General features: G+C 41.3%; 1 pseudogene; it reads left to right on the top strand.

Moving 5' to 3' along the window:
- Positions 784 to 28,070, top strand: Gm31663 (predicted gene, 31663; annotated as a pseudogene).

Genomic DNA, 72,089 nt, shown 5'->3' on the forward strand with positions numbered 1-72,089 from the left:
AGCCCTCTGGTGTTGAGGGGAGATAGATGGCCAGCTCTGCTGGGCTGGGGCATTCAGGGGAAGGTTGTGTGAGCTGGGTGTGGTTGGACCTGTGATATGTGACAAGAATGACCATCTATCTCCCTGAAAGAGCAGTGGGGATCTTGAAAACCACAGGTATCAGGGTAACATACCCATTATCCCCTCAGGTAGCTCCTCTAGTTCCTTAGAGATTGGTGAAAATGAACAAAGCCATTTAAAGTTCCTATGCCATGTTAGGTAGTAGTAGCTTATCAAATACCAACAGGATTCATGAGGCTTTTAATCCATGCTAAACCGACTGACCAATTAAGGCTGTCTGCCTTGGATGCTTTCTTAGGATGGATTCAGAGGGCGCCGTCCAGTTAAAGGGAAAGAGGCAGTGAGTGATTAGTGAGGAGCCGGCAGTGTGCAGGAAGGAAGTCTAGGGGCCTTGGCGAATGCTCTGCATTACAGCCCGTGTGAACACTGAGCCTGTGTCTGTGTCCTTGCCTGTAAAACCACGGTGCCTGATTCTTGTCCAGTGTGCTATTTAAGTGAATTATTACAGGTGCAGTTAGAACAGTATCTGACACACTGCAAGCAATAATTAACAACAGCTGCTGTTAGCTACTTTTTTTAATTGGATATTTTCTTTATCTACATTTCAAATGTTATCCCCTTTTCTGGTTTCCATCCCCCGAAACCCCCTATTTCATCCCCCATTCCCTTGCTTCTATGAGGGTGTTTCCATCCCCCCCCCATTTCTGCCTCCCACCTCGAATTCCTTTACACTGGGGCATTGAGCCTTCACAGAACCAAGGGCCTCTTCTCCCACTGATGCCTGACAAGGCATCATATCTGCTACATATGCGGTTGGAGCCCATGGGTCCCTCCGTGTGTACTCCTTGGTTGGTGGTTAGCTTCTGTTAATTTCCCAATATGTAAGATTAAAATTCCAAGGGGGTTTAGTGTGGGTATCGGAAGAAGAGGAGGCATCTGTGGTGCATGGACAACCAAAGGCTAGCTTGTGCTTTGTGTTTCTGCTTTGAGACAGGCTCATTTTCCTCAGCTCAGGCTGATCCGGAATTACTGTGTTGTACAGGTTGGCTTTGTACTAGGGGATGGCGAAGCCTTCTCTCTATCTCTTGCCTGAGCAGGGTGCAGGTGCTGCCATCATACCTGCGTACAGAACCCATTTTCATTTGTTGCACTTAAAGATCATGTGATGGGATGTTCAAAAGTGGAACAAGGATCACATACCCGTGGATGACACATAAACTGCACAATATTTTAGAGAACTCTTCCTGGTCCAGCTCAATACCTAGTTCATATACTCTGCAAATGTTCAACGTGACTATTTTTTCATCCTAGTTTTACTAATGGATTTGTGAATACTTGCTAGGGGTTCATGTGGGATGTGGCTGAGGATGGAAGCTTTGCTGGTATTTGCTGAACATTGATACTATGGGAGTCCCTTCCCTTTGGTCAGGCCTCATTTAATGTAAGTACACAATTTTCTTCAAGGATGTCCCTTTAGGAAGCATAGGGGAGGGTCTCATGTATCCCAGGGTGCCCTGTTTTCACGTTCAAGTGCTAAGATCACTGGTGTGCAGCAGACATTTTACGTGTTTTCACATGGTTCTGGGATGGAACTCAGGGCTTCACACTGCATAGGCAACCACTCTTCCAACAGAACTATATCCCCAGCACTGTACACCTCTCTTTCTCCCTCTCTCTCTCTCTCTCTCTCTCTCTCTCTCTCTCTCTCTCTCTCTCTTCCTTCCATCTGTTCATCTGTTCATTCTTTTGTTCTTTCTTTTTCCTCCTTTTTATTGCTTTTGAGACAAGAATGGGATTACATAGCTCATTCTAGCCATAAACTCATGATTCTTCTTTGTTAGTCTCCTACGTGCTGGAATTACAGGTATGTGCAACTGTTACCAGTCACCGGGGGTTCTTTTGCTCATCTGGATGGTAGTCGTGGGTGGGATAAGAAGGCTGGTTTATGGAAGACTATATTTTCCTTCAGTGTCTGAGAGCAGCGAGTTATGCCAATAGCCAGGCAGAACAAGTAGCAACTGCTATTGTGACAGAACTTGGCTGGCTTTGGATTTTGGGACCCTTAGCTTCATGGGTCACAGTCCCCTTCAGACCTTGGGTACTGGGGCTCTTGAATTTTGGCAGCAGTTGTTGTAGACGCTCCCATCCTCCAGTCTAAGGCTACTGGCCTAGGAGACTCCACAGTTGTCTGAATGCTTGAGACGACCAGGTCCTGAAACTCTGGGGTAAAGCAGATGGAAGAGGGGAGGGCACAGGCCTATCAGTTGTCCCGTGTATTCTTCACTCTCTGGATCCCTGTGGCTTCTGTAGTTCAGGAGCTCTGACCTAGGGCCTCAACTTTCCTTAGCTATGCTGCCAGCTCACACCTCCTCTCTGCTGCGTTTGTCTGACAGTTAGCCTAGAGCTCCAAAGTCCTGTCAGGCCACTTCCTCCATTCTCCCTCTGTGTCAACAGATCTTGGAGGTCAGCAACTGTTTTAGTTCCTTCTTCTTTTTAGGGGTGTGTGTGTGTGTGTGTGTCTGTGTGTGTGTGTGTCTGTGTGTGTGTGTAAGTGGTGAAGAAAAACAGGCACTGTCATGTAGAATTGGTGACCACCAGGCAAGGAGGGGAGTTAAGTTTTCAGGATCAGAGACATGCAGGATTATCGGCAATTTTAAAAAGTGTCTCAGATACACCGCAGTGACAATTCTTTTATCACGTTAACTTTATTTCAGAAACAAGGTTATCCTTCAAACCTCATAAACCCATTGACATCCACTCTCAAAACAAGACTTGTGCTTACAAGTTGTAGGCTTGGGAAGGGCTACCTGGAGGGACATTTGTGTCCCTAGGCCAGCATTGTGTATTCTAGAGGACACAGAATGTATGGTGACAGACTACTGCCATGTACGCAAGCAGACAAAGAACTATGGCTTGACAATTCTCCTTGGGGCTTGTGAGAAATTTCCGCACCGCATCTCACTCAGCCATAGGCTGACTGTTTTTCTAAATGTACTGTAGGCCAAGTGGGCCCTGCCACTAGACAGAAGAACTCTTAAGGCTGAGTGAGCTCAGACACTGGGAAACTCAGAGACTTGAGATGGGCAGGAGGTGAGCTTCTCTACCTGTTTCTTTACTTGCTCTGTGACCCAAAACTGTGACACTCCACTGAGGGGACTGTGGGCTGTCAGTCATGTACAGCATCACCTGGGGCCCTTCCATGCAAATAGGACATCACTAACATCTCAAACTGAGCCAATAGGATACACCTACCCCCAAATCCCATCCCACTCCTCAGTGTGTATAAAGTGCCTGTCCACATGGAATTAAGCACAGAAATTATTTCATTGCAGATCATATGAGGGTGGCTCTTTACTGAGCTGTAATACTTGGGGGATGAGTTCTCTTTCCTGAAGCATTTGTCACTGGAACTTGGACCCATCTGGCTGGCCAGGCTCACACTGCTACCTCCTCTGCCTCTGCCACTACTGTCCCTGCCCTTGCTCAAGGGACCTTGGCTACCTGCCTGGAACACGCTGCCCAGACCTCTTCACTTCTCTTCTAAGAACAGTAACACGTTCAGCATTCCTGGCAGGACCAGATCCTCATGGAACCTATTCACCCTGGCTCTCCTTTGCCTTTGTGAAGGTGGCTTAAAGATTTAAAATAAAATTATAAACCACACCACTAAAAACAACAGAGTTAATGATAGAACCTCACACCACACCCCTTTCTATGCTAGGATTTTATTTTGTTTTATTTTGCCTGGCTTGAGCTTGTTGTACTAAAACTTAGGTGAGTTATAGCTTCTTCCTTTCCCTTCTGGCAGCTTCTGCTCATATCCAGCAGTTTTTCTGATTTGATTTGATCCAGAATTGATTTCCTGTGGTGTGTTTATGAAGACTGTAACTGAAGATTTTAGGAAAAGCAGTGTAAAATGTTCAGAGAACATCCACTGGTCTTGGGGTACCACTAACTGACTTTCGAATACAGGTAAGTTTTACCTAAAAGAATGATTTTACATTTTTAATTGAATTTCATTTGTTCAATACTTTCACTTAATTAAAAGTCTTTTATGAATATGGATATTCTGCCTGTATGCATACTTCTGTATCTTGTGTGTGCCTGATGTCCACAGAGGTAAGAAGAGGGTATCTGATCCTCTGGAACTGAAGTTATAGATTGTTGTGAGGTTCCATGTAGATACTGCGAATTGAACCTGTGTCCTCTGGAAGAATAGCCACTGCTCTTAATTGTTGAGCTATCTTTCCAGCTCTGCCCTCACTTTTGTAAGCACATATTCTATTAAGACATAATATCAATATTGAAAATAAGAGAAATCAAAATGCATGGACTGATGAGTTGCTTGATGTAATTATTATCCAGATCAATAGAGAACATTTCCAGGCTTTCAGAAATATACGTATATGGGTAATTTTTGCCTAGCATCTTTGTTCAGTGTTCTATGTTAGCTGTATCTGTTTGTTTTAATTGGTTGCTTATTCATTCACATTGTTCTATAGTGTTCTTATTTATTTCAAATTAAATAAATATTAAATATTTTAAATTAAAATGAGACATAATAAAGAATATTAATTTTGGTAAGTCCCACAATGAGGTTCCACTTGTCTGTCATGGAATTATCAAATGTCATTAAAGCATTTTGTTGAATGGTGCAAAAATTCTTGGTGAAGTGGCACAGAAAGTTGTATTTTCTGTAATGCAAAGTGAAAAAGAAGAGATCCGTGGAGGCTTCTGTTGACTAGCATTTTTCAGCTACCAGCAATGTCACTTTGTCTACAGGCAGTGGTCTACCATGGCTTACCAGAGTCTTTCACCTGTGTACTTCCCTAAACTCTGAGGATGTTCAACACCTGAATGACTGGATCCTAGAGACCTGGGTGAACCTGACCATGATGATCTACCCATACCTGACCATGATGATACCCATACCTGACCAACTTTTTAAAGCTTTTGCCTTCTTGGCCTATCAAGGTAACAGGACAATATCCTATCCTCATTTACAAACTACTTTTTGGCTTTTGCCAGAGGAAGATATACTGATGATGTAGGGGCTCCGTGGAGCTAGCGATTCTGGGCTGGCATCCTCTGACTATGTTACCTTGGATGTTTTAAATATCCTTTCTTAGCCATAGCTTCCACTTCTGAGAATTGAGGATGAAAAGCACCAATTATTGCATAAGACCAATGGTTGCTGTTAATAGAATAATTGCTGTATACTGAATCCTGGGGCTATACTTGATATATGTGGCTTATCCAATTTTGTGATATATGTATTATGCCTAATGTATGTAACACATAGAAGAAACTTGATAAATGACCATTTTATAACAGTGCTATCGTTATTCAGTGAGGTGCTAAACATCGTAAATGCTATATCTATGAAGGGTGATCTGTATGCTGAGCAGCAGGTTGGGAAAGGGTATTTTGTAGACGTTAATGGGAGGGCATGGCCCCAAGCTGCCACTTATTCCTTAGCATCCTGGATGACAACTACCTCCTTGAGTTGCCTCATTTTTGTCCCATATGCCTCAGACAGATATCAATAGTTGCAAATCCTTACCCTAAGATCCAAATTTATGGTCCTGAGAAATATAAAGACAATGATTTTAGGTTCTACAGATGCATGGCCCACCCTTTGTAAACTTAAGTTATCGTTATAATTTTAAAGATTCTTTTGCTGTCCACATAATTTATTGTATGTTTTCTTTTAACTATTCTCCTGTTAAGAATAAGAGTTTTTAAAAGCAAAGGACAGTTATGCTCTGAGGGTCTTTTTGACTCCACAGTTAGAATGAGCGCTGGAAATGAAAATATAATTGGTTACATGAGAGCCAAGTTCCAAAAGCTCTTTCAACTGTCCCACTGAACTACTAAAACGACACCTTGCTTAAAATGCTTTAATTAAAACAAAATAAGTCCACTTATTCTCAGTTATTTTCCTTTATGTATAAAGTGAACATCGTGCATGTAACAGGCTGGAAACTAACATGCACTGAATTAAGCTGGACGTTGATAATACGTAGTTATTATTATTATTATTTTGAGATAGAAAAAGCTCACTTTGTAGCTTAGGGTGGTCTAGAACTGACCACCCTATACAAAACCCACTTGTCTTGCCTTTGGCTTGCGAGCCGCCCATTGCCAGTTTCTTCTCTTCCCACAGTTAGCTAAACATTTAATTTTCACCGATCGTTTCTTACTGCGCCTCGCTCCTGAGCTCGGCTTCAGCCCTCTCTGCTCATTCTTTTTCTCCTTTCTTGACCCTATCTGTCCTCACAGCCCACTAATCCCTGGAACACTACCCAGCTGGGGACTGCTCTTTCACTTGGATGGTTCCATTTAGCCAGAACTCCTCCTCCCTCTGATGCACTTCCTCCTCTGTAAAGGGCTGACAATCAGCAGACCTTTTCTGAGTCTGTAACTCAGGCTTAGGGCAGTGAGATAACAGTTGGGTTGTGAGAGAAAGGGTTATTTCCAATTCCAGTCTGTACTATGTACATCTCTAGAGTATCCTCGGGCAGTGACTAAATGCCGTTTTCCACGTCAATTCAGCTATCGTTCTCTCTAATTTGTCTTTCACATTGTCTCTATTTGCTTTTGTTTACTGTTAACAGAAGCTGCAACAGTCATGCAGAAATAATCATGGACTTGGCCGGCAGAACACAGGGAGGAAGAGAAAAGAGAAATAGAAAACCTCTGTCATTTGACAGTTCAGGCCACATTAAAAATCACAGCACTTCTTTTTAGCTTAGAAAGCGCTTTTAAAGAAGGCTGCAGTTCCTTAAATTTTGTAGTCTTTCTTTTAGCTGATAGCAAGTTAAATACTTTCATGTTTCTAGCTTAGTCTTCTGGGCATGCAAATACACACGGTGAAATAGTAAGACATAAAAGGGAAAATCTCTTCCGTTTGTCTTGGCGTTTGATAATGTATGCACCCTCTCTGGGTGGTTTAAGCGGTTTAGATGCATTCTATGAAAAGAGAGCTTTTACTGACAAAACTAATGTGATTATCGGAAGCAGTGTGAGAGGGATGCTGGAGCCCTAGAGAAAGAGAATCTGGTCTAAAAGCTCAATGTATCAGTTTAATCCTTCTTCTAATGGGGGCGGGGGCGGGGGGATGGAGGGAAGGTACTCTGCAGAGAAGATTGGCCTTTTTATTTTTTAAGAATATCTTCTTCCTTTTAAAGAATTGTGTCTTTTCCTTAAGTCCCTTTTCTTTTATTCAAACTCTTATCCTCCTAGGCACAGGCACCTAAGGCTTTCAAGCAAACCATTATCCTTACTTTCTTGCCAATACGTTGGCAGAAAGGGCAGGACACAATGGGGTGCACATCTGATCAGTCTAACATTGCTTGGATGTTCTACTTTCTAAACCTCTTTTATTTGGCAACGAAGTAGCTTTTGTAGCCCAGGCTAGCCTGGAACTTGTAATTCTCTGGTTTATCCTCCTCAGAGCTGAGGCTTGTCCCAATCCACCTGGCTTCTACACTATTTTTGTACTTTTTACAAAATTTAATGTGCATTGGTCTTTATCCTACGTGTGTATTTGTGTGAGGGTGTTGGATCCACTGGAAGTTGAGTTACAGACATTTGTGAGTTGTCCTGTGGATACTGGGAATTGAATCTGGGTCCTTTGGAAGAGCAGTCAATGTTCTTAACTGCTGACTCATTTCTCCAACCCCTATTTCTGTACTTTTTAAAAATTAGATATTTTCTTTATTGACATTCCAAATGTTATCCCAAAAGTCCCCTATACCTTCCCCCCACCCTGCTTCCCAACCCATCCACTCCCGCTTTCTGGCCCTGGCATTCCCCTGTACTGGGGCATATAATCTTCTCAAGACCAAGGCCTCTCCTACCAAGGTTGGCCGACTACGCCATCTTCTGCTACATATGCAGCTAGAGACATGAGCTCTAGGGGTACTGGATGGTTCATATTGTTGTTCCTCCTATAGGGTTGCAGACCCCTCCAGCTCCTTGGGTACTTTCTCTAGCTCCTCCATTGGGAGCCCTGTGTTCCATCCAATTGATGACTGTGAACATCCACTTCTGTATTTGCCAGGCACTGGCATAGCCCCACAAGAGACAGCTATATCAGGGTTCCGTCAGCAAAATCTTACTGGCATATGCAATAGTGTCTGGGTTTGGTGGCTGTTTATGGAATGGATCCCCTGGTGGGGCAATCTCTGGATGGTCCGTCCTTCTGTGTCAGCTCCAAACGTTGTCTCTATAACTCCTTCCATGAGTATTTTGTTCCCCATTCTAAGGAGGAATGAAGTATCTATGCTTTGGTCTTCCTTCTTCTTGAATTTCATTTGTTTTACAAATTGTATCTTGGGCATTCTAAATTTCTGAGCTAGTATCTACTTGTCAGTGAGTGCATATCATGTGAGTTCTTTTGTGATTGGGTTATCTCACTCAGGATAATATCCTCCAGATCCATCCATTTGCCTAAGAATTTTATAAATTCATTGTTTTAAATAGCTGAGTAGTACTCCATTGTGTAAATGTACCACATTTTCTGTATCCATCCCTCTGTTGAGGGACATCTGGGTTCTTTCCAGCTTCTGGTTATTATAAATAAGGCTGTTATGAACATAGTGGAGCATGTGCTCTTATTATCAGTTGGAGCATCTTTTGGGTATATGCCCAGGAGAGGTATTGCTGGATCCCATTTTTCTAATGGGTTTTTTTGATTTTCTGGAGTCCATCTTCTTGAGTTCTTTGTCTATATTGGATATTAGTCCCCTATCAGATTTAGGATTGGTAAAGATCCTTTCCCAATCTGTTGGTGGACTTTTTGTCTTATTGATAGTGTCTTTTGTCTTTAGATGCTTTGCAATTTTATGAGGTCCTATTTGTCGATTCTTGATCTTACAGCACAAGCCATTGCTGTTCTGTTCAGAAATTTTTCCCCTGTGGCCATATCTTTGAGGCTTTTCCCCACTTTCTCCTCTATAAGATTTAGTGTCTGTGGTTTTATGTGGAGTTCTTTGATCCACTTAGACTTGAGCTTTGTACAAGGAGATAAGAATGGATCAATTAGAATTCTTCTACATGACAACTGCCAGTTGAGCCAGCACCACTTGTTGTCACACAAAATGCTGTCTGTTTTCCACTGGATCGTTTTAACTCCTTTGTCAAAGATCAAGTGACCATAGGTGTGTGGGTTCATTTCTGAGTCTTCAATTCTATTCCATTGATGTATCTGTCTGTCATTGTACCAGTACCATGCAGGTTTTATCACAATTGCTCTGTAGTACAGCTTGAGGTCAGGCATGGTGATTCCACCAGAGGTTCTTTTATCCTTGAGAAGAGTTTTTGTTTTCCTAGGTTTTTTGTTATTCCAGATTTGCAACTTGCCCTTTCTAACTCGGTGAAGAATTGAGTTGGAATTTTGATGGGGATTGCATTGAATCTGTAGATTGCTTTCTGCAAGATAGCCATTTTTACTATATTGATCCTACCAATCCATGAGCATGGAGATCTTTCCATTTCTGAGATCTTCTTTGATTTCTTTCTTCATAGACTTGAAACTCTTATCTTATAGGTCTTTCACTTCCTTAGTCAGAGTCACAGAAAGGTATTTTATATTATTTGTGACTATTGTGAAGAGTGTTGTTTCCCTAATTTCTTTCTCAGCCCGTTTATCCTTTGTGTAGAGAAAGGCCACTGATTTGTTTGAGTTAATTTTATATCCAACTACTTCACTGAAGCTGTTTATCAGGTTTAGGAGTTCTCTGGTGGAATTTTTAGGGTCACTTATATATACTATCATATCATCTGCAAAAAGTGATATTTTGACTTCTTCCTTTCCAATTTGTATCCCCTTGATCTCCTTTTGTTGTCGAATTGCTCTGGCTAGGACTTCAAGTACTATATTGAATAGGTAGGGAGAAAGTGAGCAGCCTTGTCTAGTCCCTGATTTTAGTGGGATTGCTTCGAGTTTCTCTCCATTTAGTTTGATGTTGGCGACTGGTTTGCTATATATTGCTTTCATTATGTTTACGTATGTGCCTTGAATTCCTGATCTTTCCAAGACTTTTATCATGAATGGGTGTTGGATTTTGTCAAATGCTTTCTCTGCATCTAACGAGATGATCATGTGGTTTTTGTCTTTGAGTTTGTTTATATACTGGATTATGTTGATGGATTTCCATATATTAAACCATCCCTGTATCCCTGGGATGAAGCCTACTTCATCATGATGGATGATTGTTTTGATATGTTCTTGGATTTGGTTTGTGAGAATTTTATTGAGTATTTTTGCCTTGATATTCATAGGGAAATTGGTCTAAAATTCTCTTTCGGTGTTGGGTTTTTATTTGGTTTAGGTATCAGAGTAATTGGGTAGAGTACCTTTTGATTCTATTTTGTGGAATAGTTTGAGGGAATTAGGTCTTCTTTGAAGGTCTGATAGAACTCTGCACTAAACCCACCTGGTCCTGTGCTTTTTTTGGTTGGGAGACCATTAATGACTGCTTCTATTTCTTTATGGGAAGTGGAACTGTTTAGATCGTTAATCTGATCCTGATTTAACTTTGGTACCTGGTATCTGTCTAGGAAATTGTCTATTTCATCCAGGTTTTCCAGGGTTTTTTTTTGTTTGTTTTTTTTGTTTTTTTGTTTTTGTTTTTGTTTGTTTTTTTTTTTTTTTTTTTGTTGAGTATAGCCTTTTGTAGTAGGCCCTTCTGGCTTTCATAGTCTCTGGTGAGAAGTCTGGTGTAATTCTAATAGGTCTGCCTTTATATGTTACTTGACCTTTTTCCCTTAATGCTGTTAGTATTCTGTCTTTATTTAGTGCATTTGTTGTTCTGATTATTATTCGTCTGGAGGAATTTCTTTTCTGGTCCAGTCTATTCGGAGTCCTGTAGTCTTCTTGTATGTTCATGGGGATCTCTTCCTTTAGGTTAGGGAAGTTTTCTTCTATAAGTTTGTTGAAGATATTTACTGGCCCTTTAAGTTGAAAATCTTCATTCTCATCTATACCTATTATCTGTAGGTTTGGTCTTCTCATTGTGTCCTGAATTTCCTGGATATTTTGAGTTAGAATCTTTTTGGATTTTGCATTTTCTTTGATTGTTGTGTTCATGTTTTCAATGGAATCTTCTGCACCTGATATTCTCTCTTCCATCTCTTGTATTCTGTTGCTGATGCTAACATCTATATGGTTCCTGATTTCTTTCTTAGGATTTCAATCTCCAGAGTTGTCTCCCTTTGGGTTTTCTTTATTGTTTCTACTTCCATTTTTAGGTCTTGGATGATTTTGTTCAATTCAGGACCTGTTTGGTTGTGTTTCCTGTAATCTTTAAGGTATTTTTGTGTTTCCTCTTTAAGTACTTCTACCTGTTTAGAAGCGTTCTCCTGTATTTCTTTAAGTGAATTATTAATGCCCTTCTTAAAATCCTCTACCACCATCATGAGATATGATTTTAAATCAGAGTCTTGCTTTTTGTGTGTGTTGGGGGTATCCAGGACACTGTGGTGGGAGTCCTGGGTTCTGATGATGTCGAGTGGTCTTGGTTTCTGTTAGTAAGTTACTTACGTTTGCCTTTCGCCATCTGGTAATCTCTGCTGTTAGATATTCTAGCTGTCTCTGGCTGGAGCTTCTTCCTCCTGTGATTCTTTAGCTTCTGTCAGCACTCCTGGGAGTCCAACTCTTTCCTGATTCCCAGTGGTCTGAGCACTCTCTGCAGGCAAGCTCTCTTGCAGGGAAGGTGCACAGAAGTCTGGAGCTCAGATCCACCTCCTGAAGCCTGGGGTCAGAGCCCTCTCTGGAGACTGACTCTCCTCTAGATGGGAAGGTGCCCAGGGGTCTGGGTCTCAGCTCTGCCTCCTGGCTGATGATGAAGGCCCGAAGGGACCCTGTCCAAGAAGCTTTGTTGCTTCTGAGGCCCAAGTGCTCTCCTGTGTGGACTTGTCTCTGAGAGACCTGGGATACAAGATGGCACTCTCACCTGAGTCCCAGGGTCAGAGCCCTCTCTGGAGGCCGACTCTCCTCAGTGATCCTAAGATCCTGGGTGTGCTAGGACCATCTGCAGAGTTCGTGGCCACGGTGGCGCAGGGCTGGCTCAGACCAGAATGAACCCCAGCTGCTGTTGGATTGTCCTGTGTCCCTGTTCCTGCTGGCACAAGCCCCTCCGGGTTGTTTTGGAATAGATGTGGCATTCCACTCAACAGTGATCCCAAGATCCTGGGTGTGCTAGAGTACCTGTGGTGTGGAGAGTCCTCTGGGAACTTTGGAACCGTCTGTAGAGTTTGCGCCCAACATCTGTTTCTGTACTTTTAAAAACTAGAATTATTAAAATGGACTTTCAATGCTTTAAACTTTTTTCTCTTAGATTTATTTTTATGTGTTTTTTTTATTTTTTAAATATAATTTTTTTTGCCTGCATATGTGTATGTGTACTGTGTGAATATTTGATGTCCAGAGAAATCTGAACAGAGCATTAGATCTTCAAAAACTAGAGTTAGGGACCGTTGTGAGTCACCATCTGAGTGGTAGAAAACAAACCCAGGTCCTCTGCAAGAGCAACAAATGCTCTTAATGAGAAGCCACCTTTCTAGTCTCTCTTTTCAGGAGTTTTTTGAGTGAGTATTTGCATATAGTAGGAAACAGAAAGTAAATTAATTCTATTTGAGTCAAGTGGCTAGTACTGAGTATCCTGTTATTCTACTATTTTAGTTTCTTCTAAACTATTGCGAAGGTATTTAAATTTATACTGCAATAACATTACTCTCCAGTTTATTTTTTATTAAAGACAAACTCAAAATATATAAAGACAACCAAACAATTAAAAGCATATTTTTATGATGATAATTGCAAAAACTGGGCATGGTGATACAGGCTTGTAATCCTAGCTACCTGAGAGGCTGAAGCAAGAAGACTACACACTTGAAGGCAGCTTGGGCAATTGAATTGTTCTCTCTTTCTCTCTTTGTTACACACACACACACACACACACACACACACACACACACACACACACACACACACACAGGCACAAACACTCCAAACGAAACTAACAACTCACAAATTAAGGACCATGGTGCAGGGAATACTTGTGTGGTAAGTAGCTTGAGAAGAAGTAGATGTTGTGTTGTTTTAGAGTCTCTGCTTGCTTTCTCATTAGATCACAGCCCTCCCCACCCCTGGCCCTGGAAGTAACTAGCAGTGACTAATTTGTTGGCTAATATTTGCAACCTATCAAGATTAAGTTGAAGTATCATGTGAGGTTGTACCAAAGTGACTTATAAATGTGACAGTTTCATATGGTTTTGACGTAATATGTATGTACTTTAGGCACATCACACATCTGAATATAGAGTCTGTGGCCATTTGCTCTTGAATCACTGGACTCTTGAGAAGGCAATGAATAGTGCAGAGGCTGTGTGTACCCTTATCACAGCAATGCTTTTTGAAGCTTTGGGCTTTCTCAGTAGAACACAAGGAGACTGTGTTCCTTTATAAAAAAAAAGCAGCAGTCCTTACAATGTTTGTTTCCTATGAACCAGTAATTTCTTCAAGAAGTTATCTTTAAGTTGTTAAGGTAAAGATTTAGCCATAGAGTCATACAGGTGTAATAATAAAATGTTTCAAATGACCAATCTTAAGGTTTTATATGGTTCTCAGTTCTCCAGCGTAACTGCTTTTCTGTGAATTGCTTTACATTGGTGAGTGCCCTTCTGAAGGGTTGGTTGGTCAGAACTGAACCAGGTCCTCCCAGGAGCTTCTGCCTTCAGAAGGGTGGTGGGTCCAGGACTCCTAATTTGATCATGAAATTTCTATCATCAGAGGCCAAGTCTCTGCCTGTGATGTCCTGGGGCTGCAGAAACCTATGTACTGTTATCTGGTGCCAGTCTCCAGCCACGCTTGTGTCTTTTAAGAGACAATAACTGCTCTTTGTAGAGATGGCTATTCATGGGGACTCCTTTTCTTTTCTCTACAGAGGCCCAGTGTTCCTGATGTAAGACGGGGGTCTAATGACAGCATGTGAGTCATTCCCACTTGCTGCTGGGTTTTAGGTACTTGTACGTCGGCTCCTCTTTTCTCTTGCCTAGCTTCGGCATCCGCTGGCCTCACCCACCCCAGTGCCTGAACAGAATGGTTTCTTGTGCATCTACTCTGTAGTTCCCTGTTGACCTTGGGAAGAGCTGAGTCTGCTCAAGGTGTTCCGATTCAGAAAGGCGTGGGAGGTCAGTTGCTGGTGATGGGTGGTCCAGTACATACCATGATTGACTCTTAGCCTCCCTATTGCTTGGTTATTTGTAACTGCTGTACATCTTAGGGATGCTTTCTGAGAAAACGGCTTTTTTTTTAATTAGGTATTTTCTTCATTTACATTTCAAGCTATCCCAAAAGTCCCCCATACCCTCCCCCTCACCCCCCTACCCACCCATTCCCATTTTTTGGCCCTGCCGTTCCCCTGTACTGGGGCATATAAAGTTTGCAAGTCCAATGGGCCTCTCTTTCCACTGATGGCCAACTAGGCCATCTTCTGATTCATATGCAGCTAGAGACATGAGCTCTGGGGGGTACTGGGTAGTTCATATTGTTGTTCCACCTATAGGGTTGCAGTTCCCTTTAGCTCCTTGGATATTTTCTCTAGCTCCTCCATTGGGGGCCCTGTGATCCATCCAATAGCTGACTGTGAGCATCCACTTCTGTGTTTGCTAGACCCCTGCGTAGTCTCACAAGAGACAGCTATATCAGGGTCCTTTCAGCAAATGCTTGCTAGTGTATGCAATGGTGTCAGCGGAAAATGGCTGTTTTAAATGTTAGGTATTTAAATGTTAGTTCCCATGAATAATTCATGGGTTTGCCTTTTCACTTTCTTCAGCTGGCTTTTCCTCTGGTTTTAGGTGCAACAGGTTTGTACTTCCAGGTTAGCACAGATCTGTTCTTCCTGTATATCTTGAGCATGGGCACAGCGTTTTTATGACCTTACAGGTATTTTTTCTTTAAAAAGTTTTACATTTATTTATTATTTATTTCTCTCTCTCTCTCTGTATGTGCATGCACACATGTGAGCATGTGAGTGTGTATGTGTGAATGCATGCTGGCACATGAGTGTGTGTGTGGTATCTGTGGGTGTGTATGCCATGGCAGGATTCTGAAAGTCAACTTGTGGGAGTTGGTTCTCTCTTTCTACCTTGTGGGTCCTTCAGATCTCCAGTCTTTACAGTAAATAGTTTTATCCACTGTTGTTTTGTTTTTGGCATTTGACCTCATAGTTTTGTTGTTTGTTATTGTTGTTTGGTTTGGCTTTTTAAAGTCAAGTTCTCACTGCATAGCTCTGGTTGTCTTTGAACTTATTATGTAGACCAGGCTGGCCTCTGCCTCCTTAGAGCTTGGATTAAAGATGTCACAGATTTTTTTTTGTGATTTTTCTCCCATTCAGGATTTCTAAAACTATATCCTCCCACTCAGAAGGAGCAGACAGTGGGTTCCTGGATCAAGCTGATTACTAGATAGGCTGTATTAGTGAGTCCGGGTACAACTGAGAAACTCTGCCTCAAGGAGTTAGATAAAGAGGGACTTGAGAAGACTCCTGATGTCAACCTTCAACATCCACATGTACCTACCCAAATGTGCTTGCATATCCCACATAGATGTGTGTCTCACACATGTGAATACATATACATACAACATGAAAGAAGAGGCAGGTCTTCATATTTGCTAATGCACATCACCTCTTAAAGTTGATTGCCTAAGAACACGAAGTACCAATTAATAGTCCATAGAAAAATTGTCATGAATGGGCAGAGAAATGATTCATTTGGCAAAGTGAATTGCTTTATAAGCATGAAGACCCAAGTTTGATCCCCAGAAATCATGTAAACATGCTGGGTTTGTACTTATAATCCCAGGGCTGGGGCCACAGAGGCAGGAGGAGCTCTAGCATGGTCTTGCTTAACAGATGAGCTCCAGGACAATAGGACCATATCTCAAAGAAAGTGCACAGTGTTCTTGAGTATGAAACCTGAGGTTAACCTTTGGCACACATGAGAATGCTCGAACACACACACACACACACACACACACACACACACACACACACACAGAGAGAGAGAGAGAGAGAGAGAGAGAGAGAGAGAGAGAGAGAGAGAGAGAGAGAGAGAGAGAGAGTGCCATGGAGAGCCACAGATTTTTCCCTATAATTTATTTCTTCGCTAGTCCTAGGCAGCATGGTGAGGAGGTGGGATGATTCCTTTCTCATTGCCTTCCTTTCTTAGCCCAGGCTTGAACCTCCAACGGCTCCTTCTTTGAGGCAGAAGAATGGGAGTTCTTCCTTCCTGCCTTCTTCTCTTGACTAGTCTTTTCTTTTGATTAGATTTGCCTACTTTCTTTTTTTTTTTTCCCATATGCAGTGGGAAGTCCCATCAAAGTGCTAACAGAATATGATGCAGATGGAGTGGCTTTGTCATTGGAACTGTTTCATACTTTCCTATGAGTATAGCACAGTGGAGAACATGTCTCTTTTAGAAGTAGAAATCCATAGGAATAAATTTCAGTTTTACCCCTTGCTAGCTGGTGAACTGGAACAAAAGTGATTTAACCTTACAGTTAGTTTCTTCTAGGCAAAGTAGTATACAATGATCTGTCTGGTAGGGTTGGGAGAATGAGATGATGCTGTATTGGTTATAAGCTCAAGGCTTAATAATCAGTAGGCACGGTAATTATTTAGCAATGATTCTATTGTTTGTGAATTTTCTCTAGTGTTTTATTATAAAATATTTCAAATATACAAAAAAGTTGAAAAACAATGAAGAGTGAACACCCATAAACTTAACTTGAACATGTTAGGGAAGAACTCTATCACTGATCTATATCTCTAGCCCTTACCTCCCAAGTTTTATAAATAGTATTTAAGTATATTTGACTTATGACAAGCATATTCACGTAACAATCTTTTATTTATCTTATTGTAATACATTTCAAGGTAAATTATAGACATATCTCCCTAAATAATTAAAGTTTTGTATTATCAACTAGAGTTCAATATTAGTTTATTATTATTGTCATCATAATAATTATTATTGTTAATTTTGAGGCAGATTGTCAATATGTATCCCTAGGTGTCCTGGACCACACTATGTAGACCAAGGCTGGCCTCAAACTCATAGAGGTGCACCTGTCTCCCAAGTGCTGGGAATAAAGGTGTGCAATAGTACACATGAGCCTAGTTTATGATGACTTTTAATTAATTTAATTTAAAATATAACTGATAGACTTCATTATGACATATTCCTGCATGTCTCATTTTGGTTGTTCCTTTCCTTCTCTTTTTCCTGTATCTCTGTCTTCCATACCTGCTTGCATCCTTCTGCCCTCAGTGTTCCCCTTTCCAGTTATATATATCACAATTCTTTTTTGAGGGGAACAGAAATCTACATATAGCAGACTTCACAGTTTTTGGGGTAGTGTTGATTATGTAAGTCAGTCTCGTATGAAGATATGAAATGATTCTATACCTTGGAAAGTTTCCCATACATCCTCTGGGCTGTTTCCATTTTGACTCCTAACCCAAAGTATTGCCTGTGATTTTCAGAGCTAGAATCTAGACACTTATTATAGGCTGATGGCAGGAGCATTTATGAACTGTGTGGTGGCATCATATCACAGATGTTGGAACTAGGAGCCCTTTTTCCCTGACAACAAATTTTTGTAAAAATACAGCCCTTCCATAAAAATGCAAAGGAGTGTATGGGCACAAAAGGATAACAGTGATGAAGAGATAAATTTTGATCGAAATACCAAAATGAAACCCAATACTTAGTATGATAATTAAAAAAAACCAGTTTCTCATTCATCAAACATTTAGTTATCTGAGACCTTCCTGTGCACTGTGAGTGTAGAATCAAATGAGTACAGATAGCACTATATGGGTTGTGATAAAAATAGAAACAGGATATATTAGAGCACCAAGGAAGGCACAGTTTGGCTTTTTCAGCCTTGGAAACAGATAAGGAAGATCTCAGAGAGGATGGGATATTTGAGCTGGCTATTATAGAGATTGAGATGGCCAGCCTTCATACAATTAAAGAGTGAGAAGAGAGATTTGAAGATGAACAAGGGAGTGAAGGAGTGTTGTGGGGAATGGTTTTCCTAAACTGGAAAGGCTATATAGATTAAGCTCAAGTGGTAAATATACCGATAGGGCTTTGCACAACATGTTAATGTCTGCATTATTTCTGCAATGCAGGGAGAATTTAAAAGGTTTAATTTTTTATAACATTTGTTTAGAAATACTATACTCAAGAGACTGAAAAACTTAAGGACTGAAGTTAGATTTGCTTTTGGCTGTTGTGGAAGTCATTGTAGAGCCTAGCCTGGCTTCATACCATACTTCTGTCTCTGCCTCTAGTATACTGGTGTTATGGGCATATGCAACCATGTCTAACTTCAGTTAGATGTTTAAGAGTGCTTTCTGGTAAACTTAAAATCAAATTTCTTCTTTGCGTTATTGAACTATAATTTTATATTCATATCTGACTCTTCCTCTCTTTATCTTTCCAAAATGACAAGTAGTGTGCCAGTATCTGAGAAACCCCTTTATGTCTGACTTGCTGTTGATTCAGAACATTTATGAAGTTGTGAATGTGTATTATAACTATTCAGGCCAGTACAGATGCAATACTATTTCTGAAACAATCATTGGCAATTTAGGATCTTGGGTTTGGGGCTATCAGGTAATCATGTATGAGTCTTGGGGCAGTCTTTGCCCTTTGCTGGTATAGTTGTGCTACAACAGAGACCAGAGGAGAGTTTGTTACCTAACTTTCATTCATGTCTAGATGCTGTTGCATTATACCATGAGACTACCAATGATTTCTTTCATTCTCTCACCCACTCACCAGACACACAGTGAATGCTTATCATTGATCAAGCTCTCTTTATGTTTTGAATCTAAAGTCATAACATGATCTCATCAGTAAATAGTGAAAACTATAAGTACATTAGCACTATAGTAGACCTTTGCAAGTCCTGGAAAGGAGGCATTATATAGGTAAGTGGAAGAAGTGAAATCTAACTTGACACTCTGTGTCAGAATTCTTTTATCTGCACAGTAAGATTAATAATGGTGATGATGGTGGTGATGGTGATGTTTTTCTCCTAAGGTTGTCTTGGGGATTAAATATGATCATAGATGTGAAAGAATGCTCCTTGCAAAGACAGGAACATATGTTCCTCGCCTCTGTGACCTTTAAGCCATGTCTTTCTATTGGAAATAAGGAGTTTTGTGACATAGATGTGAAGTGGGCAGGGATCAAGCTTGGTTACAAGCTCAAACCCTGACTTTGCTACTCACCAGCAGAGTGGTCTTCAATAACTCATCTCTTCACTTCCTTTTTTGTCTTGCTTTCAGACCTGCATGAGAATAATCCTTTTTTTTTCACTAATGGCATTGATGACATGTTTGAATCCTGTGTGTTGCATTTAGAAAAGTATTCTGATGACTGTTATAAACAGTGTGGTGTGAGGCCATGGACTTCCTGCAACACTACCACATATGGAGGCAAAAACATCTGCTCACACTCAAACATCATTTTCAGGTGAGCTTTGTTGGTCCCTAGAGGAACATTGGTTGCTGGGGACCCTTGCAGAATGGCTAAGGGACCAGACTTAGGAAAGGCAGTAAAGCAACATAGAATATACTAGTGAGCTCATTAAGCTTTCCTATTGAAATCTCTCCAGCAAGAAACAAAACATGAGCCTTTGTTCTCATTTACTGTTAGCTGTCTTAGTTAGGGCTTCCATTGCCATGAAGAGACACCATGACCAAGACAACTCTTATTAAAAAAGGCAAACATTTAATTGGGGCTGGCTTACAGTTTCAGAGGTTCAGTCCATCATCATCATGACAGGAAGCATGGCAGCCTGAAGGCAGATATGGTTCAGGAGAAGGAGATGAGAGTTCTGATCTTGATGGGAAGGTAGCCAGAAAGAGGCCTTCTCTTCTGCACTGGGTGAAGCTTAGTACTAGAAACCCTCAAAGCCTACCTATGCAGTGACACACTTTCTTCAAAAGTCACACCTCCTAATAGTGCCACTTCCCATGGGCCAAGGATATTCAACCACAGTAACTATAACAATTATATTCCATGTTGGTTCAACAGATAATTTTGAAGTGCCCACTCTATTTTCTTCTAAGTACTATAAGATGTGAGACAAGTTACCCAGAATCTTCACAACTTGTTTCAGAAGTAGTTAGTGATAGCCCTTCTTTGACTCAGGGCGACATTGAGAACCATTGCGCTGAGACATTTATAGAAGTCCAGCTAGGTAGATGTAAAGGGAGAGTTCTTCCTTGGCCTGCATGAGTACACACCCATTTGTTATTCTTTGTCAGTGCTTACAAGAAGTAGCACATTTGATACAGAGCTAACCAAGTTGGCATCAGAGTTAACTGAGTCGGCTCTATGTATATCTGATTGTGACATCACTTTTTCATGTCTGGTTAGGCTGTCAACTATTCAGCTGGCAACCAGTTAATTAACACATTCACCAAGGACTGGGAATATAACTCAGTTGTAAGAGTGTTTGTCTGTTATGCAAGAGGCCGTGTTTCATGCCTAGTACTGGGAAAATAGTTCCGGAAATCTGTGAATGCCAACACATACATCTTCATTAGTGCTGTGGTGAAATTCTTTTTACTCTCTCTCTTAAACAAGAGTCAGATTGGGCTCTCTGTACACACACCCAGTGGTTTCTAACAATGAAAAGTGCTGAAGGTTACTGCCAGCCTCGCTTAATTTAAGCCTGTGACTTCAGACTGAGTGATATTTTTCAACCCAACAGATACCTGTTTCCAAATAAAAGGTGAGACCTTCTGACAGAAAACAGATAGCTTCTTTTTTTAAAAATTCTATTTCTCATCTTCAGTTGGACTCTTCAAAACTATACTATTAAGTTCAGCTGTGTAAAGTGGTTGCTGGAAGCTAGGAACATTGGAAGGACATTGAACATTGAAAAGGTGTCTGTACTTGCCTCTGGGTCTGGCTTCCTCATTAGTACTGGGTAATTTATAAACAGTGTAAACTTATTTATCACAGTTTTGGCAGCAGAAATCTAAGATGAAGGTTCTGACAGGTTCTGTATCTAGTGAAGGCATGGTCTCAGTTTCTAAGATGGCACCTTGAAGCCTGTAGTCATGTGTGGCAATTGTAGCCTCCCCCAACCTGAAGCAGGCTGGTGCAGACCATGTAGCCACTGAGGTGGGGCCACCTGCGGTGCAGCTTTCCAACTTGGCTGGCTCCTTTTGAAGTGACAACTGCCCTGCTCTTCTGCTACCTGCCGAGAGGCTGAACCTGTCTTCCTGAGACATTTCTGAATAAGCAACAGCCTGGCGACCAAGTGCTGACAGCAGGGCGACAAAGCACCAAGGATGGACTGGTGGGGGGTGGGGAGGGGGATGGGCCTTCCCCCTTATAAGCACAGTTTCTTAGTAAACTCATGGGCCTTGATCAGAGAAAAATTTGTCTTGGCTTCATTCTTTTCTCTCTCTCTTTCAGCCCCAGCCTGCCTTCCAGGAATACCCGGTTCATGTAGGCTGCGGGCCGGCTTACTACTACTACATGCGGTTAAAGGCAGAAGAGTGGAAAGGGACCAAACTTAGTTTCTTCTAGCCTGTTTGTTTGATTGAGACAGCATTTCTTTATGTAGCCCTGGCTGGCCTGGAACTCACAATATAGACCAGGCTAGCTTCTAACTCATAGAGACCCACCTGCTTCCATCTCCCAAGTGCTGTGACTAAAGGACTATATCATTACATATGATTTGTTTCAGCCTTTGGTGATAATTCCAATGTAAGTCAATCACTCTCCCAAAGGAGCCACCTCTTGTTACTCATCTTTTACTAGTGGAGGTGAAGTTCTCACACAGGTATGGCAAGCACGGAGACTTCTAGGCTCATCGCTATTCTACCAGAGGATGAAGAATTTTGTCAATTTGATTTCACTCCTGGAGAGATTATCTTTTTTTTCTCTTTCCTTTTTTAATTAGGTATTTTCTTCATTTACATTTCCAATGCTATCCCAAAAGTTCCCCATACCCCCCCCCCCCCACTCCCACTTCTTGGCCCTGGCTTTCCCCTGTACTGGTGCATATAAAGTTTGCACAACCAATGGGCCTCTCTTTCCACTGATGGCTGACTAGGCCATCTTCTGATACATATGCAGCTCTTTAGTGACAATTTATATGATTCTTTTAACATCCAAGACTTTAAACTTGTAACATAAAGACCTTATAAAAAGTCAAAAATTAAATTTATTTAAATGGAATCTTTATCCTGTGTCTGAATGTTTAATATATGGATTTTGGTCAAATACAATCTCCGTTCTAATTGAATTCAACTACTGCATATAGTTCTTTTGGTTACCTGGTTGCCTACTTATAATATTCAAAATTATCATGAGCAACATCTTTATTTTCTTGAGAAGTGGGGACAGATTCTGTGGAAGACACTTCAGAACTAGCTCAAAAGTCAATGGGTCATGATAGCTCAATAAATAAAGAGTGACTTTCTTAGAGAGTTGCAAAAAGTTAAGGGAGCTTGTCTCAAGTGAAGTGACTTATGTCATCTGATGCTCAGGTTTGTCTTATGAAAAATAAGAAAAGCAGTAACGTCTCAGAGCAGCTGTCATGTTTAAATGACTTACCACAAGCTAGACCTGGTAGTGCAGGCCTTTGGTTCCTGCCACTCAGGAGGTTTAGGCAGCAGATTTGTCTACTTAGCAACTTAGTGAGACCCCATTTCAGAAATAAAACAAACAAACAAACAAACAAAAAACAAAACAAAACCAAAAACCAAAAACCAAAACAAACCTAAATAAAAGTTAACCCAGAAAATTATTAACCGCTGAGACTCAAATCTAGAAAATACATGTGTGTAAAAAGTAAAATGAAGTCTTTCTCTCATATATTTCACATCTGTATGTTCCTATCCAATCCAGAACAGACACACACAGACACACTCAGAGACACACAGACCCACAGACACAGACACACTCAGACACACTCAGAGACACACAGACCCACAGACATACACAGACACACAGACACACACATGGACACATTCAGAAACACACACAGACACACTCAGAAACACAAAAAGACACACATACAGACAGACACACACACACAAAGGTACACACACAGACACATGCAAAGATACACAGACATACAGACACACAGGTGCAAACATGCAGAAACACACAGACACACAGATGTAAACATACACACACCCACACACTCAAGTCCGTGAGTGGCCAAGTCAAGCTTGTGGCCATGGCCAAAAGCTCAATATGAAATTTTTGGACTGGAGATTTTCCAGGTAAGATTTGCAGTTAAAGGGCCAGGTTCAGCCGGGCAGTGGTGGCGCACGCCTTTAATACCAGCACTTAGAAGGCAGAGGCAGGCGGATTTCTGAGTTCGAGGCCAGCCTGGTCTACAGTGAGTTCCAGGACAGCCAGAGCTGTACAGAGAAACCCTGTCTCGAAAACAAACAAACAAACAAACAAACAAAGCCAGGTGCAGCTTGTGTATCTTTTTGTTCTTCCATAATTAAATACATGGCCTTGGATGCTAATGGATGGAACTGAGAACTAATAGTGGCTATCTACCATAGTTATTTAATTAATAAATAGATTGTTATGGAAATAACCACAATGAAGGCAGAGGTTTGATCTGTACAGTTGTCTGATGAACCTGCTGTGCCAATGAGCCAGACACAGGTAGGTGCTCATGAACATTAGTGGGAAGCTGGCTTTAATAGTAAATAGGGTTTTATAGCCCTACTTTGGCAATTCCTCTCATTGCTTGGTGGTTTCCTCTGGGGGATTCGTGTATTCTAAAAACCATAGATTATTTCAGTAATGGTGATTCTTGGTTATTTATGTAGAGATTTAGAAGGGACCCCATGAAGAACTAACATCATTTCTCAGGCTAATAATTATGGACAGTGATTAAACGAGGCTGGTTGTTGGGATTTTACCCAGGTATCTGGAGTCTCTCAGGAAAACAGTATTTTATTTCATTTTTGGATTTCCCAATGACTGGCGTAGCCTTCACCTGTCTGAACTTAGGATTTCAGGTCCAGGCGCACGCTAGGTCTCTCAGCAGCTCCACCACTGTGCTAAGTCAGCAGCGCTTCAGAAGCCCTTTTCAGTCAGGTGCAGTTTGCTCCTCACTGGGCTGCAGGGACTTTGTTGTTTTGCAAATAATAGAGGGTTTCCTGTCTGGTTTAAGTCTGTCAGACTGGAGCAAAGATAAAGGCTATTTGTTCTCTCAAGAAAAGCCAACCTTTATTTTTAACAAAACCAGTAAAGTGTGCTTTGGGAGTAACATTTTTACCCCCAAGAATGATATTAGTAAGTTACTTCGAAGCATTTTTTTTTAATGTCAGAGTAGCATATGATAAAAAGGGAATTTAAAGTTGTATTTCAAACAGCATGCCTAAATGCTTATTTTCTAATTTAATTTGTGAGTAAGTTTATCTAGAAAAGGCTGATAGAATTAGTATTCTGATTAAATGTTTATGAGAAGCCGTTTTGAATCTGTTTTCATGATTTGCTTCCCTCCTGAAGGCAGTGCCACTACCCCTGCTTCCCCGTGATAATGATGGGAAGAAGGGAACACTTTTGTGCTATGTTACAGACTGTGCCCTTTTCCATGTGAATTAGTCAACTTCGGCCTCTTAAAATCTGTGTGAGAGAGACTTTTTAAACAATTTCTTTTCTAAGGTATGCACGGGAATTAATGTTCCCAGAAGATAGGTACCTTAGTAAAGATTTAAAACTTACAGTGATGTTTTCCCTGCTACTGCATTCAGCAGAAAGCCAGGCTGTGCATTTCTATTAGTTATTCATATGGACTCTGTTCTTCCATGTCAGCAAGCACTGAAGAGCTTATGTGTTCATTAACCTACAAACATTTCCCCAGAGATCCCATGGGGACATCTGGTGTGAGACAACAGACAATCTGATACTTAATTTCTGTAAGTGTTTTTTGTCTTCGACTATGAGCCATACCTGGTTCTTGAAACTAGAGTCAGAACAGAACAAACCTCAAATCCTCAATCTTGTAGGGCTCTGGTTTGACAGATAATAAAATGGCAGCATCAACAAATATAGTAAGGAGGAAGAAAATAATCCAGACATGAGTGAATGAAGTGTGGCAAAGAGGGAAAGTATCAGGAATATAAGAAAAATATACAAACACACATATGTATACATATACACATGCATGCATGAATACACACATATACACATATATACACACATACATACACATATGTAAATACACAAATATATATACATACATTCATGCACATACATGTATATGTGTACACATACATTCACATATATGCATATACTTACATGCATATATAAGTATATACATATATACCCACATACATACACATATGTAAATACTTACTCATATGTACACACATGCACATATAGATGTGCACACACACGTACATGCACTCACACATATATATGTGTACACATACATACATACATACTTACATATATATACATACACACACACACACACACACCCCAGGAATACTTCACCAAGTTGTAGCTTTTGCAAAATCATCTGGCTAAGCCCAGGAGCCAGCCATGAGGTTGGTGGGGAAGAGTTCTCCAGAGGCACAAGTGGGGACATAGGCTCCAGAGAGGTAAGTTTCTTCAGATTCTTCCAGCAGAGGGAGGAAATCTTTGTGGCTGGAATGTTCTTAGTGGTCAGTGATGGAGGCACTGACTCAGATGAATTCAGAGAGGCAACACAGGCTTGGGTAATGCATATGCTTGCAGGTTCTAGAAACTTCTTGAGATTTTACACTGATTAAGATGGGAAAACCAGAGAACTTTGACTGGAGGAGTAACATGGACTGATTCCGGTTTAGAGAAGAAAACAGGCTGTCTTATTATATTAGATTGTGGAGGGAAAGGAGTGAGTCAGAAAGTCCATCATGGTGGCTATCAGTAATTCACAGTAGAGATAATGGAGCCTTGGATTTCTGTGTGGCAGTGGGTGAGAAGGTGTCAGATTCTAGATATATTTGGTGATCTGGCTGATGGGTCTGTTGGCAGATTGGAGGTAAACAAAGGCGAGAGAATGGAAGCAAACCTTTGGCTGGAGCAACTAGGAAAGTTGCCATTAATGGGGACTAAGACAATGAAGGGAAGAGCGGGTGGGGGCTGAGCAACGTGAGTTCACTTTGGACCTGCTAGGCTTGAGATGTCTGAGTAGACGTCCATGTAAAAAGTGCAACCACATAAGCAGTTGAATTTTGATAATAAGGTATTTGGGAAGGCTTGGAAACAGTATTTGGTATTTGTAAAACTTTTCATTACTGTTAAAAATGCCTGAAATAAACAACTTAAAGAGAGAAAAGGCTCACTTTTAGAAATTTTAATCCATGGTGTGTTAGTCTTACTCTTTGGGAACCCATAGCAAGGCTGTAAGTGGTGGCGCTAAACTATCTCATGGGGAGATGTTTGTGCACACAGGGTGGGCAGGGGAGAGACCTATAATTCTCTTCAAAGGCACATTCAGTGATCTAGAATTTCCCACTAGGCTCCACCTAAGCCTTCTGCTCACGGGACTTTCAGGGAACACTTTTTTTTTTAAAAATTAAGATTTATTTATTTTATTTATATGATTACACTGTAGCTGTCTTCAGACACACCAGAAGAGGGCATTGGATCCTATTACAGATGGTTGTGAGCCACCATGTGGTTGCTGGGAATTGAACTCAGGGCCTCTGGAAGAGCAGTCAGTGCTCTTAACCACGGAGCCATCTCTCCAGCCCAATTTCTTCATTTTTATGGCTCAACCCCAAAATGTAAATTTACCTGAAGCATCATGAAGTGTGTGTGTGTGTGTGTGTGTGTGTGTGTGTGTGTGTGAGAGAGAGAGAGAGAGAGAGAGAGAGAGAGAGAGGGAGAGAGAGAATTTTTATTAGATTGATACAAGCCTACTCACCAGGGAAGAGGCAACCATAGCAGAGGAACCGCTTTGATCAGATTGGCCTGTAGGTATATGTGAGCCACGTATTGTTGATTGCTAATTGATAAGGGAGGAGGCTGGCACTTTAAAGAAGTTACAACTAAAACGGATACTATGGTAAAAGTTGTTTGTGTAGCACATTTAATGTCAAAATTTCAGAATCATTTTTTTCTGATGGTAAATATATTAATGTACAAATTACTAAATGGAAATTGAAATCATAGCAAGCTCAAGTTAAGGGAAGCACACTTCTGTGTATTTCCACACTCTGGAAAAAACATAGTCTCAGGAACTGCAAAAAGTATATACCCTTCTGTGTCAGTCTGACACAAAAGCCTGAAAACAGAATTCAAGCTTTCCAGAGAAAGTATCATGACTCAGTTTTCAATCCACATAGACGTATTTCCTGTCAGCTTTCAAATGGTGCATGGAGCTGCAGGCTGACACTCAACTGAGAAGCATCAGAACCGTGTGTGTTTGTGAGACTTTCAGGGTCCTATATATAGCCCAGGCTCCACCGTTGGACCTTTTTCCCTCTACAGCTTTGTGCCACCAGGTTCAGTTTTCTTTGGTTCTCTGTTTTTAGGGAAATAATACAAGACTCACACATCAAGAAACTTATGTGACAAAGTAGATACAGCCTTTCAAACTGTCTCAATTTTCAGGTTTATGCATGAAGAATGCCTCTCATATTTTGTTTGAACACGGTCATAAAGAACTCACAACCTTAATTTTTCTTGTCTCCCTCCCTCCCAGCAATGGTGACCTAGACCGATGGTCAGGAGGTGGAGATACTGAAGGTCTCTCTGATACTCTGGTGGCAGTCAACATCTCAAGGGGGGCCCATCATTTAGATCTGTGATCCAGCACCCCATAGATCCACAGTCCTTACAGATAGTTCACTTGGTGGAAATCAGACACATGAAGCAATGGGTCTCAAACTTCTGTGGCAACTACAGAAGGCAGCCCTGAGTGACTTTTAAATATCACCATTTTTGCTTTCTCCTTTTAAGTTCCCTCCACCCACATACCCATTCACTTTTAAAATGTTTCTTATACGTGATTACTTTCTCTCATTTGTCATTATATTTGTTGGGCCAAGGCCAAGATACAAGAGAGTGACAGGGGTGGGCACAGACATCCCACCCAGGTGACTGCTCCGGCCTCACTGTCTTTGTGTCATCATGGCAGCTCACAGGCCATAAGATCTGGCATGGCTCCTCACTGCCTTTCACCAGAGGGAGAGCCCCTCTCCCAGCAGCAGGGAGGTCTCCTTGGTTCTGAGGCTGAAGTCTCTCTGGCCCATTGTAAGTCCCCACTCCTGCCACAAAAGGGAAAGCAGAAGCCGGGTTCAAAACGCTGCAGCTGCAGCTGATAGAATGTGGAATGCCAGTCCCGGAAACCGGGCTGCTTCCTGTGAGCTCACTCAGTGAGTGATTCTGAACTGGGCTGCCATAAAGAAGAAGGCAGAGACCTACCTGCCTGTTGCTTCTGTCTCCCTCCAGCTGTTGGGAGGTCAGTGTGCCTGGGCTGGCTGCTTTTGGAAAGTCCTTTCTTTATCTCTTTCCCACTTGGCAGCTCTCCTTAGTTCTGGGACATTTGCCACCATGGTACTGCCAGGAAGGAATCTGGCCTTGTCCTGTTCCATTTCTCTTTGTTTCCAAGGTCAGTTTTGTGGCAATTTACTTAAATTATGCCAGCTTAAGAAAATCACTGTTTGGTCTTTCACTTTAAATGGGAACAGGCTCGATGTTGTGGATAGTTCAGTAAAATAGACCTTTAAATTTGATGAGTAAGCTTTTCAAAGATCAGCATGTATTGCTTGTTGTCTTTAAATAATATTTTGTCTTCTAATAGTTGCTATCAGCATCATTAAAGCCTTAAGCCCTAGGATACAAAACAGCAGAGACGTGGGTACTTTCTCGTATGGCTTTCAGAAGACAAGCAGAATAATTCATGCAGCCGACATATTTGACATTAATAAATGGCAGAACCTTCCCATTTCCAAGGCTTGGAGCTTTCAGGCAGTTCTTACACTGAGACCTTTCTTCCAGGGGCTTTTTTCTAGGATAGGGAATAAGGTCAAATTCAAGTCTTTCAGGGACACAGGGAGACTAACAGTTTCTTCTCTGCCAAATAAGTTCTTTTCCTCCGCAGTTTCTTTTTTATTTTCTCAGTAAATTTCTTTTTACCTGTCTTAGGGAACATATAATGCTTTAAAAAAAAGTATACTCGGGCACGGTCATTTCAAAGCCAAAATCTCGACTAGGAGATTGCTGTTTCTCTTCCCTGGCTCCAGAAAAATCTGGGTCTTGCTGTGGAAGCCTTTAGTTCTCACTCTAATGAGCTGTCAATCGAAACAGTTTGGGTAGTGCTTTGTTTCAGCATTAAAGAACTGTCTATTGGGGTAGGCATTACAGTTAAGACAATACTAGTCTTTGTCTACTAAGAAGTTATATGATACAGCCATGGGGCTTTGATACAGGGCATTCTTATTTTTTATTTTAGAATTTTGGCTTTTTTTTTTTTTTTTTTTTTTTTTTACTTATTTAGAATCCTTAGAAAAAACTTTTGAAATTTCATTTAATAGCAATTATGAGAGGCATTATATCTTTCTGAAGAAACAAATTTTAAAACAAAAAGATTTTTTTGTGGAGGGCCAGAATAACTTATACTGTATAAAGTTAGCCTAAGTGTACTATGCTAAAGTCTTATTTAAATTTAAAAACAATCAATATCAAATCTTATTAAAAATGGCTGAGCATAAACATAAAATCCCAGCACTTAAGACATAGGGACAAGAGAACTGGCTTGCAAATTCAAGGGTAGCCTTGTCTATGTAATGACTTCCAGGCCAGCCAAAAAACAAAGTTGATTCAAAACAAACAAACAAACAAACAAACAAACACTAAATTCAAAATACCAAACAGTAGCCAATCTCCTCACCTCCAAAATGTTCCTTTTGTAGTGTTTAATGTGTTTCTTTAATCTTTTTATTTTAAAAAGTTCTTAAAGCATATACTAATCATACTGGGCTATGACACTGTGACATTTCTCCCAATTTCTCTCTCTTGTCTTCTTCCTCCCATTCCTGATTATCCTCTGTTTCACTAGGACTTCTTACAGGAGCACAAGTGAGAGGGTTTGTTTGTTTGTTTAATAAGAGCATAGGCAGCTTACCATTGGCTACATCACAGAAGAAAATGTCTCTCCCTCTCCCAGCTACCATTTAATTGTCTATGGATCTTCTGGTAGGGGTAAAGCCTCATGAACCTCTTCCCCAACCAAGTCAGAATGTTGATGGGCCCAATCTTGTACATGACTGGTGCAGGCAGTCACAGCTGCTGAGAGCTCAAGAGTGTAACTGTCATGTGATGCCTGGAAAGCTGCATTGTGCATCACTCTATTCCTCCTGACTATTACGTTCTTCCGCCCCCCCCCCCCCCAACTACACTGATCTTCCATGAGCCTTGGAAGGGGTCATACAGATGTCCCATTTACAGACAAACACTGAACAGCTATTTATGCTTTTGATGTTACTGCTGCCTGCTATAGAAAGAAAGTTTTCTTGCCAAAGCTCTTAAAACAACACCACTTTATAGGAATAAACAGAAACATCTGGAGGGCAATTTTATGGGCACATCCTGCCAGTTTATCAAAATAGCAGTCGCAGCTCCTCACTAAGATTTGTGTTTTTCCCAGTCATGGGCCTTTTATCAAGTTTACAGTACCAGTTGCAAAACCACTCCTGTTGAGCAGGCCTCAATCTCTATCAGAAAATGGTTGGTTATACTCCAAATAGACATGCCACTACTACACTTGTTGGCATGCTTGGCAGCTTACTGGGTCTCAGTGGTGTGCACCTGCAGTCCTGAGTGTTTAGGAGGCTCAAGTAGAAGGCTATCTTGAAGCTCTAGGTTCAAAGACAGCCTGGCTGGGAATCTTTGTATGGAAAAGAAGAAAGCTAGTTATCTTAGGGTTTTACTACTGTGAACAGACACCATGACCAAGGCAAGTCTTATAAAAAACATTTAATTGGGGCTAGCTTACAGGTTCAGAGGTTCAGTCCATTATTATCAAGGTGGGAGTATGGCAGTATCCAGGCTGTCATGGTGCAGGCAGAGCTTGTGAGAGTTCTACATCTTCATCCAAAGGCTGCTAGTGGAAGACTGACTTCCAGGCAACTGGGGTGAGAGTCTTAAGCCCACACCCACAGTGACACATGTACTCCAACCAGGTCACACCTATTCCAACGAGGCCACACCTCCAAATGGTGCCACTCCCTGGTCCAAGAATATACAAATCATCACACTGGTTTAAAGTGTTCTTCCACTAGGTCATCTCTACATGCATGAGACAGGAAAGACAGACACAGAATACGAGTGAGTTTTGTTTCTCCTTTAGTTACTCTAGAGATAATGGGTACACTAAAGAAATGTAGCTGCTGAAATTTTTCTCTGCAATTAAGGGTACTTGACTTTTTTTTTTTTTTTTTGTATAATGTTCTTTCCATCATTTATGTCAGGCACACACACACACACACACACACACACACACACACACACACACACACGGAAACTTCTTCAACATTCTGTAGAGCCAGAGGATTATTCAAAGCAGCCAGTTTCCAGACCAGCATGTTAGAGGATGAGTGTACCTCAGGAATCCATCCCAACATATCAACCTTGCTGGGCAGGGCTTGTCTACAGCCTTACAACTCATTGTTTAGCATAACTTGGAGTTGATTCCAAATTTATTATGTTTCATTTTACTGCTGTAGCTTAGTCTTTGAACTTAAGCATCAAAGTCTCACTAAACCATCATTTGAAACAAAGGAGAATTTATTGAACCCAGACCAAAGTCTCTCCCAGGGCTGTGGTCACTGAGGAAATAGATTTGATGTCTGCCAAGTCTGTAAGTCAAGGTGGCACATTCTCTGTTCCTGGCTTTCAATTGGGACAACTAGAGGGCAGTCTGGGGAGTTAGCTTTGTTTCTGAGTTTTGCCATGGGACTGAATTTTCCAAAGAGTTTATAAAAGCATCAATGCTGAGTCCTCTCCCAGAGTGTGTAGATTGTCCTGGGTAAATCTCAGGAAACTGTTTAACTGCTTGCCACGTGATTCCGGGACATCATGCCTTGACAACCACTATTGAAAAGCACTCTGAAACTCAAGAAGAAGAAATACCAAAGTGTGGATACTTCGTTCCTTCTTAGAATAGGGAACAAAATACCCATGGAAGGAGTTACAGAGACAAAGTTTGGAGCTGAGACTGAAGAAAGGATCATCCTGAGACTGTCCCACCTGGGGATCCATCCCATACACAGCCACCAAACCCAGCCACTATTGCATATGCCAACAAGATTTTGCTGACAGGACCCTGATATAGCTAGCTGTCTTCTGTGAGGCTATGCCAGTACCTGGCAAATACAGAAGTGGATGTTCACAGTCATCTATTGGATGTAACACAGGGTCCCCAGCGAAGGAGTTAGAGAAAGTACCCAAGGAGCTGAAGGGGTCTGCAACCCTATAGGAGGAACAACAATATGAACTAACCAGTACTCGCAGAGCTTGTGTCTCTAGCTGCATATGTGGTAGAGGATGGCCTAGTTGACCATCAATGGGAGGAGAGGACCTTGGTCTTGTGAAGATTATATGCCCCACTATAGGGGAATTCCAGGGCCATGAAGCAGGAGTGGGTGGGATGGGGAACAGGGGGGAGGGGAGAGGGTATAGCGGAATCTTTGGAGAGGAAACTAGGAAAGGGGATAGCATTTGAAATGTAAATGAAGAAAATATCTATTAAGAAAGAAAGAAAGAAAGAAAGAGAGAGAGAGAGAAAGAAAGGAAGGAAGGAAGGAAGAAAGGAAGGAAGGAAGGAAGGAAGGAAGAAAGAAAGAAAGAAAGAAAGAAAGAAAGAAAGAAAGAAAGAAAGAAAGAAAGAAAGGCACTCTGAATTTGAGTGTCTCCAAACAGGGTATGGCCTTTCTGTTCATCTCTACCTGTTTTTGTACCTGACCTGTCTGAGGGTGGGAGCCCTATTTCAGGCTGCAAGTCCTATGATGGCCCTTCTGTAAGCCAGCTTCCTCTCTCTGCTCAAAACAGGTCTGCGATGGCTTCCCAGAGTGGTGTCTCCAGTGCTTTTCAGGTTCTCATAGCTCAGGTAGCTAGGGAAGGGCAGGACCTTGAAAATATAGACTTTCTGGTAGAGGAGAAACAGCTCAGGCAACTCAATCTCATGATGTCTGGCTGGATTCTTCTGATTGGATTGGTGTGGGAAGACCTATCTTAATAAATGGGACTATTCTTTTAATATGAAATTCTGGATTGGATGGACTGGAAATTGAGCTGACAAAACACCATTATCATGTATACTAGAAAGAGCCATAGAATTGCATATCTGATTTAAAATTTAAATAGCTATTTTGTCTTCTGCAAATACGCACTGTGATTGTATAAAATGATGGCCGAAAGTATTTTTCCTTTCCTTTCCTTTTCCTCCCAATTTATGAGGCTCAGCTCTAGAGTGTCTTGAGAGCGCTTGAGAAGGCACTCTAGAATTGAGCTTCTCCTAGCTTTTCCAACTCTTATCTATCAGAGAATCTACTGGGCATAAAACATTGTTCTAGCGCTGAGAAAATACAGGGGTGACAAAGAAAACACAATATCTGTTCTAGTTTTACATTTTAGTGGGATAAAGACACAAGCTGGCAAGTTTTGTAATGTGGTGGTACATATAAGTGCTGCAAAGAATACTGGCTGTTTGTTCAGGATATTTAGCTAGGAATCTGAATGAGTGTGAGGGGAATAACAATGCCTTTCAGAGATGTAGAATTTTAGCTGACATCTAAATGAAGAATGGGAGCTATACCCAGAAAGGGGATGGAGAGAATGCCTCGTGTATCATATTAAATGGAGTGAAAGAAGTTTGTTACAATGGTGCTGCTGACAACCATGGAGATCATGACCTAAATCAAGATGGAGATATGAGCCTAGGGAATGCCCATGTAGATAGATCCTGATGGATATAAAGGATGAGAAACTATAATGAAGTTTTCACATGGGAATGACAGAAACAAATTTTCATTGGAAAATATCAATCCAGTTATAGAGTCGGGTATGAATTGTAGGGGGAGCAAACCAATAACATAAACCACTATTGCAGTTATCCATGGATGGTAGCTTTGAGTAGTGACAAATATAAGTGAGGTATGAATGAATTGAAAGTGGTTTCATAAGGAAAATTATTGGATGTGGTGAGTCAATAGATGTGATGGTTACTGCTAGTTATCCGTAGTTAACAGGTAGACTTATCTGTGTGTAGATGAATCTCTAGGCATGTGTGTGGGGTTATCCTGATTATATTAATGTGGGAAGATCTATCTTAATAAATGGGACTACTCTTTCAATTTGAAATTCTAGACTGGATGGAGTGGAAATTGAGCTGAGCACTAGTACTCCTGCATTCATTAATAGCTCTCCATTTGTCTGTTGATGTGATGTGACCACCTCCCCCAAGGTCCTGCTGCTATAAGTTCCCCACTATGATGAACTATAAACTGAACTGTGAGCCAGAACAAACCATTTACTCCTTACATTGCCTATTCCAGAGTATTTTATCACAGCAACTTAGAAGAAACTAAGATAATGGAGATAAGTGGTGGGGTCTGTACAACATATTTATTGGGCAGGTGCCAAAGATAATGATCTCTGCTTTGTACAACTGAATAGGGGGTGGTGCCATACGCTGGGCAGGGAGCATAAGATCTGGACTCGGTTTGACAGGGTGATCATGAGATCAGTATTGTCAAATTGAGTTTTCTGCAGTACTGAGCGCAAGTGGAGTCAGCCCTCAAGTAGTGCTTTTGGATAGAGAGATCTGAAGCTTGGCCAGGGCTGAGGCACAGGCTTGAGGAACAAGGATTTGAGGAAGCCACTTCAGAGCTGACACTATGTCACCCTTCTCACAAAGCTAGAACATTTCCCCAAGCACTCTTTTTTCACTGCACTGATGTAACCCTTACTGTGAGATCTAGTATATATATATATATATTTGTCTAAATTTTTATCTGCTTCTCAGAATTCAGTCCCATCCTAGTGTTCCATTTCATTTCATGAAGAATACCCTGAACTTCACCCATACTGAACTCATCTTCCCTCTCCAATAATACTGCTCTTCTACCTACAATTCATTTCCCAGAGTTATTCTTCAGTACTTTCCCACAAATTTCTGTGCCTTCCCCCCTTTTTTGTTGCGAGTACTGATTTTAATATTCTTGTTTTTTTAAAAAAATTTTCAACATTTTCTACAACAAAATAATTTTATTGATTTTTTTTTAAAGAGGCTTTGGTTTTCAATCATTCTATTAGTGATCCTGAACTTAACTTTTTTGAAGGATTATAAAATACTTCAGAATATAAACTCACATTATTTTCAGTACTATGTATTAGGAATAAAATATATATGTAGACAGACTGGCCTGGAGCTGAGACGAGGTCAAAGCATGTCCCAAAACAGATTTTGTCATTCTGAAAGTGGCAGGAATTGGGCTGTCCTCCTGCATTGCTCTGGCAACAGTAGACCTCAGTAGATAGGTTTCCTGGGAGTGGAAATGCCTGAGTGGAGTACATCTAACATCTGAGCATCCCGTGTGCCTCCAGGGTTTCAAGTATCGGTTGCCATTTATCTGACCAATGGGCCTGGTACATCCCAAATGGATTTCCTTTACATAGGACCTTATAAGGTTTCTTCCCCTTGCACTTGCTGCTCCTGAGTATGAAAACAAAGCAAGCTTGATGTTTGTACCCTAGCAGATATACCACCACATGGGCCCAACTGGCCATTTCCATTAGGATATATATCATTAGGATATATATAAATATATATCCTTCCCACCTCCTAATAAATGGGCTGGCCTTGACAACAGTTGTCTTCTGACACAGTGTCCCAGGTGATTGTTTTTTTCATACTTATAAAAAGGTCAGGATCCCCTTACAGTCCCATCTGTGCTTGGCACCATTTTCCCAGGGGATCTGGTTAGTGCACAATATTTTCAATAGTCCAAAGCAGAACTCAAGTCAGGGATCTGGCACCCAACCTGGGGCTCAAAGCAATCCTTGAGAGACACAGGAGGAGGGTAAGTACTCCCCCAAAGGGATATCAGACTTCTTAGCTTTGCCTCTCCATTCTGAGGGCTGGAGCACATTTTTCCCATGTCCTTACCTTTGGCTTATACCAACACAAGAGATTGGGCAAACCTACTTTATGTTATTTTTTCCTTTTTTTTTATTAGGTATTTTCTTCATTTACATTTCCAATGCTATCCCAAAAGTCCCCCATGCCCGTCCCCCCACTCCCCACCCCCTGCCCCACTTGTTGGCCCTGGCATTCCCCTGTACTTAGGCATATAAAGTTTGCAAGACCAAGGGGCCTCTCTTTCCACTGATGTCTGACTAGGCCATCTTCTGATACATATGCAGCTAGAGACATGAGCTCCTGGGGGTACTGGTTAGTTCAGAATTGTTGTTCCACCTATAGGGTTGCAGATCCCTTTAGCTCCTTGGCTACTTTCTCTAGCTCCTCCATTGGGGGCCCTGTGTTCCATCCAATAACTGACTGTGAGCATCCACTTCTGTGTTTGCTAGGCCCCGGCATAGCCACACAAGAGACAGCTATATCAGGATCCTTTCAGCAAAATCTTGCTAGTGTATGCAATGGTGTCAGCATTTGGAGGCTGATTATGGGATGGATCCCCGGGTATGACAGTCTCTAGATGGTCCATCCTTTTGTCTCAGCTCCAAACTTTGTCTCTGTAACTCCTTCCATGGGTGTTTTGTTCCCAATTCAAAGAAGGGGCAAAGTGTCCACACTTTGGTCTTCGTTTTTCTTGGGTTTCATGTGTTTTTCAAATTGTATCTTGTATCTTGGGTATTCTAAGTTTCTGGGCTAATATGCACTTATCAGTGAGTACATATCATGTGAGTTCTTTATTGATTGAGTTACCTCACTCAGGATGATGCCCTACAGGTCCATCCATTTGCCTAGGAATTTCATAAATTCATTCTTTTTAATAGCTGAGTAGTACTCCATTGTGTAAATGTACCACATTTTCTGTATCCATTCCTCTGTTGAGGGGCATCTGGGTTCTTTTCAGCTAAGGCTGCTATGAACATAGTGGAGCATGTGTCCTTACTGGTTGGAACATCTTCTGGATATGTGCCCAGAAGAGGTATTGCGGGATCCTCCAGTAGTACTATGCCCAATTTTCTGAGGAACCACCAGACTGATTTCCAGAGTGGTTGTACAAGCTTGCAATCCCACCAACAATGGAGGAGTGTTCCTCTTTCCCCACATCCTCGCCAGCATCTGCTGTCACCTGAGTTTTTGATCTTAGCCATTCTGACTGGTGTGAGGTGGAATCTAAGGGTTGTTTTGATTAGCATTTCCCTGATGATTAAGGATGCTGAACATTCAGCGAAATCTTGCTAGTGTATGCAATGGTGTCAGCATTTGGAAGCTGATTATGGGATGGATCCCTGCATATGGCAATCACTAGATGGTCCATCCTTTCGTCACAGCTCCAAATTTTGTCTCTGTAACTCCTTCCATGGGTGTTTTGTTCCCATTTTTAAGAAAGGGTAAAGTGTCCACACTTTGGTCTTCGTTCTTCTTGAATTTCATGCGTTTGGCAAGTTGTATCTTATATCTTGGGTATCCTAAGTTTCTGGGCTAATATCCACTTATCAGTGAGTACATATTGTGCAAGTTCCTTTGTGATTGGGTTACTTCACTCAGGATGATACCCTCCAGGTCCATCCATTTGCCTAGGAATTTCATAAATTCATTCTTTTTAATAGCTGAGTAGTATTCCATTGTGTAAATGTACCAAATTTTCTGTATACAGAAGTGGATGATCACAGTCAGCTATTGAATGGGTCACACTGCCCCTAATGGAGGAGCTAGAGAAAATACCCAAGGAGCTAAAGGGAACTGAAACCCTATAGGTGGAACAACAATATGAACTAACCAGTACCTGGGAGCTCTTGTCTTTAGCTGCATATGTATCAAAAGATGGCCTAGTCGGCCATCACTGCAAAGAGAGGCCCATTGGACTTGCAAACTTTATATGCCCCAGTACAGGGGAATGCCAGGGCCAAAAAGGGGGAGTGGGTGGGTAGGGGATTGGGGGGGTGGGTATGGGGGACCTTTGGGATAGCATTGAAAATGTAAACGAGGAAAATACCTAATTAAAAAAAAAACCTACACTGCCAATGGAAAAAAAAAGGATGCTGAACATTTTTTCAGGTGTTTCTCAGCCATTCGGTATTCCTCAGGTGAGAATTCTTTGTTTAACTCTGAGCCCCATTTTTTAATGGGGCTATTTGATTTTCTGGAGTTCACCTTCTTGAGTTCTTTATACATATTGGATATTAGTCTCCTATCTGATTTAGGATACGTAAAGATCCTTTCCCAATCTGTTGGTGGACTTTTTGTCTTATTGACTGTGTCTTTTGCCTTACAGAAGCTTTGCAGTTTCATGAGGTCCCATTTGTTGATTCTCGATCTTACAGCACAAGCCAATGCTGTTCTATTCAGGAATTTTTCCCCTGTGCCTATATCTTCGAGGCTTTCCCTACTTTCTCCTCTATAAGTTTCAGTGTCTCTGATTTTATGTGGAGTTCCTTAAACCACTTAGTTTGACCTTAGTACAAGAATATAGGAATGGATCAATTCACATTCTTCTACATGATAACAACCAGTTGTGCCAGCACCATTTGTTGAAAATGCTGTCTTTCTTCCACTGGATGGTTTTAGCTCCCTTGTCAAAGATCAAGTGACCATAGGTGTGTGGGTTCATTTCTGGGTCTTCAATTCTATTCCATTGGTCTAGTTGTCTGTCGTTAGACCAGTACCATGCAGTTTTTATCACAATGGCTCTGTAGTAATTTCATGGTGATTCCCCCAGAGGTTCTTTTATCCTTGAGAAGAGTTTTTGCTATCCTAGGTTTTTTTGTCATTCCAGATGAATTTGCAGATTGCTCTTTCTAATTTGTTGAGGAATTGAGTTGGAATTTTGATGGGGATTGCATTGCATCTGTAGATTGCTTTTGGCAAGATAGCCACTTTTACTATATTGATCCTGCCAATCCATGAGCATGGGAGATCTTTCCATCTTCTGAGATTGAAAGGGATTTGTGACCCTGGTCAGGCTGGCCTTTCTGCTTCCCTAATGCTGTCTCAGGTCCCATGCGATTTGATTGGAACAGAAGTTGTGTTCCACTCACGGCTGGTCCCAAGATTGCGTGGAGAGTCCTCTAGGGGACCTTGGGGGTGTCTGCCAACTCCGCGCCCAAGGTGATCCCTACTTTATGTTTTTGAAAATGCTTTGATCTCCCTTCTAGCCCATCACCCACCAGAGGTGGGGAAAAGAAAGGGTAATAGGAATCAAGGCTGTGGACCTGTTTAGAAATAGTTCTTTGTCAGAACTATTTTTAGAAATCTTGTTGTCAGCAGTCCAGTCCACTAGTAAAACACCAAACATGAATCAGTAGTAGCTGCTTGATCCAGAAGAAACTGTGAGGATCTGCTCATTGGCACTTTGAGACTGTGGAAGTGGCCAGAATACCACCAGAAGTTCTTTGGTGAATTTCTCTCTATTAAATCATTACAGGCGATCAGCAAAGAAAGCAAGGGGAACCAATGCAAGAGTATTGTCCACTGTGTGTTGGGTTATAATCAAACTCTTTCCAAACATCATGTGCCCTCTCAAGCATCTGCACCAGCAAAACATCACATGCCCTTCATTAGGCAGCTTCCAGAAAAACACCTTGTGTGTGTGGTTGTTCTCAGCGAAACATCCTCTCATGTGTCTGCTTTAATAAAACATCCTCTCCATAAGACCGTTTCCAGAAAAACATCACATGACACAACTGAGCCTCCAAAGAAATCAGAAATTCCCACTTCATATCAACATGGCCTCTACCTGAAGCAGGGCCATGAACTCCAATATGGTTGTTGGTAGAAGCCTGGACCCTTGGCATCAATGTGGCCTCAGGAGGCAGTATAGGGAACTCATCAAATTGGCTTCCTGTGGCAACTCAGGCCACAGACACTAATATGGCCTCCTGCGATTGCACAGATTATGAACATTTACTTGGTCTCCCACAAGTCTCAGACATCCACATGAACTTAGGGTCGCTTCAACATGTCCTGGGACATGGTAGTGGAACATGGATACAAACATGATCTCCAGGAACAGCATAGAGCATAGAGGTCTTTTGAGTAGGTCCAATCCAGTATATGACTGTTGAACATCTGTTGTTGCTCAGAATCAGGGTGATTGTGCAACTGGACAGTGTTGGGGCAGAGCGTGCCCAAGCTCTAGGCTGTTTCATACCACCCTGTCTGCCCTATTCGGCAACCATACTTTCCTCCATCCATTGTAGTCTTTCAACACCAGTCACTGACTTCGTGTCTCTAGTTCCACTCACTGCTCCATTCCTCCATCTTTCCATCTCTCCATTACATACTCATTTGTGGTAGTGGCATTGGAAACTATAGTATGTCACACAGAATAGCTTTTTGTCTAAACAGTTTTACATGTAAATAATATTCCTTTCCATGAGTTGTTGGTCTGATTCAAGGTTTCTACTTTCTGAAGCACCCACCTAAAGGCTTGTCTCACTACTAGACAGGTAATGTTGGGGCTAGGCAGGGTGTCAGGGAACAGGTTCTGAGAGAGCTCCTGGTTGCCCAACACCTTCCTGCCCTCAATGTCTGTCACCTTGGTGTAGGGCAACACCTCTGTCCTGAGCAGCCTAAGTTCCATCCTGGTGCTGGCCCTTTTCAGTAATGACATACTTCATTGGGAGCTTCAGGCTGCTGCACACCATCCTGCCCTTGGTTCTGAATGACTGTTGGGCTTGTAGGCTATGGGCAGTGCTGTTGCCCTTTGATTTCTGTCTCCCAACAGAGCAAGCAGCACCAGCTCAGCTGCAGCAGCTCCATGCTGGGGGCTGGACCAGCCCTATACAGTATTGATCTGTTTCTAAAGGATCTCTAGGACACTGCTCCCTGTCCCAGGGCTCATTAGCATGACCTTTGTGCTTTCAGTCTGGGTATAGATTAGCCAGTCTCCACAGAAGGTGATTTTGTTCTGCCATCTTTCTGTCCAATTTTATGAGTCCACTTTTAAAGAGCATGGGACAAGACTTGCCTTTTTTTTTCTGGCGCTACTGTGGGCTCTGCATACTCCTTTTCTACCACCGCATCATTCTTCTGAGCTTCCATGGGTCTTTCCATTTCCCCTTCGCTCCTTGGTGTTTGACGCTGGCTGCTGCCATCTTTGTATGGTACTGTCATCTGTGCTTCTTCTAAAGCTCACATCAGTTTGGCTACTCCTCTATTGGAGTCATTGTTTCCCTGTGAAGAGTCATCCCTTAAAGATAACAGGACCAGGTTAACTAGTCTGTCAGCAAGACTGAAAGCTCTGTCATTGTGGTTGTTGCCTGCTTTCATCTGTAGCACCTTCAATGGTACATTACCACTTCTAATTTAGTGCTGAGACCATACATAGTGGAATGGTAAAACCATACCACGAAGCTTGGTAGATAGAGCAGGTTGAAACCTGGAGAGTAGATGGGCACATACCTAAGACTTAGGTTACTCCCTGCTTCCTGCCAGATTCCTGGTCTGGAACACACGCCACACTCCCCACATAAGGAAATGTGATTGTGGTCTCTTAGGCCCAGAACAGAGTTCTTCATGCTAATGAGGCACCTGAAGGCTTAGACAGTAAGCTTCCCTTCCCATACATCCCTCCCTGCAAAGGGTATGCGATCTTGGATCCACCCTGAGAAGTTGGTACAGTATTGTAAGCACCCATTGTCTATGATGAACAGCCAATAAACGATATAGATAAACATGAACTGTCTCTTTCATCTACCACCATTGGGAACATGGAAAAGGCCTTTGCCTACAAAACTGCAGCTAAATCTCCAATAGAAGGCCCATTCTGCACTCCCAGACAACCTCTGCCAAGCTAAGGATAATCACCACTGTGCTAAGCCAGAGCTCCCTGTTCCCAAGGCCCCAGGCTAGATGCTGTTCTCAGCCTTCAGGGTCCCCTGACTCCATTCTCTGTTCTTCTGCAACTCCCAGCGGTGCCAGTATGTCCAAGAGTCAGAGAACCCCTCAGTCAGGGGGACCCTTGAAAGCTCTGGCTTTCCCACATCTTAGACTATGCTTTCCCACCCCTGGAGCCATGTCTCAGAACTTCCTTGAAGCCCAGCACCCTCCCAGCGCTAGCGCTAGTGTGGGATAAGCACAGTCAAACTCCCCTCATTCCACCTCCTCAGTGACTGTACCCTTGAGTGGGGCAGAACTTGAACCAACAATACATTGTCATATTTTTCTCAATGCTGTTAGTTGTTTTTTAAGAAAATCAGTTTCTTAGAGGGCAAGTATCATGTCTTATTACTTCCTAGTCACCAACAATTACCATGGGCTTTGGCAACCAGGTCTCCATAGGGCAGCTAAAAATCCATCGAATTAATCAACTCCAGAGTGAGAGAAGCAAACACTGTATAGATTGGGCACATGTCCCAGCTCTAATATGCTCACGCGACCTTGGTTTTTGATCATCTTGGACATACAAAGGGAATTACAGTTTCAGGACCTTGGAACCTGGACTTGCAGATCGATCTTCCCTCTATAGGTCCCCTTCCTTTCCCGATTCCAGCAGTCTGGCACTCTTGGACAGAAAATGGCAATTTTATCTATTTGAGATCATGTTTCACCATGTAACTCTGGCTGGCTTCATACTCAAGATTCTTTTTGCTTCAGCATTCCAAAATGCTGGATTAATAGGCATGGACCACCATGACCACCTAAGAAACTTGTTAGAGAAAATGACCAGAGGCCACAGGAGTTGCTTCCTAAATATTTTACTATTGAGCTTGAGAAGCTATCCAAGATGAGGTTGAAAACAAGCTCTCTCTCTCTCTCTCTCTCTCTCTCTCTCTCTCTCTCTCTCTGTCACATGACTAACATCGTCAACAAGGTATACATGGCTCTTCATGTTCAGATTGGTTCATAAGACCTTAAGGTGCATCATTAAATTATTAATTCAAAAATTTCTTTTGAAATCATATTGATCTTTCTTTTGAATCCTTCAAGTATTTTTTATAGGATCTTCTTAGTGTTCATGAATTATTTTAGTTTGTGTTTATCATGCAAAGCTTATCTTTCTCCTTTAATTATAAAGCATGACCATTCTAAAGTGCCTCCTTTAAGTTAGAGGTAGTCCATAGGCTAGATCTCAGAGTTCTTTGACACTAGCTCTAGGTTCAGAGACTGAGTGGTAAAGAAAGGAATCTTTGTCTTTATGGCCACCTGTTCTTTGTCTCTGTTACTGATACCATAAAACTCTACCCTGCAAGAGTTTGCTCTTTTATAGAAAGGATTTATTTATTTGTATTTGATGTGCATGAATGTTTTGCCTACTTGTATGTAAGTGTACCATTTATTCGCAGAGCCTTAGGAGGTCAGAAGAGGGTGCCAGAATTTCTGGAACTGGAGGTACAGACATTGTGAATTGTCATGTGGGTATTGGGAACTGAACCCAGGTCCTCTGCAAGAACAGCAGGGCTCTTAATCACTGAACTATCACTCCAGCCTAGTCTGCTCTTTACATCTAAACCACTAGTCTCCAATTGGTGGCAGCACCTCATGCCCAACCTAGAGTATTATCTGGACAATGCTTGAATCATTTTTGGTTGTCACATTTGAAATAACAAAGAGTTATCTGGCTTTAGACACCACATTGATGTTAAGGGACTCTAAATTGTCTCCATTATAATTTAAAGGCTGTCTTTGTTTTACTTGGCTAGGAGGTGAGAATCTGACACTTAATTCAAATCATTCAACACAATTATGCAGTACTCTAAACAGCCAATCAGCACCTTAGTGTTTAGTGTGATACCTACTCTACAGTGTAACGCCCCTTGCATTGAAGATGAGGTAACTCCTTCCCAGTACAACCAACTAACATCAAGTGTTTGGGTTGTTTCTTCCCTTATGATTAGTCAGTAAAATCATATATCTAACAGCAAATCTGTGCTAAGCAAAAATAAAATGAAGAAATAAGAATAAAGCCCAATAGTCTCAGGGGCTTAAAAGGTAATGGGAAGAGATCATTGAATGACAAGTAATTTAAAATATTGGAATCAGAATTATTATTGCATTAGGAATTTGGAAAGCAAGAACATGACAAGGATGAATTTATCCTGAGGGTCTGAGAATAACATTTAAACTTGGACTTGAGGGATGGGAGTTTGCTGAAGGTTGCTGACTAGGGGTATTGGGAAGACAGTTAAAGCATATGTATTGTTATAGTTAGGCACCAATCACATTGCTGTGAAAAACAATTCCAGATATAACCCTTACTATTGCTATTATGGTGCTGATCAGAAGAGAACCATAGGGAGCTCCTGTAGACCACACGGCTCATTCCTTGCAGTTCTTAGAACACTTCTTCCTGTCTTTTCTATCATTTTGTCTATAGAGGTCATCAACAGCTCTGGTAGGAGGAAAGAGGGTGCTGAGACCAGTGGGAGTAAGGTGACTCCCTTCTGTCCTAAAGTATGGCCACAGATGTTGTACGTGGCTGCTGTTGGTTCTCGTCTAGACACTTTGCTATGCTTCCTTATTTCCAAATGGAGTTTCCTGGGGCAGAGAGGGAAGTGCATCAATTTCTATCCACCTCCTGCCCTCCATCTCACTCTTCTGATTATTTTTGCTGGCTTCTACCCTGAAGGCATTTGGTGTTCCCTGTTCTCCTTGCAGGGGGACTGCCAGGGCGAGGAGGTAATATTGCTTTCTAGACGCTGGCAAGTTATGAAAATAATTTCCACCTTGATTTCCCCCCAAAATATGAAGAATAAGGAAAACAGATGTGGGACCAAAAAAATCCCTTTTGTTTGTCTAAGAGCTTGATAATGTATGCACCCTCTCTGGGTGGTGTAAGCGGTTTAGGTACTTTCTATAAAAGGAATCTTTTAATGACAAAACTAATGTGATTATCTGAGTGAGTGTGAGAGGCTCATTCAAGGCTTAAAGAAAATCTGTTAGAATAGCTGAATGTATCTGCTTAATCCTCTCTCTAATGTGGCTGAACAATGCTCTGGGAGGCTATTGGTCCTTCTTTCTTCTGGTAAATGCCTGTCTCCAGAGGTAGGGACTGTTTGCAGCTTTTGATAGCCTTACACTTCACCTTCTCAGCTGCAGAGAAACCCAGGAGAAGCACGGAGAGACCCGGAGCATCATCAGCAATGCACGTTTCTTCTGCACAGCACATGGAACACTGTGCTTTCTCCCTGGCCTTCTTAGAAGCAAGTACAGTAGACACCATGAGGAATGGCATTGTGAACAGTGAAGATGATCACAGTTCCCAGTACCAAGCGACAGCTGAGTTGTGAGATAGGCTTAACCACTACTCCTAGTTAGGTTTGGGTGGGTCAGTGGGCACATGAAGCCTAACCAGGGGGAAAAGTAATAGGAAATTGCATCTGAAAAACTTCTCTGGGACTCCGTATTCAAGTTAATACTCTCCTTTTTGTTGTTGTTTTGTTTTTTTGTTTTTTTGTTTTTTGTTTTTGTTTTTTTTTTTTGAGACAGGGTTTCTCTGTGTAGCCCTGGCTGTCCTGGAACTCACTTTGTAGACCAGGCTGGCCTTGAACTCAGAAATCTGCCTGCCTCTGCCTCCTGAGTGCTGGGATTAAAGGCATGTGCCACCACGCCCAGCTGAAGTTAATATTCTCTTGTGTTTAAACTAAAGACAGTAACACCTGCTACATTAATTAATTTCAAGGATCAAAGGTAAAGCTGGAAATATAGACATGGAAATGTCTGAATGCATTTGTAGGTTTTCACACATGTTGAACACTTTCCTTGATATTTTTTCTTTAAAATTTAAAATTCTTGTTCTTTTAAAAGTATCCTTTTTGTAGATGTATGATTTAACTCACCAAAGAAAGCATTTGTTGACTATTCATGATCTGGGCATAGTTTTGGAATACAGATAAGAGTAAACATCCAGCTTCAAGAGAGTCACAGTCTTGTAGGAATGTAGAACTATAAAATACATCTTAAGAAGTAAATATTACCAGTGCCCAGTTACAATTTGGATCATTAATAATAAGATAAAAGCCTTAAGGTAGTGCTTATTATTGCAATAATATGTTCTCCATTTCAATCTCCACATTTACAGCCGGTAGAAACTCTCATGTTTCACAGATGAGGAGACTGAGGCCCAGTTAGATAAGTAAATAACTTTTCCAGAGTGTCATAGCCATTAAAAGGTAGGCCAAATGGTAGGGTTTTTGATACTGCAGTCTGAGCTCTTCCTCATGGTACATTCTAAGTTAATAAACACTGCTTAGAGACGGTGATCAAAGATGGGTTCCAAAACATATGGAGAAGGGTAGCATGTTCTTACAGAAGAAAGGGCATTCCAAGCCGAGGGAACAGCATTGGGAAAGGCATCTCTCCAACAGCATTTGTGTCAGGAGGAACTCAAACAACACTGCATTCAGTAGTGAAATGGGACTGGAGAAGAGTTATCAGGGGATGGATAGATTGATCTATCATTGTGAGACATTATTTGCATCATCATATTGATAGACTATTTTTCAAAAGGGCATTTACAACAAAGTGGGAACTGTTGTCACCTTTATGGTATAGAACCCCAAATGACAGAATCTGAAACCTCTGATGATCTTTGTTCGAGGGGATGGATGATAGAGTTGGCATGCACGTTTAATGTGATTTACAGGATCATTGAGATGATTTTACAGAAGAGATGCATTTACAGAAGTTGGTGAGTTGAAGAGTGAGAGATGCATTTGGCAGCTCCTGGAAATGGGAATGAAGTCCTTTCTTCAAGCTCTGAGAACAGTCACAGCAAGTTTCTTCAATGGTTCTGGGTATTGTGTCTATCAGCTGAGGGCAAACTAGAAATCATGCGTGTCTCGGAGGTAGAACTCAGAGACATTATTCCTTGTCTGCTCTTTAATTTCCATTGGGTACTCTAAGTAGAGACCTGGAAAGGATGTCACTGGTTCTTGTGTCTATCAGGCTGACAATGTGAAGGGCAGGACAGGAAAGAGGAGAAACAGTTGGAACAGTTGGTTAGCTGGGTACTGTGGAATGGATTCTGTGGTGGAACAGGAGGGATGAGAACATGGCTGTGCTCTGCATGGGTTCATAGGTGGTGTCTGGTGTATGTGTGCTGTCCGAGGGAAGATCTGCAACAAGAGGAGTGTGGGAAAAAGGAGGGTAAAGAGTGAGTTCGATAAAGGAAATCATTTGTGCATATGACTCAGAGAGATCGCAGCAATTGAGAAAACTAATCTTCATGCCCTAGTCTCATTTTGGAATAGCTAGAGCAGACGGGGTGAGTTGGGAGTGCACCGAATTTTCTGTCTTTCCCTTCCACACTATTCCTGTTTATAGGACCAGACATGTTAGGAAAGAGTCACAACTGTGTGAGAAAAAAAAGATTGAAACGTGAAGTGTGCCTATGAGAAAGCAAGTGATAACATGCCTGGGGTCACAGAATGATTTCATAAAACAAATGTTTCTCTTCTCTACTTTCTAAAGCCATCCCATTAGCCTGGCTAGCAGACTCCTCAAAGAGGCTACTGCTCACTCCTTAGACTTAAAAAAAAAAAAAAAAAAAAAAGAGTCACCAGAGCAATGACCTGAATGCAAACCAGACAAATGAATATCAGTGCAGCAGGAGGGGAGCGCTATAAAATGAGAGGGCCAGAGTGACGCTGGTGACCTGCTGAATTCCATAGTCACAGAGTAATTTACTGGCTGATCCTAGGCCACTGGATAATTATCCAGGCAGCCCCCATTCTGGTGTGAAGCCTCCCGCTGCTCACGTTATTAATACTGGTAGCAAGCAGCATGTGTTGGTGGGAGCAGACCAGATCCCCAGGCAGATGAGACAATGTGCTGGGCCCTCTGGACTAGACCTCACTAGGAAAGCAGACTAGTCTCACTTTTCAGTTCTTCACCCAGCCATTGCACGATCCTGAGGGAGAATCTCTCAAGGATGGTCAATATACTGGGTAAACGAAATAGATACCCAAGCCCTGGAGTTTCACCAGTTTCTGCCAAAAACAGTTGCTCTGTTCTCCCTTGAGTTAACAGGAAAAGTATTTTGAGGTCTCCTCAGAATAAATCAAATTAATATCCATGGAACAATGTCAAACACTTGTCTTTGACAAGGCGTGGGAACCGGACTTCATTGCCCACAAGTGGGTTCAGGGATAGTGGAGGTGTCTCCTTTAGAGCTTAAATCATTTAAGAGCATGACCTTAGGAAACTTGAGAGTGTTTCAAAAGGTCATTGATATGGGGGTGGGGCATATTATTTCATACACCTATTTTTTTAACCTGTGTTTTTTCATCTTTTTAAAAATGTAATTTTACCTATAGGGTTGCAGTTCCCTTTAGCTCCTTGGGTAATTTCTCTAGCTCCTCCATTGGGGGCCGTGTGACCCATCCAATAGCTGACTGTGATCATCCACTTCTGTGTTTGCTAGGCCCCGGCATAGTCTCACAAGAGAGAGCTATATCTGGGTCCTTTCAGCAAAATCTTGCTAGTGTATGCAATGGTGTCAGCATTTGGAAGCTGATTATGGGATGGATCCCTGCATATGGCAATCACTAGATGGTCCATCCTTTCGTCACAGCTCCAAATTTTGTCTCTGTAACTCCTTCCATGGGTGTTTTGTTCCCATTTCTAAGAAAGGGTAAAGTGTCCACACTTTGGTCTTCGTTCTTCTTGAATTTCATGCGTTTGGCAAGTTGTAGCTTATATCTTGGGTATCCTAAGTTTCTGGGCTAATATCCACTTATCAGTGAGTACATATTGTGCGAGTTCCTTTGTGATTGGGTTACCTCACTCAGGATGATACCCTCCAGGTCCATCCATTTGCCTAGGAATTTCATAAATTCATTTTTTTAAATAGCTGAGTAGTACTCCATTGTGTAAATGTACCACATTTTCTGTATCCATTCCTCTGTTGAGGGGCATCTGGGCTCTTTCCAGCTTCTGGCTATTATAAACAAGGCTGCTATGAACATAGTGGAGCATGTGTTCTTACCGGTTGGGACATCTTCTGGATAAATGCCCAGGAGAGGTATTGCGGGATCCTCCGGTAGTACTATGTCAGATTTTCTGAGGAACCGCCAGACTGATTTCCAGAGTGGTTGTACAAGCTTGCAATCCCACCAACAATGGAGGAGTGTTCCCCTTTCTCCACATCCTCGCCAGCATCTGCTGTCACCTGAGTTTTTGATCTTAGCCATTCTGACTGGAGTGAAGTGGAATCTCAGTGTTTTTTTAACCAGTACCCCGGAGCTCTTGTCTCTAGCTGCATATGTATCAAAAGATGGCTTAGTCGGCCATCACTGCAAAGAGAGGCCCACTGGACTTGCATACTTTATATGCCCCAGTACAGGGGAACGCCAGGGCCAAAAAGGGGGAGTGGGTGGGTAGGGGATTGGGGGGGTGGGTATGGGGGACCTTTGGGATAGCATTGAAAATGTAAATGAGGAAAATACCTAATTAAAAAAATGTAATTTTAATTTTATATAATCTTTGAAGGTTTCACACACACATACAATGTATTTTGATTATATACACCACCACTTTCCCCTCCTTTAAAAAATATTTTTATTCTTTGACAGTTTCATACATGTATGTAATGAATTTTTGATATTTTCATTTTATATTTTTCTCCATTCTCTCCTCAGCAAACAAAACAAGCCTTCTTTCTTACGATGAACCTTCTTCCTCTCATGCCCTTTCCATGCACGTGCGTAGTGCACGGAGTTTAGTTAGGGTTGTTTGCATGAGCGTGGGTGGGAAGTCATTTATTGGGGTATGGGCATCTTATTAGAGGGTATACTAGCAAAGAAAGTGGCAGTCCTTTCCATAGCTACCATTCACTGTCAATAATTCTCCAGGAAGGGTGGGGCTTATAAGACCTCCTCATTTCATGATGAAATGTTAACAGACCTAGTCTGTGCAGATATTGTGCCAGCAAGTTCTGCTGTGAGAATAAGACTCATTTTTATGTATCCCTCGCTCTCCATTCCATTTTCTCTCAGAGTGGTGGTGCAGGTAGCCTATTTGGTGGTGAGCAGTCCACTGTCCATTGCTCTCATCAGTTTGACGAGTTACGGGTCTGTGTTAACTATTGCTCACTGCAATGAGAATCTTCACCAACAAAGCAATGGTTTGTGAAAATAAATGAGTATTTGTAGCTTAACCACCTGACCACTTAACAAAACTGTAGTGGTGGGTTTCCCATTAGTACGTAGGATCTCTCCAGCCACTATCTTTTGACCTGATTTATTGTACCGCGTGTGTTCCCTCTTAGTGAATAGTCCTCAAATCTAATCGGAAGGCGGTTTGCTATTCTCATAATACTCTTGCCACAATTACATCAATGGGGACATCTTGCCAGGGCAGTCACTGTTGTAGATTTCAGGCTTCCCAGTTGCGACCAACTATTGATAGCCTTTCTTCCCATGAAGTCTATACGGTATCCTTTGGTACTATGAAAGCTAGCCAGTAAGAAGACATTTACAGGTCTGTTTCAGCTTGCTTTTTCAACACCTGTGGCCAAAGTGTGTGACTTCCTCAGAAACAGGCTCATCTTGGTTAGTTTGTGTCAACTTGACTCAAGCTGGAGTCATCTGGGAAGTGGGAATCTTGATGAAGAAAATGCCTCCACCAGACTGGCTTTTGTGCAAGCCTATGGGCATTTTCTTGATCAGTGGTTAAAGATATCAGGCTAAGCAAGCCATGAGAAACAAGCCTGTAACCAGCACTGCTTCATGGCTTCTGCTTCAGCCCCTGCCTTCAGGTTCCTGTTCCGACTTCCTTCAATGATGTGGAACTGTATGCTGAAATAAATCCTTTCATCTTTAAGTTGGTTTTGGTCATGGTGTTTTTCACAGTACCAGAGACTACCCCCCTTCCACCCCCCCCCCAACTAAGACTAATGGCAAAGTTCTAGCAGGTAACAAAGAGCACTGGCAATAGCATGTATTGGTTCGGGAGCCTTTGTGGCCTCCCCCTCAGACAGTCTATAGGGACATATTCCATATTCAGCACTGAGAGTTTTGTTCAGTAGCGAATGGCTTCTGGTAGAAACATTATCCTGCTGCTTAGGTACCACCTTCTTAGAACTTTGTAAAAATACACTCATTAGGTTTTTAAGATAGGTTTCTATTTTTTTCATATATCCCCAATGCTGACTATCTTTCCTCCTACTCTCCTTCCTTAGACCCCCCTTTCCTCCTCACTTACACCTCCCCCCTCCATTGTTCCTCTTTCTGCTTCCTATCACCTGCGTATTTTACTGTCACCCACCTTTCCCTCTAATGGCCTTTTCCATCTTAGTCTTTTTTGCACTCCAAGTTAAAAACACTAAAAATTCACAGGTACAATAGGCATGAGAGAACATGCAATATTTATCTTTGTAGGGCTGGGTAACCTTCCATCCATTTACCTTCAGTTATATTTTTTTCTTTCAAGGTTAATAAAATTCCGTTGTGTATTTGATACCACATTTTCATTATGCATTCATTAGATGATAGTCAGCTAGAATGGTGCCATTTTCTGGCTATTATAAACAGTATAGCAATGAGGTAAAATTATTAACATGAAGAAAGCATAGAAGACAGCCTTTCTGACCTAAAAGTAGGCAAAAATAATTAGGAACCAAAAGGCAATACTTATAACAGACAATAATAAGCCAGTCTTCATCAAAGTTAAAATCATCTGTTCTCTTTATGAATCTCTCCTTCAAAGTCGCTGGCTGTCAATTTCATTCAAGAAGGCAATGAACACAAACTTTAAAGTATATCTTTAGAAAGAATTAGAACGATTTTCTATCCTTCAGTTTTTTCTATTTAAATTGCTTTGGTATGGCTTAAAATGATCTCTTCATTCTATATTATACCAAATTGATGGTATTGATGAAAGGTGGTTACATGGACCTGAAAGGCATGTGTGGATAGTCAGATGAGATGGAATCGGCCATGTCCTCTAATCTATTTTCTTCAGTTTCTGTCATTACCTTTTGACAAAGCATGAAGAGGAGGTTTTATGGATTGAATATATAATGTCCTTCATAGGCTCATATACTGAGTTCTTGGTCACAAGCGCGGTGAACTAATTCTACAGGTTCTGGAAGTTTAAAAAATATGGGACCAAGATGGAGGAAGTAGACCTTTAGGGTGGGTTATAGGAAACTGCTTCCTGTTCTGAGCATCTGTGTTTCCTTTGCGTGTTCTCTAGCTTGCATGAAGTAAAGATAAAGAATTATCTTCACCACACTCTTCTAATAGCACAATGTTCTACCAAAGATAAAGGAATCAAGTGATCACCAACCGAACCCCCTGAAACCACAAACCAAAATAAATCTTTCTTCCTTTGCATCATGTTCTGGGTAGTTTGTTTATACCTATGAAAAAGAAAACAAACAAACAAACAAGCTAGTAAAGAAAGTTGTTATCAGAAAACTAGGGTTGTTACTGTTATTCTCTCTGATGGTATGGTTCAGAAGTGTTTGTAACTGTTTTATGTGAAAAATTTGGAAAAATTTGAAGATGCATTCTAGGTAATTATAACTCAATGGTGATTTTTGTGGGAAGTCCAAAGACCAGAATGATTATAAGAATGTGGGCGATGACTTCATCTTGGTACTTGAACTAGAGGGTGTTCTGATAAATAATTTGTCTACATTTGTCTGTCTCCCAAGACTTTAAGTGAGATTGAATTTAAAAGTAAAGAACAAATTTGCTGGAGGAAACTTCAGTACAATACAGCATTCAGCCTGTGGCCTGATTGTTGCTTGCTGCATTTAGCTAGGTTTATAATGAAAATTAGGTATGAAAAGCAGAGAGGAAAGATTTGGAATTTGGGTAGTTTGGCCAAAAAAGGAATGCACTAAGGTTGTTGATAGAGCATACATACATATGCACACACACATGTGCAAACATACAGATGCACAAGCACACACACACACACACACACACACACACACAGAGTTATTTTATGTGTTTACATGTGTGTCTCAGTATATGCTTATATGCCATGTTTATGTATGAGTCTGCAGATTTCAGAGGTGGGCTTTGGATTCCCCTGGCACTGAAGTCACAGATGATTGTGAGACAAGATGTGAATGCTAGGTGCTAAACCACCTCCTCCAAAAGAGTGCCCTATGCCCTTAATTACTATCTATCTCTCTAGTTCCATGGGCAAGATTTTATTGTCTTTAATTATTATTACTTTTTTTTAGACAAGATCTTTTTGTGTAGTTCTGGCTGACATAGTGGAACTCACTATGTAAATCAGGCTGGCTTTGAACTTACAGAGATGCTCCTGCCTCCCAAGTGCTTAGACTAAAGGTGTATACTACCATGCCCAGTTCAAGAGTATAATTGTTAAAGGGATTAGTGCCATTAAAAAGAAATCAGCTATTTTCCCAGGGAATAAGAGGAAAAGATGGCTTTAAGGCATCTAAAGGATTTGTCAAATTCTAAGCCCTGAAGGCTCATAAAAGAAAAATTTTACCATGAAAAAAATCACCTGGAGAGTGTTTCCTAAGATTATTTTAACCTTGGTCAGTTCTCCAAGTCCTTACAGGATACAGAGACATGCTCAACTTCGGATCTGTTACTTCTTCCTTTTTAAAAATTGGATATTTTTAAATTTACATTTCAAATGTTATCCCCTTTCCTGGTTTCCCTCCCTCCTGGAAATACCCTATCATATACTCCCTCTCCTGCTTCTATGAGGGTGTTCTCCACCCACCCAGCCACCCACCCACTCCCACCTCCCTGCCCTCGATTATTCCCCTACACTGGGGCATCTATCAAACCTTCATAGGACCAAGGACCTGTCCTCTCATTGATGCATGACAAGGCCATCCTCTGCTACATATGCAGCTGGAGCCATATGTACTCCTTTGTTGATGACTTGGTCTCTGGGAGTTGGGGGGGGGGGTCTGGTTGGTTGATATAGTTGTTTTTACTATGGGGTTGTAAACCCCTTCAACTCCTTCAGTCCTTTCTCTAACTCCTCTGTTGGGGACCTCATGCTCAGCTAGGAACTGGAAAGAACTCAGATGTCCCTCAACAGAAGAATGGATACAGAAAATGTGGTGCGTTTACACAATGGAGTACTACTCAGCTATTAAAAAACTGATGAATTCCTGAAATTCTTAGGCAAATGGATAGAACTAGAAAATATCCTGAGTGAGGTAACCCAATCACAAAAGAACACACATGGTATGCACTCACTGATAAGTGGATATTAGCCCAAAAGCTTGAAATATGCAAGATACAATTCACAGACCACATGAAGCTCAAGAAGAAGGAAGACCAAAGTGTGGGTGCTTCGATCCTTCTTAGAAGGAGAACAAAATACTCACAGGAGCAAATGTGGAGATAAAGAGTTGAGCAGAGACTGAAGGAAAGGCCACCCAGAGACTGTTCCACCTGAGGATTCATCCCATATACAGTTACCAAACCCAGACACTACTGTGGATGCCAAGAAGTGCATGCTGAAAGGAGCCTGATATGACTGTCTTCTGAGAGGCTCTGCCAGAACCTTACAAATACAGAGGTGGATGTTCGCAGCCAACCATTGGACTGAGCTCAGGGTTTTGTTACTTCTTAAGTTGGCGGCAGACTTTGACTTCATGCATGTGATGCTGGTACTATGAGCATGCAGAATGTAAGAGGCATGGGGTCTTTCAACCTTCCGCCCAGATTTCAAATGAATGTTATGGAGGCTAGGCAATGCATAACAGGCTTAGCATCCTTTGCAGGTTGTTCTTGAGAAACATTGTAGAAACTGTGATGGTGAAGGCATAGGTACAGTAGAGGTTCCAAAATGCTCAAGATGTTAGGAACATGGAATGCCTGTGGAAGAATGGTGAGTGGCATCAGCTCATGACCATAGTGGCAAGGCTGTTCAGGCCCACTGCTGCTTACATTTTGCTTCCACATACCATAGATATCAGGCACAAAATTATCAGGTTTAATGTTTTCCCAGATGGGGTCTTGATTTTTATCAGATTTTTTTCTTTTCCTATTCCACTGTTTTGTACTGAAGGATATTTCATTTATGCCATTTTATCCATATAAAATTTTATCTGATTTTATTTTAGGTAGACATAGCTAAGAGATGGTTTTGAGTCTCAGTAGACTTTCAACTTAAACTTGACAGTGTTCGAACAATTAAGGCTTTAGGAACATTTGAAGATGTACTAAATGTCTTTTGTATTGAGAGATGGCCATGAGCCTCTGTGGGAGTTGGGTGAAGGGGAGGAACAGAATGCTTTGTTTTGAGTTCCCTGTAGGTGCTCATGAGTATAATACTTGTTTCCCAGCTGGTGATATTATTTTGGGAAATTCTGAAAACTTTTGGAGATGGTACCTATCTTGTGAAAATAGTTAACTGTGGATATATATCCATAGTCATATATACATATATATGAATTTATATATACTTATGTACTTATATAGACATATATATCACAATTGTGTGTGTGTGTGTGTGTGCGTGTGTGTGTGTGTGTGTGTGTGTGTGTGTGTGTGTGTGCGCGTGCACTGTGTCTTGTTCCGAATCTCTTTCTGTTCTCTTTGCTTCCTGTTCATCATGTAGTGAATAGCCTATGCTGCCATATGTTCTTACAGCCTTATATTCTATCTCACCCCAGGCTCAGATACAAAGATACAATGTAACTGAAGTCTATGGTTTTACATCACTGAAACTACAAGCTAAGATAGAATACTTCCTCATTAAGTTTCTTCTGTCTGGTATTTTGTCATAGCAAGAAAAATGACCAAAAAACACCTGTCTTATTTTAGTAGCCTCATTATATCTTTATTGGTCCCTTTACTGCATCAGACATATTTATTTCTGCTTTCCTTATAATTTATGCCTCAAAATACATGGAGAAAATGCAAAAGTGTAGAGAGAATGCACTGCTAAAAAGTTACCTTGCACAGTGGACAGACAACCCTTGGTTTCTACAGCCAGACTGTATTTCAAATATTATGGGAACAAAGATAATTGATTTATGTAACTGGATACAGTACCTGGAATATAAGCAAATTTTTAAAAGTCTGCATTTCAGGACCACCAGATGATAACATGACTTTGATGTCCAGAATCCACGCGGGGGAAGGAGAAAAATGATTCTAGCATGCTGTCCTCCATATACAAGCAATAGTCCAAACACACACACACGTTCACAAGCACAATAAATGCATGTAAAAATTCAAAACATGCATTCTTCCATCACTCATAAAAATGGAAAGTCTCATTTGTAGTACAAAATTATTTTTATTTATCAGAGAGGAGAAGGAAGCATTTGATAGCACACTGCATTGCTGAGAGCAAAGGAAATTAGGCATTTTAAAGTTGCTGTTGGCATTGTTAACTAGAGAGCAACTTGGCATCAACTATAAAATAAATCTTTCTCTTTTGCAATTATGCTTTTTAAACTTTATATTAGAAGCTCTCTACTATATCAGAATATTCATTAAAGTAGTTTTTTTCTAATGACAAAATACTAAAAAGAAGATGCCAAAATTAAATAGCTTTAAATTGCTATAATTTTGTAAGTATAATATATATTCTCATGTAAAAAATACTCAAGAAAGGAGGACCAGAGAGACGTCTCATTGAATAAAACTTCTTGTCCTGCAAGCCTGAAGACCTGAGTTTGATGCCTGAAACCCAGATAAAGTGGCTGGGTATGGTGGTGTGACACTTCCACAGAGAGCTGGAAGACAGAGATGAGAATCAGCCAGAGCTTCCAGGCCGGCTAACCTGAATACCAGAGCAGAAATAATAAGAAACACTGTCTCAACAAGACAGAAGAAAAAGCTGACTCTTCAAGAGCTGACTTCTGATTTCATACATGTGAGAGAACATATATGCATGCACGCATGCATGCATGCACGCACCCCCCCCACACACACACATACACATACACACACACTGGCAAAAAAGTTTTAAAAATAAAAAAGAAATACTGAAGAAACTGGGAGATAAGACTTATGGAGGACGGAGAGACAGATTTCCTTTCCATTCTAATCTCTAAAACGGTTTACTATGTGTATGTATTTTTTAGAGACATCTGATTAAAATCACCTATACAACTTAATTTAGAATTCTGGAAAGATGGCTTAGCAGTTAAAAGAACTTGCTGTTCTTCTAGAACACAGTTTCTAACTCCAGTTCTTCTGGCTTCTGTAGGTATACACACACACACACACACACACACACACGATAAAAATGAAATAAATCTTTTACAAAACTTAATTTAATTTTATTAATTTAACTTTATTTAGGCTTGGCTTTTAATTAAAAATAATTTGGATTATTGTTTTAGTCACTTTTGTAAAATTCAACAAACTCTGTCTCTAAATTTCAAGTTAAACACAGTCTGTTAAGCCAGTTATATCAATGAATAATTTGTATTGATTGATTTAAAGGCAACTCATTCCTCAGTGTTTCTCTCCTTTGAATTAAAGGCTAATGTTCTCACCTGCTTTAGAGTCGTCTGCAGGGGCATTTTCAGTGAGGGGTCCCGCAGGAGTTCAGAAAGTTCATAGAATTACAGCAATGGTATCTTTTAGATTTTGAGGCCCCTAGGCCAAAGGCAGCCAACAAGTTTCCCTTTAGTTTTTACTTGTTTATGGGGCTCTAAATTACCCAACAGATATTTATTTCTGGATCCAGTCTGCACGACGCTTTACTTTTGTCCTGAGTGGAGAGCTCTTATTTTCTGTGAGATTAACACAGACTATTGCCAATATCTTAGAATATTGCCAATTTGCTACCAAGTTCATCCTGCCTCCTGCCTCCTCCTCCTCGTCCTCCTTCTTGTCCTTCTTGTCCTCCTTGTCTTCGTCCTCCTCCTCCTTCTGTTTCTCTTCTTAGTTCAATCTATTGCCAAGGTCATTTGCTCTTGTCACCCTACTGTTTCCTCCTATCTGTCACTGGCTCTCTACTCATTCTGTGCTTACACAGTGGCCATTTGGTCCACCTTCCTGGTCCCTCTGTCAGACTGTCTTCCAGTCTTGCTCTACTTGTTGGGCTGGTTTTCAGTACTCTGATTGCATTTTCTTCTCTCTGAAACTTGCAGTGAAGCTTCCCTCTGAGGGCTGCGGGTTGATTATTTCTCATCTAAAGCATTTGGAACCAGAAGCAGTTAGGGTCTCATAAGTTTGAGATTTGGAGAAAATGACATGTACTTCATTAGGTATCTTGAGGATAGAATCCAAATATAAACAAGAAGCATATATGTGTATATACTCTAAATAACTTTAGGGATGAGACTGAATTACAGTGAGAATGCTTTCACTTGGAGCCTTAGGTTCCAATTTAGATTTGATCACCAGACTGCTAATGCTCCATATGTGCTGCACTTTGTGTACCTATCTTTACACATGTATTTTGTTCTCTGTACTTTGCTCAGGCTTCTTATAGCCTTTGTGACATTACAATGGAATTATATTTTTATATCTATGTTCTTGGGAGGGAAACTATTGTTTGCTGATCCTCTATTACATGCTAGATACTGTACAAGAATACTGCCAGTGTTAACTCATTTCATCACGCCCTTGGTAAGCCCTAGAAGCAGCCATTATGGACTCCAGTGAAGATTCAGTTAGCAAAGATAGAGGGCTGGAGAGATGGCTCAGCAATTAAGGGCACTTACTGTTCTTCCAGGGGACCCAGGTTTGGTTCCCAGCACGCAACCCAAGTCAAACAGCTTGTAACCAGAAGTAATTCCAGTTCCAGGGGGGCCACATTCCTTTTCTGGGAACAGATGAATCTCTCTCTCTCTCTCTCTCTCTCTCTCTCTCTCTCTCTCTCTCTCACACACACACACACACACACACACATACCCTTTTAAAAAGCACAAAAGAGCAGAGTCGAAAAGGCTTGTTAATTGGTAATCTGAATATTTTCTTTTTATATTCTGTTGGATTACCCAGCTCCAGTACCCGTCAGATAGCACATGTTTAATGAGGAGCTAATAGTTTAAGTTGCTTAATGTGAATCCCTGTGTTTAGACACTAGCCATTCCTGCCCACATTGCCTCCCCTGTGAGATGCACCTGATTACCAGTGGCTCGGGCCAGTTTGTGAGGCAGACTCTGAGTTCTTAGACATGGTTTTCAGCAGAAGTGTGTAGGGAGGGATGGGAAGCAGGGCTACATGGCTAGCTCTGGAAGAAATGCCCCTCAGAGAATCCAGGGCCCTGGCAGTTAATATGCCCCAGGGCTGAGGAGGAAACTTCTTGTGAAGGCGAGCTCCCGTCAGAACAATGTGGCCTTTTATTTTTTAGCTTTGGAATGGAGCCTAGCTGTCCATGGAAACAAAGAGAGGAGAGAGTCACTGAACAGTCTCACACATAAAAAACCAACCAGAATGTCTGTCTTTGAAGTCTCCTTTCTGTCATTTAGAAAACTTTGGATTATAGGAGTGTTTTTTTCCTGCCTTTTCCCCTCAGTTCCACACCCCACCCCAATTTTTTCTTTCTCTCCTTTTTTACCCCCAAAGAAAAGAGAGCTGGGTGTGAGGGAACCTTCCTTTGAAACAGGGCAGAAGTCATTAATTAAGACTCCCATTCACTCCTCCTGACACGTGCTCATCAATCAGACTTCCCCTCAGCGTTCTGATGACCCCACTGACCTGGGTCTTCCATACTGTCTGCCAGACAGAACTGAGACAGAGACCACACACCAGAAGAAAGAGAAAGAGAGAGAGAGAGAGAGAGAGAGAGAGAGAGAGAGAGAGAGAGAGAGAGAGAGAGAGAGAGAGGGAGAGAGAGGGAGAGAGAGGGAGAGAGACTGAGAGAGAGAGGGGAAAGGCCTGGGCACAAAGCCAGCTGGTCTGGAGATCTTGTTTGAGGTGAAGGTGAATAAAGAAGACATTTCTTTGCAGAAGAAACTGTTGCTTACTTCACACAAGCAGTGATCTATAGCTGCCCTTCTCTTTCTCAGCTCAGGGCCAGCCATGGGGTTAGGAGTCCAGCCAATGGAGCCCAGGAAGTAGGGAAGCAATTCTCAGCCAGTTCTATTCTGATGAAAGCAGCCACCTCTCACCTCACTCAGTACAGAAAGCTGATCTGGGAGGAAGTCAGTCCGAAGTGTGGGGCTTTTAGTTCTTGTGTTTTCTTATTCATTAGTGGGAAAAAAAGCAAAACACCTGTAGTCACATCTATATAATTAAGATTATGTACCATGAAGGTTATTGAGTTGTAACTAAATGGCAGTTAAAGTGACAAAAATTCTCAGTACAGCCGAAAAAGCAACACTTATGTTGCTTATAAGCTTCCACTGTTTTAAAATTAGAATTAAAGAAAAAATATATAATTAAGCTGAAAACAAATACACAATTTACTATGTTATTGAGGTGCTGAAGTTGTAGGTATCTCTATATATCTCTATCTATCTATCTATCTATCTATCTATCTATCTATCTATCTATCTATCTAATATTTGCAGCTATAAAAGCTAAAAAGAAAAATTAGAGGAAGGGGAAAGGGTTTGAATGCATTTGTCCACAGTAAAAGATAAATAATAGTTAATAAGCACGTAAGATGTTCAAGTTCTTCAACCACCAGGAAAACACAAGTCATTACTATACAGATACTAAGACCACCATATCGAAAATAAGTCAAGTAAGTTCTTGGTCATTCAAGCAGTGTTGGGGTGGTGAAAAGTATTGGGGATCCTTGTGTGGGTCAATGAGGATAATTGACCTAGAAAGATAAGAGTTGCTGGTGATCCCAAACGGGTGTGCTTGAGACTGAGATTAGGTGAAGACTTAGATTATTGGCCAAAAGATGCTGTAACATGATCAGTGGGCTGGAGTGTGGGAAATTATCATTAGAGGCAGGCAGGTTAAGGGACATAGAAGGCAGTGGGTAGAGGAACATCTACCAATCACAGAAATACTTCAATAAAATTGTTATAACTGGACAAAGGAGAAGTGAGGTATAGCACGAGGAGAAATGAAGGAGCCTGTGAGAGGTCAGCAGATGACAGAATGAAAGTCGGGGTGCTAGTGAGGAAGGGTGAGGGCAGTACTGAAACAGGCAGGAAGAGGTTTTACTTTTTATCTGGGCTCTGTGGTATAAGCAGTTTGCAGATATAACAACAATCACTTGAGCGAGGTGCAGCCAAGTGTGGCATCCTCCTGGAAGAGTGAGATTTCTCTTTAGGACTCAGAGACCTAGGGGATGTACAAGACTGGGTGGGTGCTGGTTTTATCGAAGGCTGGAATACATCCAGGAATAGGGATGCTACGGGGAAATTTTAGATACCCCTCGAGGCAGAGGGCATCAGAAAGTAGATATAGAACACAAGGGGTCGAGGACTCAGAGACTGAGGCTGCTCCAGACACCTGTTTGTGTCTGACCACAGTAGGAATACAGGGCACATGAGAAAAACCCTGGTGGCCTTACAGCAGATGGTGGTGTGAGGCTGTGGATGCTGGGAGCTAAAGAGGGCTGGGAGAGGCAAAGCCTTATCAAAACCAGTGAAATATTGAAGCTCTGGGCATGGACAAAGGACCTGGAGTATCGCAAACATGGCAAAGTGGGGAATTACAGGACTCTGCTTTACTCACAATGGCATGTGATGGCCACTTGCAGTGCACAGAAAACAGAAGAGAAAGAAGTAGACAGCATTAAGCCAGGTGGCCTTCCTGGAGTCAACAGGACTCAGAGGAAAGCATCTCTCATGCAGCAGAGGGAACATAGTAGCATTCTCTAGTCCACTGGTAATCTTTTTCAGATTAGATGTGTCATGTTTTACATTGGCACAGTGTGATCCAGACTTGCTATAATTTCTTTTGAAATCAAAATCTTGGGAAGTAGCCTACCACTAATTAATTTCCAAGGTTATCAAACAACTCAATTTGATAAAGGTAATTGTTGGTTTACAACTAGATCCTAGGAGAAAAATAAGTTGGGAAATAATTTTTAAACTAGAAAAGACTATGAATTCAGGGCAAGAAGACACAACAGTTCGTAAATCAATAGTCTATCTTACAGGCAATTAATTTCTTTCTCTGCTTGTCATCAAGAGCTGTGTGTTGTCTGTACTTTTAAAGAATCCATGCATGCTCATAAATCTTCACACAAAGGGAAATCTTGGTGACCCTTTGGGAGAACTCTTGTTCAGATGGGAGTAATTGCTTGATTCTGCCTAATGTGATTTCATGTATACTGTTATGGGAATACATAACATGATGATATACACCATCATATGGGTGATAAAGCCCAGAGCCAGAGGAAAGAAGTCCTGGAAGGCCACCCTATGTTGGCACTTGTCCAGGTCCTTCGTTACTTAGTCCCCAGCCAGAAGGTCTTCTGAATTTGTTAAGTGATTCATAAACATGTCACATACCAGTGTGTGTTCTCAGGCCCTCTTCTGTCTATTGCTCGGTGGCTGGGTGCTAGTGCCCTACCAAGATAGGAACTGTGGGTAGACAAGAAAAAACTCTTCGAGTGCTTGTCTTTGGCAGCTATTGGAGCCCACAGTGTTCAGCTGCAGTAAGTGATGGTAGCAGGTAGGAGGGAGCAGCAGCAGGCAGAGCTTTAGAGCTCCTTGCTATAACTCTCATGTAGACCATGAGAAGAAATCTTAGCTCACTGTTCTAGGATGTTGGGTCTTTCGCCTATGGAATTCCTAGCCTATAGCTAGTGTTGTAGATCCCAGGTACGTGTAGGTATTGGATTTCTCAAGCTTTAACAGTGGCCCCTGTTTCACCTCCCAGACCCTAGTGTCTGCAAGCCTCGATGCCAGAGAATGAAAGCTATATGTGACTCTTCCAGCAAATAGGGTAGTCAATTTTCTTATTCTTCTTTAGCCTTAGCTCCTTGTCAGTCTCTTCCATTGTCCCAGTTGTTCCTGTCCTGACCAGTTCAGCTGTCATGCTGCTGGCCACCTTGCTGATTTTGCAGCTTGGCCCATTGACTCTTCTTTCTGTTTTTTATTCATGTGTCAAGCAGCAAGCAACCTTGTCATTTTACAGCATGGAGTGTCAACTACTAAAATACTGCTTTCTCCGTTGCTTCTGACCTTGGCGCCACACTGTAGGCTCTGTTTCTTCTTTCTTTGAGTTACCAGCTAAGCTTGCACTACTAATGTGGGCAAGGAAGTATCACTGTCAAAAATGTTTCACTGGGCTTAGTGTTGCAACACCAGGTGAGGTGGTACAAAATCATGTTTTTCTACAGACTGACAGAGTGAGCTAAAAATCTGCTTAGATGGCCAGGGAAGTGGTGTTTGCATGAATGACAGCATCCTGTCCATGCAGATGGAGGTTTGATTTTGAACCATCACACAACTGTCCCATTAGCATTGGCTAAAGAAATCCTTCTAGGCCAACCGAGGGACGGCCTACCATTTTGGCCTAGGTTGCCATAGTTTCATAGTCATCTAAAGTTTACCGATGCTTGTGTTAGCAAAGAGTCTGGTGCAAACTCTTTGAAACATCTCTAGTTGAGTCTCTAGCTTCAAGAGCTGAAACAACAAGCTATGATAACTTTGTAGTTTTCTCAAGCCATCCATTGAGTGCTCAGAATAGTTAGTACTGTTGTAAGGGTACTGGTGACAGTTGAGAGTCTTTACTCAGGCTGTATTACAAAACAGAAGGCTGTTTGAGAGTCTTTATTCAGGACAGCAAGTGGTTGCCAAGTAATGAGTCCATCATTTAATACCTGCTTGTGAACAGGAAATGCACATTAAGTAACCTACTATGAGTATTAACAGTGATCTTAACAATGCTTCAACAAAGCCAACAGCTGCTGGGTGTTTTGGGGATGGAGCAGGTGGGTCCCCTCATTTCCCTCATTCTCTATGAAGTAATCTTTATTAGGAAGACTATCAGATTTTAATAGTATAGCTTCCATTACATGGTCTATTTTGATGAAACCTGTTGGAACTTCAGCTCTCAGGTGAGGTAATGCGGCATTGATAGGAAAAGAAAAGAGTCAGGCCATCGTTATAACTGGCAAACTCTAGGGTGTAACAGTTCAGAGTCTTGGGTGTTGCCTACACTAAGCATGCTAGTGGTACGGGTGTTTTTTTTTTTTTTTTTCTACAAGGACTGCTGAGAAAAACACTTTTTGGACTATTCAAATGATATGTCTCTCTTTATTTTTTTATTTTATGTGTATTGGGGGTTTTGCCTCCATGTATGTCTGTGTATCACATGTGTACACAGTGTCCTCAGAGGCCCAAGAAGGGTTTTAGATCCTCTATAACTCGAGTTACAAGGGGTATGGATCCTAGCATTTGAACCTGGGTCCTTTAGAAGAGCAACCAGAGCTCTCCACTCCTGAACCAGCTCGCCAGTCCCGGTATATTTTAATACATTGTTCATCTTGTTGCCTTGAACATTCTGCTTTTTTCTTATTTTCTCTGGTCTCAGTAGCCCCTAAGCTACTTTTAAAAATATCTCATGTTTGAGTGAAATTAGGAAGTAGTTGTCTTTCTGTGCCAATATTATCTTATCTGACTTGCTGCTCTCCGACTACACGAATGTTTTGGGAAATGATGGGATTTCATTATTTTTTAAAAATCTGCTTATCATTTATATCCAACATCCACAATATTTGAACAAAGATCCTCTATGACCCCAGAGCTTTCGTACCATCTGGTTTGCCATATTATTTTCTTTGTTGAGAGATAAGGGAAAGCGCCCACTTCCCAGCTTAGCATCCTGAATAAACTAGATTAATAAACAACTACAAGGCCATGTAAGTTATTCCTCTCCAACCCAACTCAAATGTGTGGATCAGAAAAATAAAGTGAAAGTCAAAAGCCTGAACCCTTACCCTAAAGATGCTACAATGAGGAAAGTAGATAATTCCGAACAGAGATACCATTTGTTTGAAAATGTTAAGTTCTCATCCTCTTCAACTTCTGGACAACATGACATACAACACAAAATATTGATTTCTTAAATTTCTATGCTCCATACATAGCAGTACAAGTAATAGATGCTATATCTTAGAATCTCTAAAAGTAGGTTGATGTTTATTTGTACATAAGAACAGTGAACTCTAGGTATCTTACGTGTTGCTATCCAGAAGTTAGGTGGGGTAGATAAGGACACACAGATGCAGACACTAAATATCTGCAATGTTGTTTAGTTGTCTAGAGGAAGTATTTGCACCCTAGCTTATCTGCTTTAAGGTCTATGTTTCCCTTTGCTCCTCCCTTTACTGGGGTGGTCAGGCTGCTGTCTGACAGCATGGCCATTTCTGATTTTCAGTTACATTGTGCAAACAAACCTACAAAGAATGGAATGGATACAGAAGACAGAAAGATGTTAAGCACACCGAGAATAGGACTCTAAGAGACTATAGATGTGGATAGTGGTCATGTATTTAGTGTCTTACTAAATTGGAAAGTTTGACATATTTCTTAGTTTATTTTCACAGAAGCCCTGAAGTGGGCATTCCTTTTATTCTGCCTCTACACATTAGGGAACCAAGGCTTAAGACCATCTGCTAGGTTTCCAGAAACCCTCAGCCAAATCCTTTCATTGTCTATAGAGATCTACGCCCATAGATCTTGGCTTCCTATTTAGGTAAAAAATAGAAGGATATCAACAAACTGTATTCATGTCTTCTTCTCCCTTCAACTAGGGTGCAGGCCCTTCAGTTTTGTTTCAAGTCCCACTTATCTTTGGGTTGGTAGTTGTCTTTGTGTGTCTGGCTGTGTTGTTCAGGACAAGTGGAGTCTGGATTTTTGACAGGTGATAAATGGTAGTGGTTTCATTTCCTTGCTTCCTGTCAGAGGGTTGGCAACCAGTGCTTCTGGGAACCAGCTGCCCAGGGTCGGGATGTGATGAGAGAGGGGCCCTCCAGAACATGTTTTGATGCAGGCTGATGCAATAGCAGACCGCTGCTTTCATGGTCACTGAAGAGACCACTTCCTAGCTTGAAACCTTGAATGAATTGGATTCTATACAAACAGGGGGACGATGGGAGGAAGGCTCCACATGAAATTATAAAGAGAACTGACATATCTCTTATCAGTGTGCTGCCTGTTGAATCTGGCTGGGAGATAATCACCATGGTTAGCAAGGATCTTGGCAGACAGTCATTATTCATCCCTGTCTGTTCTTTCACACCATTGTTTTCTCATATAAAATCCTGAAAGAAAATCAAACTACCAGCTCTTCAGTGTTGTGCCTTCTGTTTATGAACCACAGCCTCCTCTTCCTCTCTTGTCTGTCTCCATGCTTCCCACCTGCCTCCACCCCTGCCCCCTGTCAAGAGGGAGCTCCGCTTCCACCTGCTGTGTGACATCACCCACTGTGGGATCCCTGCATGAGAGTTGGAAATCACACTGTCAGATGGTCACACCTCCAGCTACAAGAGGTGAGTTGATTCATAGATCCTTTTCTCTAGTCATTGGGTAAGTAGGCTTGAATGATTGTTGATGCTTGTCTGACTTTACCCTGATTCTGATGTCAGGAGAAAGATGAAGCAGCCTGGAACTTCGTTTGTCCAGGTGTTTGACCCTGGTGAACTGCATCTTTTTTATCAACAGTGAATCCCTGGATTCTCTCTCTCTCTCTCTTTTTCTTAAATGGAAAATGTATTTTATTTCTTTTTTCTTTCCAATTGGATATTTTCTTTATTTACATTTCAAATGCTATCCCCTTTCCTAGTTTCTTCTCTGAAAATCCCCTATCCCCTCCACCCTCTCCCTGCTTCCCAACCTACCCACTCCCGCTTCCTGGCCCTAGAATTCCCCTATACTGGGGCATATGACCTTCACAGGACCAAGGGCCTTTCCTCCCATTGATGGTCGACTAGGCCATCCTCTGCTACATATTCAGATCTCTCTGAGATTTATTTATTTAGAATCAGTGCTTTAAAAAAAAACCTTTGTTTGTTTCTGGAGAATGTTTGACATTTCACCAAATAGCTGTGGCATGAATCTGAGTTTTTTTTTTTTTTTTTTTATAAACTAATTGAGACTCCTCACTCATATCCATGTTGAGTGTCTATAGAAGGATCAGCAGAATGAATCAACTCATTAAGACTTTCTACACCATTTTCTTAGTATGTTGCATATCAAAATCCATGAGAAGGCGTGGTTAGCAGACTGAATGTTCAACGAGGACATGAATGCTCTCATATTTACTGCTGCATACCTTTAGACCTTAGCAGCATACATGTAATACATGTCCCCTTGATTTGCTTTTGCCCAGGTATAGTCAATATTTTGGCACAGTCACTTGATTGGGCTGGGGGTGAAGCTCATTTAGTCAGCTGTTTGCCTCATATGCACAAAGGCCCAGGCACACTTGCCAGCACTTCATAAAGCAGGCATGTTTCTCACACCTGTAATCCCAGCACTTCGGAAGGGAAGACAGTGAGGTTAGAAGTTCTAGGTTATCCTTAGCTACATAACATTTTTCTGCCTAGCCTGGCTACATAAGAGTCTGTCTAAAAAAAATAAAAACACACATGCACTTCATCTTTCATTCATTAGTTTAGTCATTTATTCATTCTTTAAATACCATTATATATCTATTGGTATCACTTAATTTGAATGCAAAATTTCCTTCAGTGATAATTGGAATAAATTTTTATTAAATGTAAGTTAAAGAATTATGACTCCGATGAGTTGTTGGGAAATTGAAAAAGTAATGAAAGCACCTACCCATTTCCCCACACATATAATGTACCATCTTCCTCAGATGGTACACAGTGTGATTTTCCTTATAAAGATAGAAAATAGGAGTTAACAGAGCTGAAATAACTCCCCAAACTATCTAATATCTATCCCATCTAATACATTCTAATTTAGATCTCTGCATGTATCTATCCAACACAGCCTCTGCTAGAGGGTGTGGAAATTTACATTTGTTTATTATTTTTGTGCATGTTTGTGTGTAAACATGTGTGCCACAGCATGTGCATAAGGGCTAGAGGACAACATGAAGGAATTTGTTCTCTCTTTCCACTGTGTAGGTTCAGGGGATCAAACTCCGGTTGCCAGGCTAGGTAGGAACTGTCTTTACCCACAAGGGCATCTGGCTTGTCTGAGGTAAAGTCAGGCTATGGAGAAGTGAATGGAGCACTTGCTGGGGAGGACCTGTGGTCAAGAAACTAACCCGAGAGGGGAGAATGGAGCCTGGCACAGCAGCAAGGCTCTTTGGCAATGAGGATACTAAGACAATAGGAGGTAGGATAAGGCAGGGAAGGATTTGAAGCAGGTTTAGAGCTAGCAACACATTGTGAGGTAATGATTGCAGAGGTGGAATGGGTCCCATGCCATTGGGAAATGAAACTCCAGAACAAAAAACGGGCAAGCCATACAAGTGCTGAATTGCCTTGAATGTTACATCTAAAAAATATTGTTCTTTGACAATTTTGTATAACATTATTTCATAATTTATTTTGATCACATTCACATTACTCTCCTGTCTCCTCCACTCTCGGAACCCCTGAATATTGCATGTAAGAATCCATTTAATTTCACCAATCTGTTGATATGCTTTTATTTTTTGAGACGAGGTTTTATGTTACCTAGGTTGGCCTTGAACTCACTTATGTAGCTGAGATGGCTCAGCTCTGGTGTCCACCTCTAGAGTGCTGGGATTACAGGTGTCCAGCATGTCCCTGGCTTTCTTTTGGTGATATGTGACACAGCTGAAGGTGGTACAGCATAGAGAATCTTAGAGTTGAGAATCTAAGGACTCTTAATCCCTCTTTATCCTCTTCTAGACAGTAAAGTTGCTTCACCTCCCGAGCTTTCATTTTCCAGATCATTAAAAAGTTACTCATACCTTAACATTTTAATTGATGCCTACAAGTGTATGGATATTGTTGTCTTCATCGTAAACACTGCGGTTCTAATGCAGGCCTCACTCAGTGGTCATGACGACTGCAGGAGAGTCTGTGAAGTGTTGCACCAGATGTTGAGGGTTGAGCTATTGATGTATTGTTCTTGCACTCTACCTTCCATACAACTTCCATAGGGTTTGAACTATGTAAAAGAAGGCTATGCTGGGAAGCCATGGTTCAAGCGAGAGACTGTAGGGCAGTGGGTCCTCTATTAAAAATGAGCTAAAGTGTTCTTTAGAGGAGATAGTAGAGTCCAGTTGAGAAATTACAAGGAATGTTTATAAAGCAGCCATTTACGCAGGGAGCAGGGTTTTGTCTTGTTGCTAAGGTCTCGATCATTTCCTGACTATGTCTGAGTCTCTGTCAGACCATTCTACAGTCTCCTTTCAGGGATGAGGTGATATTGGCCTGTAGATAATTAGATCAGTGCCATCACTTACACGGTTCCTCCTTTTGATTCTGCTGTGATAATTTGCATGAAAATAGAAGTGATTAATTTCCCTTTCCCATTGATAAGGTTCAAGTTCTTCCTGGGTTATAAGATGGCAAACCATCCACATAGAGACCCAAGTTAACTTGTGAGTGAGCTGTCTTCAAGGAGCTTACAAGTCTTGAATGTTCAGGTAAGCCATCTGCTTCCCAAACTGGCTTTTCATACATATCTCATGACATAAAAGACCTTTAAATGTGTTCTGTAGAGAAGCTTATTCTGATGTTAATAAACATATACAACTGGCCACTCATACTACAAGTTCTGAATGTGTAGATTTGAATAAGTAGGAATACTCAAATGTTCATAAAAATCTAAGTGTGGTGATGTACACGTTTAATTTCAGGAATCTGGTGGAAGAGGCAGGCAGATATTATTAGTTCAAGGCCATCCTGGTATATGTAGACAGTTCCAAGCCAGCCATGGCTACATACTAAGAACCTGTTTCAAAACATTTTTTCCTCAGAAAACAAACAAACAAACCAACCAACCAACCAACCAACCAACCAACCAACCAACCAAAAACCCAAACCCCCTGCAGCTCTACTAAACATAGACTTTCCCCTATATTTTTTAAAAAATATTATTTTATCTGAAAGATTTGTATATATATGGATTTTTATATAAGGTGGGAGATCCAAGAATCATGCCTCTGTGGGTACCAAGAGACCAGTGTATTTGCAATTCAATTTGCAGAAAAGGATTTTATTGTCAATAAATGGTGTTAGAATAGCTGGGTTTCAATATGTGAAAACCTATTTGTTTATAGGCCCTATATATTTTACAAAATTTAACTCAAGTTGTATAATAGACATAAATATGATATCTATAGCTATATAATTTCTAATAGATAACATGAAAGAAAAGGTGATCTTTGATAATTCTTTTAAAAATTAAGTATATGGGCATATTGCCTGCGTACATATCTGTACATTACTTGTGTGCTTGTTATCCTCAGATGCCAGAAACGGATATAATGGGGTTCTAGACTATTGTGAGTCACCATATGAATGCTGGGAATCAAACCTAGGTCCTGTAATAAAGCAGCCAATGCTCTTAATTGTTGAGCCATCTTCACAGATCCTGATAATGAATTTTAAAATATAGTACTAAAAACATGATATATGCTGTGTAGAACAAATAGGTAATTTACATTTCATTAAAAAATAACACCTTTAGGCAGGGTGGTACATGCCTTTAATCCAGCAGTGAAACAGAGGCAGGTGGATCTCTGTGAATTTGAGACCAGCCTGGTCTACAGAGATAGTTTCAGCATAGCCATAGCTACACAATGAAACCCTGTCTTAAAAAACCAAACCAAACCAAACCAAACCAAACCAAACCAAACCAAACCAACAAAACAAACAAACAAACAAACAAACAACACCCCAAAAATAATTAAAAATAATTAACAACTTCTTTTCTTCAAAAGACACTGGGAGAAGAACTGAAAGAAAGCTGGGGAATTATCTCAGTTTATAAAGTACATTCCATGTGAATATAGGACAATTGCCTTGTACTCTTTAAACTTTTTGAATGTGGGCCTCTGGGAGTGAAGAGGGCTCTCTAGTCCCAGACACCAGTGTGTTTATTTCAAGTACTTTCCAAAACTGCCTGCACTGGGACAAAGTGATCCTTAGTCATTGTGAGGGAGAAAGGAGAACAGCAAAACAGCTCAAGAGTAAAACAATGCCTCCCATTTTTCCAGAACAGCTAGAAAACAAATAATCTTCAGCAGAGGTTACGGTTGGACATCCCACAATAGCAAAATACCTTTACTGCGAATGGAAGGTGGCAGTTCATTCATAGAAAAGGTCTTCTCAGGAATCGATTGGGAACCCCAGCAAGAAGGTTTATAGAAAGACATCCTCAGTCACTGCTGTTGGATGTTGTAAGCAACTGACTTGATGATGTTGCCAGATGTTGTTTCTATGTGTCTACCATCTGTTAATTATCCTTCTGCCTTTTACATACTGTTTGCTTAGTTGAAACTCATGGATCCAAAACCAAAAGCCCAGCTATCATAGAGCATTGTCCACTCAGAACATAACTGATATACTTGACAGGGGCTTTGGGATGCCATTTCTGTTTTGAAGGTATGACTGATATAGGCAGGGAAAGGACAAATATCGGATTGATGATAAGGTGGCTCACAAATGACTGATAATAATAAAAGCCACACCCCACAGCAAGCCGACCTCATGCATTGACTGATAGAAAGACAAGGGGAACAAACAACTATTGGGTTAGTGTAAATTTAAAAGTGTCAATTTTTTCCTCTAGCTCTCAAATAATTGAGACGGAGACTATTAGATTTATTTAAACAAGCTTTACAGCACAACAACCAAGCAGTTTTTAAATCTACTCTCATCCTCTAAACTAACCTAGCTACTTCCCAGCTAATATCCCTGAGATACTTGCATTTTAATACTGATCTATTCTCTGTGTCCTATGCACCTTCTCATGGTGGCTCTTGGTCCTTCACCTCATGGTAAATCCCTTTTCTCTATCTTTCTA

Source organism: Mus musculus, chromosome 7 (assembly GCF_000001635.26).
Source record: "Mus musculus strain C57BL/6J chromosome 7, GRCm38.p6 C57BL/6J".
NCBI classification, from domain to species: Eukaryota; Metazoa; Chordata; class Mammalia; order Rodentia; family Muridae; genus Mus; species Mus musculus.